This window comes from Anopheles ziemanni, chromosome 2 (assembly GCF_943734765.1).
Source record: "Anopheles ziemanni chromosome 2, idAnoZiCoDA_A2_x.2, whole genome shotgun sequence".
Taxonomy (NCBI): domain Eukaryota; kingdom Metazoa; phylum Arthropoda; class Insecta; order Diptera; family Culicidae; genus Anopheles; species Anopheles ziemanni.
This window is the reverse complement of record NC_080705.1, coordinates 86,218,290-86,287,705: the sequence shown is the minus strand read 5'-3', so window position 1 is coordinate 86,287,705 and position 69,416 is coordinate 86,218,290. Positions and strand designations below refer to the sequence as shown.

At 42.6% G+C, this 69,416-nt stretch overlaps 10 protein-coding genes across 11 annotated transcripts; 4 read left to right on the top strand and 6 right to left on the bottom strand.

Moving 5' to 3' along the window:
* Positions 1–21,969: 21,969 nt before the first annotated feature.
* LOC131294613 (peroxidasin) lies at positions 21,970–51,362 on the top strand. The gene is made up of 10 exons (XM_058322659.1): positions 21,970–22,187; positions 28,984–29,199; positions 29,502–29,573; positions 32,858–33,096; positions 33,617–34,003; positions 34,124–34,309; positions 43,942–44,145; positions 44,387–44,559; positions 47,035–47,210; positions 47,278–51,362. The coding sequence occupies exons 1-10, from the start codon at positions 21,970–21,972 to the stop codon at positions 50,027–50,029; spliced, it is 4,623 nt and encodes a 1,540-aa protein (XP_058178642.1). The 3' UTR covers positions 50,030–51,362.
* Positions 51,363–51,474: 112 nt separating this feature from the next.
* On the bottom strand, positions 51,475–52,668 carry LOC131281191 (acyl-coenzyme A thioesterase 13-like). The gene is made up of 2 exons (XM_058310451.1): positions 52,464–52,668; positions 51,475–51,956 (listed from the first exon to the last, which is right to left on the bottom strand). The coding sequence occupies exons 1-2, from the start codon at positions 52,548–52,550 to the stop codon at positions 51,612–51,614; spliced, it is 432 nt and encodes a 143-aa protein (XP_058166434.1). The 5' UTR covers positions 52,551–52,668; the 3' UTR covers positions 51,475–51,611.
* Positions 52,669–52,778: 110 nt separating this feature from the next.
* On the top strand, positions 52,779–54,842 carry LOC131289794 (uncharacterized). Its single transcript, XM_058319110.1, has one exon. The coding sequence runs from the start codon at positions 52,779–52,781 to the stop codon at positions 54,780–54,782; it is 2,004 nt and encodes a 667-aa protein (XP_058175093.1). The 3' UTR covers positions 54,783–54,842.
* Positions 54,843–55,244: 402 nt separating this feature from the next.
* LOC131294612 (enkurin) lies at positions 55,245–56,145 on the bottom strand. The gene is made up of 2 exons (XM_058322658.1): positions 55,505–56,145; positions 55,245–55,436 (listed from the first exon to the last, which is right to left on the bottom strand). Exons 1-2 carry the CDS (start codon positions 56,114–56,116, stop codon positions 55,245–55,247), a joined length of 804 nt encoding a protein of 267 aa, XP_058178641.1. The 5' UTR covers positions 56,117–56,145.
* A 1,105-nt stretch (positions 56,146–57,250) lies between these two features.
* On the top strand, positions 57,251–57,946 carry LOC131294611 (neurogenic differentiation factor 6-like). Its single transcript, XM_058322657.1, has one exon. The coding sequence runs from the start codon at positions 57,251–57,253 to the stop codon at positions 57,944–57,946; it is 696 nt and encodes a 231-aa protein (XP_058178640.1).
* A 247-nt stretch (positions 57,947–58,193) lies between these two features.
* Positions 58,194–61,222, bottom strand: LOC131288699 (cleavage and polyadenylation specificity factor subunit 5). 2 transcript variants are annotated; one of them, XM_058317878.1, is made up of 7 exons: positions 61,127–61,216; positions 60,888–61,034; positions 60,524–60,662; positions 60,329–60,454; positions 59,562–59,727; positions 58,400–58,514; positions 58,194–58,321 (listed from the first exon to the last, which is right to left on the bottom strand). In XM_058317878.1, the coding sequence occupies exons 2-7, from the start codon at positions 61,013–61,015 to the stop codon at positions 58,300–58,302; spliced, it is 696 nt and encodes a 231-aa protein (XP_058173861.1). In that variant the 5' UTR covers positions 61,016–61,034; positions 61,127–61,216; the 3' UTR covers positions 58,194–58,299. The 2 variants fall into 2 exon arrangements, with proteins under 2 accessions (XP_058173861.1, XP_058173853.1); XM_058317870.1 differs by having other exon boundaries at positions 60,888–61,222.
* Positions 61,223–61,747: 525 nt separating this feature from the next.
* LOC131282111 (26S proteasome regulatory subunit 8) lies at positions 61,748–63,087 on the bottom strand. Its single transcript, XM_058311507.1, has one exon. It carries the CDS (start codon positions 63,085–63,087, stop codon positions 61,876–61,878), a length of 1,212 nt encoding a protein of 403 aa, XP_058167490.1. The 3' UTR covers positions 61,748–61,875.
* Positions 63,088–63,503: 416 nt separating this feature from the next.
* LOC131294610 (anoctamin-1-like) lies at positions 63,504–66,843 on the bottom strand. Its single transcript, XM_058322656.1, has 6 exons — positions 66,797–66,843; positions 65,286–66,325; positions 64,990–65,222; positions 64,297–64,915; positions 64,020–64,225; positions 63,504–63,959 (listed from the first exon to the last, which is right to left on the bottom strand). Exons 1-6 carry the CDS (start codon positions 66,841–66,843, stop codon positions 63,504–63,506), a joined length of 2,601 nt encoding a protein of 866 aa, XP_058178639.1.
* Positions 66,844–67,752: 909 nt separating this feature from the next.
* On the top strand, positions 67,753–68,213 carry LOC131281883 (uncharacterized). Its single transcript, XM_058311244.1, has 2 exons — positions 67,753–67,852; positions 67,916–68,213. The coding sequence occupies exons 1-2, from the start codon at positions 67,826–67,828 to the stop codon at positions 68,177–68,179; spliced, it is 291 nt and encodes a 96-aa protein (XP_058167227.1). The 5' UTR covers positions 67,753–67,825; the 3' UTR covers positions 68,180–68,213.
* Positions 68,214–68,257: 44 nt separating this feature from the next.
* LOC131291933 (probable small nuclear ribonucleoprotein Sm D1) lies at positions 68,258–69,027 on the bottom strand. Its single transcript, XM_058320760.1, has 2 exons — positions 68,886–69,027; positions 68,258–68,751 (listed from the first exon to the last, which is right to left on the bottom strand). Exons 1-2 carry the CDS (start codon positions 68,897–68,899, stop codon positions 68,385–68,387), a joined length of 381 nt encoding a protein of 126 aa, XP_058176743.1. The 5' UTR covers positions 68,900–69,027; the 3' UTR covers positions 68,258–68,384.
* Positions 69,028–69,416: the final 389 nt, after the last annotated feature.

Below are 69,416 nucleotides of genomic sequence, written 5' to 3'. Positions count from 1 at the left end.
GCTGTAAAGACTAAATATATAATATGTTGTATATTGGACACACACATTGGAATAGAGAAAAAATAAAATTAAAATGGGAATCCAAAACACTTCTACGTTCAAAATGCTCTCCTTGTTACTTTCTGTTAAGAGGAATAATTTCGAAGTCATAAGAAGACAGAAAAGAAGCTCTTCACTTCTTCCCGCTAGCCCTAATCGACCACGTCTGTTCCAAATCTATACATAGCACGGATGAGCGAAAATTGCCCAATTAAAAGCAAACGCCGGAAGCATTTAATTTCTTTGAAATTAGTAATTATTTTATTTAGGGTGCTGTTTATCACGACTTTCTTTATGTTTTACTGTTCCTTTTGGATTCCAAAGGTTTAAATTTCTATACTCGCTCCAGAGCCACTGACGATTCGAAGTGGTTTTTAATTGCCATGTTTTCAAGGAGGGCTTAAGTCAATGCAGGACAGATTCAGATGGCTCTATGTATGGTACCGAGCTTAACGGTACATTTATGTTGCGACCTTTTGAATCGAATGACCATTCAAGCTAAGCTTTGATGTGAATGAATGACTGGTGCACTCTTGTGCAATTATTTCGCTCTCTCCAATGTGGGTTATTTACGAGTTGGTTTACTCTTTTCCGTTTGATGGATGCACTGTGATGCAGCTTCCATGTTTCCCAGCACCATCGTAACGATTGATTGTTGTTTGTGTTGCTCGAAAGGTTCAGAAAGTTACTTATTCCGGTGGGGCAAAACATTACCGTTAGTTTCGTTGGTATTTCGTCCACATGAATGGAAAAATGTTTTCAAGGTCTGTTAAGTAAACAACGGTAAATGAGAAGTTCTTTTTTTAATTTTACAGAATAATACATCAACTTCACCTGTTTAAGGTACATTGTAAAGAACTATAAAATTCAAACTGCATTCCAACCTTTAATGTTCTGAAAGTATTTTTGGTGCACTTTTGTCGGATAATATTGGATGCCAGCCCATTTTGTTTGATTACTAAATTGATGCAGGTCCACTCCTCGATTTTGTTCTGTTTAATTGGTGAGACCACGAAACTTAATTCTCAGCGAATTTTCAGCTGAAAGCTAAGCATACCTTCCAGCAGGATTTTCAAACACAATCAAAAAGCGATGGAAAACCTCATCTACAAAGTAACCAGTCGAAAGTTGATACTAATCGAGATTTGTGCCAAAACCCGTTCGCAGGTCTCGGATGAATAGCTAAGAAAAGAAAAAAACCCAACTGATTCGTAACTGTTTTCTGAAGCCAGATTATCCAGAGTAAATGCATAAAGAATGATGGTTCCAGAGCGCACTGTTAGCTCCAAAGATAAGCTTGGTCAGCAGCGAGATGCTTCAAGTTGGGGCACATGCCAAGGCCAACGATAAAGTTTTAGTATCTGTGCGAATTAAATTCGTCATTGATACCATAGAAAAAGATACAAGGAAGCCGAAGTGGTAATGAAAGATTGAGTTTATTCAAATTAAAGATTCAAAGAGAAGTAACAAAATGAATTAAAATAGTAAATCAAAGACATTGTTGACAGAATTATGTATCTTTCGGTACTCATCTGCTGAAGTTTTTCTATGTTTAAACACTTATCGGTCATACACTTCTTCAAATAAACGAATGCTTTGGTTACGTGCATCAAACATCAAATAAATATTAAGGTATCTTTTTAAAATTACTAAAATATTTTTGACACTTTGAAAAAACTGACAGGACTGTAACTTGAGTTATAATAATTAATGATTCATGTTTTTATGTTTCTTATATGCATATTTGTACTATTCACCATTTCTGTGTCCGGAAGGTAGGCAGCCACATTGAAACATCAGTGATTCCTATCGTTAAAGTTTGATATTCCCTGTTTCTTCCCGAAATGTCACCCTTGAGGGTTGCACAAATATCAAGACGGGTGTATCATGACATTTTTTTCGATTTGTGTGGAAAAGTTTAGAATTTTTCTCCTTTCCCAAACTCCAACAAAAGCCCCCCGGTCGGGGAACGGCCTCTGAGCATTCGAGCGCGGTCTACAAATAAAACGCGAATGAAAACATGAAAATCTAAGATGTCTGGCGAAAGCCTTTATTGATCGATGCTTTTAGGGTCGAGACATCTTTGGATTCTCTTTCTTCTTTCCCTTATCGTTGGCATCGTCGTCGATTTTTAATGTCGCCCCGGGAAACGAAAGTTCAAAAGCCGCCGATTGTTCCATGCGATCAGTGGAATAAACTTCCGATTCCGAGTCCGTCTGCCATTCTCCGTTTTCCGCTTGGTTTACCGATGCTGATTGGCATCTCTCACTACACGATGCACAGTTTTTGTTCGGAGACGAAAACAAATCGAGCGGAAAACGCGGGCAAGACATTCTTCGATTGTCATCGCAATGTTGCATGTGATGAATGATTAATCAGGCCTTGGATTTGTGCATTTGGCTGTAAAAAAATATGGAAACATTAAGCAAAGATAGGAAACATTTGAGTGCAATTGTTCTAAACAGAGTGTTCTCCTAAAGCATATTCGTTGCCCCGTTTACAACAGTCTACTCAAACTGAGTGTATGAATGAGGACGGAAAAGTGAATATGAAAACTATAATCCAATACTGCACGGTCATGCTGGCGATGCGGTCCAACATTGCACCTCGGTTAAGATTGATAAGAGATGCACCTGGAATGCTATGCGACTTTATGACTTCCAATTATGGCGAACGGTACTGGAAATGTAATATGGTTTAGACGTACTTCACAAACTTTTCCGTTCCCAAACGTTGTTTGCATTGAGAGATCTTATGGTTGCATTCCACGTAGAGTACATTCATCGTAAGGTATTACCCAAAAGAAGATAAGAGAAATCCAATTTTGCATATCGTTCTCAGGAACTACTACAAAACGACCTCATGCGGATGTATTGGAGGTATCCCGTATCCCAGATTCAACTATCGATGCCATTCGTATGGCGTGCGAAATGTGCAATTTATGAGTTGCCACCGATGGAGGTAAACAACATTAAAAGTTTGTTAAGGGAAGGATATATCTTGTCCTATCTGGTCGGAAGTGGAAGTACCTGTTGCGAGGAGCATCAGATCGATGATTTACAGCGTCTGCGAATGTGTGTTTCGTTGGCGACGAATCCTTTTATGGTGTGAAAAATGATTTTTATGGCCACCCGGAAGTACATAAATTGGGAAAAGGCATGGAACAGAAGAGAAAGGAAGGATGTGTGAAAGATATTGGGGGGTTTCTCGATTCTGTGGAAAAAGTGAAGTTAGTTTGCGAGAGAAGCGCATATTTATCGAACACACTTCATAATGTCCATCTGAATAACTGAAGATATAAGTTTGAAGCTGTTGAATCCAATATGAAATCTCACATCCTGGCATCGATGGCCAGGTGTCCTGACAGATACTGGAATGTCTGTAGCGATATGGATTTGAAAAATACTACGATAAGATCCGGTTACGACGCTCGTGGTCTGAACTCCCCAGAATCGGCAGCACCTGATGATGGTGTTCAGAATCCGGGAAATGCAATGACCTGAAGGATAAAGGCATGTGTTGAAGGCGAAGGCAAATATGAAAATATTACGCAATAAATAATCGTATAACATGACGCCGTACACTATCATGCCGTTTCCTCCCAGGTTTATGACCAGTACTCGAGCACTCCATGTATGGGATGACACTGTGGGGCTTTTTTCTGTTTTCCGGCCAGAGGGAGCTATGGTGCAATGGGTTACATACCACTTCCTTTGTGTGTTCCAAAAGCAGGACAGAGTCCGAACACTCCAACCGTACGTTATGATGAGAATAAAAAGCCAAGTAATTCACACTTTCGGTCACCTCCGGCGGGTTTATGGACTCTCTTTTGCAGCTGTTGTTGCCTATGCTGGCCTGGGTAGTATACAAAGCCATTCATACACACACACACACATCCTCATGCTTGGTGTGATCCAGGTGCAGACGTTTCATTAACTTTTGTGTTGATGCTAAGTGAAATATGTTGGCTTATGTTTTCACCATTTCGCGGTGGGTGCTTGTCGGTAGTGAGTGTGCATGTGTGAATGTGTGTAGAGCTCATTGGCTCCAGTAGTTAAAGATTCGGACAAAGCAGACCGATGGTCAGATAAAAGAAAACCAACCACGGGACAGTAATTCCTCGTTCTCGTGCCGGGCGTTCTGAACCGGCTGTGTTGCAGTTTTGCGTAACCACAGGAAGCTGTTAACGTAAGGCACGAGTTGGATGGTTGTGGAGAGTAGGATGGCTGTTTTATCGCCCCCGGGAAATTTCTTTCTATTCTTTTTTCAGGAAAGTGAAGGAAAGGATTCCTATCTGTTCGGGCATCTGACCGTTGAAACTATGAACAACCAGCTTAGTAGGATGCTTGGGATTTAACTACTTACTAGAACATGAGTTCTCCGCAAGGTGTTGAAAAGGATTTAGAAGACTTGCAACGTGTTTAGCGTTGCTTTTAACGCTTCGCGCTAAGCGAATTATAAGCAAACTGATAGTTTTATTTTTAATAAGTTTACTTACTTATAAACCAATGCTTGCACATTGAAAATCAGAATTAGATTTGCATTGCGTATTGTTGATGTTCGTTCCCATCTTCCATGGGGCCATTATACACGCTTGTCTAGCAGTTTGGTCTTATTTTATACCGTTCCGTCACCTTGCAATTGCTAGAAAATTGCTTGAACAATTTCCATCCGTTCGAGCATAGTACGATATCCCCGGGATCAATCGGTTGCATTCGAATGAATAAACGATCCACTAATCAATTCGCACCCGGGTGACTTTGAATCGACTTCTCTCTAAATTCGAAGCCAGGAGTGTTCGTCGCACCATCGGGCAGAACAGTTAGATGTATGAATAATTCAAAACGAGTCCTTACGGAACGTGGTGCGTATACTTATTTTTCGGATTCACAAATAAATGTAGTTTCGGTTGATTGCATTGCAGATGCAGTCAAATGCAACGCCATAATGAGGACAAATGACCGTTGCTACGATAATGAATAAATATTTCATAAACGAAGGGATTGCGTGGTGTCGTCATGGCGTTCACCGGAGCAAATTCGGTGTTCTGTCGCATTTTCCATTCAAATAAACGTTTAGTCACCGAAAAACAACTCTTCAACAGCGCGAAGTTGCAATGTGACTACGATGAATTTCCTGTTTTGGATAACAACAAATTCAGAGAGTGTGCCTCAAGGATCAGATGATTTTCGTACTTGGCACAAAATTCCATTGTTTTCGAGCGAGTTCGCACACTCATGAAAGTATGTAAAGTTGCAATAATGTTTTTGCATAATACAAACCGTTTTCCACCACCATTTTAATGGTTGCTTTTAGGAATCTTTTTATAGGTGACCTTTGATACCAACCATTTCAGATATTAATCGAGGATTGGTCGTAGTGTTTATTCGACAACGATTATGATGACACCGCGAGCTGTTGAGTTTTATCATTTTGAGTGCAATTCATCACCTTATTAAACTTCTCTCCTTCGACTAATCGTATTAAGAAACTTTGTCACCAAAAACGATAAACACTCCATCATCTTCAAGATACACAATTAATATTTGTACCTTCTTCTGTTGTCATCCTCTACCATCGTCACTAAAGTTGATGATATTTATAGCGATGATGATCCATTTTTCATCCCCTGTCGTTGGGTTTTTCTTGTTGTCTATCACCCCGTCAAAGTTTGATGCATTGCATCCACTCGTGCCAACGTGTCATGGCGGGTCGCCAACAATGTGCCAAAAGACAAAGTCTAAGTTTGATGGAGCAAGTGAGTGTCTCTTCTGCTATCTTGAGAAGAATAGACGTATGCAATTTTGAACAATCGTTCAAAGTATAACGATAAAGTTGGATGCATCGATGGCATATAAGCAGGGTTCAGTTGGCAGATAATAGCAACCGAAAGATATCCGGAAACGAGTTTTTGTTGAGAGTGAGAAACTTACAAGTTAGATGGGATGCGATAAATTCCGATAAATTTAGGAACTGTTTCTAGTACCATGATTGGACTATTAAAATTATCTTTATTTAATATTAGAAAGTCTTCAACCAGCAGAAAAAGAAGTTTCCAGTAAATAATATTAAAAATCTTCACACCCCATTCACCTTTCGTTTAAACCACCAGGTTCGCAATAAATCGCTTGCTTTCTTTAAACTTATATCTCGACTCTTCCATGTCACAAAACACGCGAAAGAATGATGAATCTTCGCAATATTCAGAGGCTGGATGGTTGACTCCTAAAACGTTAAAGACTAAAAACACATTTCATCGTATCTTTTCACTTTTCATTTTATGGACGACTGGGCGCCTCCATTGCTCAACGTAAAGTGAAAACTGTTGGAAACCGATGCCGGCACAAGACGTAGACATAAAATAAGCGCTTTTACTGCTGGGAACACACTTTACGTTCACATTGATGGCAATTTAAATACTTCCCAATCCGAAAGGTGTCACATTTTTAGTACTTTTACGGGGATAACCTTTATTCTCTTACACTACTGCAGCGAAAGCGCAGTGGTCGGGTGATGTTTTGCTTTCAGGGAGGATGTAGGCGGATAAATGCTTAATCAAAGAAGCTTTATAAAGCGTGTACCATAACAATACAATCGACTGGTAGCTCTCGAAGGAGTTGTTGCATCAAGATGATTGAGATTATGCTTGGAGGAACATACTTCTCTGGAACATACCTAGAACTACATTACATCCCAAGAATGGAGTTTCCGGCTAGGCCAGCTACAATATTCAATATGGGATCATTCTGTACGAGTCAACTTTCGACATTGTGTGCGATCACTATATCGACCAAATCGACGTTCTGTTTTGTCTCACATCCTCTCGTGCAATTAATGAGTATGCAAAGAAGATACATATCTTTGACGGTTTGTACGCGCCTCAGGCTGTAGACTTCTTAAACTGCTTCAAAGTAGTCTTTCAAATGCTGGCTGTTGGTGGAACTACCTTGTTAGACCAACCAGTCAACGATAAAACCATTGCAATATATTTCAATTAGAACACCGTCGCTGTGGACATTCCTCCAACATACATTGGAAATGATTGGTTCTCGGTATTCCGCTACCACGCGTGAAAGAACTTCGTGGAAGTTCGTACTCAGAAGCGCGTTCGAGCTCTACACCGACGATGAAGAGCAATCTGGCCCGTCCAGCCGATGCAGACCAGGTGCCGGAGTCACGTCCAGTAGAATGAAGCTCTGTTTGTAGACCGTCCACGTGGAAGCAGTTGTTAATAAGTTCCAATCTAAGTTCGCCGCAGAGTCGAGCTGCAAAGGCACGGAAGCTACCATCATTGGTGTTTGTGTGTGTGTGTATTGGTTGAGAGGGGGTTCTGTGCAAATTGGACACGATAAATTAATCATACACGACACAATCGGGCGGACCTCATTGGGGATGGTCTTTAACATGCAACAATTTCTAGTCAGTGCTAGAAAATTAAAGAGAGAAATAGTCTTTGGTTGAGGTCTGGTGCTCTAAATATGTGGGCTTGCTTTTATGGTTAAACATGGGTTGCTTGTTAGCAAGTGTATCGGATGAAATCAATACGTAAATTGATGTAAAGTTAGCTATCGACATGCAGAATTATTTTCATCAGTTAGAAAAGAAGCACAATCGATTAGATTAATTGCTTTGCAATGATCAAAAGCGGAATGTGGTGCATTTCAATGATGAATGGCTACCGCATTCCGTTGCGCGTGCCAATTATCGTAATTGACCCGCTAGAAATTCTGCACAACGCATTGATATGCAAACAAGAAGAGGTTAAAGAATTCCAATAGAAACACATGTGCTATCAGTGGCATCACCATTTAGTAGATTGGCTATGGCTTTGGATCAGTGTTGCATTAACAATTACGTAATGCATCAATTTCACCAGAGTGCACAGAAGTAGCTGATGAAGCGGGAAAGAAAAAAAATGTTCCACGCTGAGTGAAACAAATAATTTTTTTATGTACAGAAATAATGGATTAAATATTTTCAAAGTCGGAGTTTTTAAACTAGTTTCATATTGTTGAAATATGCGAAAGAATCATTGAAAATTCTTAACTACTTATTTCTTCATCATCTTCCCATATTGTTTCCTCCGGCTTTGAATGCAGGAAGAAGATGAATGCACTCAAAGCAGTCAAGCGCTAAAACGAAACGTGATGTGCATTTCAATTATGAATATAAGATATGCATTGCCAGAGTGCTTTTGTAGTGATCACGGTCTCTTTTTCATCCAATTTTCGTACGGTGTCATAAATGTGGTGGCTTTAACCCTCGAGCCGCGGAAAGAGCTCCGGAGCGAAGCTCAAGACATGCATAATTAATTAAAATATTCATACGTGTCCCATTTTTTACTACGTGTTTTTTTTGCGCTTTCAGTTCACCAACTGAATGTTTGCAAAGGGTAACGAGGAAGGATTATATTTGGAAGAGGAAATATTTGTTTGAGAGGTAATAAATAATTAACACCTGTATCATTCATTCGGAATATTGCATTGTGGCGTTATTTCAAATAGATACATACATATTTGATTTCAAATCAAAGGATAAAATATCCTTAGAGAATATCTATATTGTAGTATCTGTAAGAATCAAGAACAGTTTATTGAACGAGTTATTTGCTATCTAAGATCTAAATGACTTTGAAGCCCATATCACGTTTTGCCATTTTATGATATGCAACGACCACAACAAAAGATAAGAAAATTTCCCTTTTTCTACCTGGAATCATACAGCTTAGTCGGCTGGAAGTGGTTCAAGTTTCAGTCAGGAAAATCATTCGCACCTTTCATCCAAACGTCTGCCAAAGGAAAAGTTAAGCCAGTGTTGGGTACGTGCTAATGGTAGGAGATTAAGTTTCGGCATTTATTGAATGTGTCTGTTGATAGCCAACGGTGCAATGGTGGGGTGGAGTCTGATGCCAAATATGAACCCAAAAGACATAACCGAAGAGAGGGCAAGGACGACATGTTTCCACTTTATTGTGCCGATAAAATGGCCAACAAAGGTAAATGGAAAGGGACCGAATTGTGTTGATTGTTTCACTTCCCAAATGAACTGATTTAATCAGTTGAACCTTGAAAGGGTTCGGTTTATTGCCATGCCATTGTTGCGACATGTGAATTTAGAATAGTTTCGGAGATCGATTCAACAGTATTGGCTTTTACTTTAAGTGCTGGTAAACTGGTTATTTGTTCCTTATCAAATTCATAATTGAATGTACAAAAAGTAACACCACTCCGTAAATTTTAGAATCCTACAATTGCAATTGTGTTGGTTTAACCTCTTTCTATTAATGGAGTGGCTTGGTCTTATCTTTCCTAAAAATTTAAGCAAGACACAAGCAGACATTTTTGATAATTTAGATTGTTAAAAATCACATCCTGACCAATCATGTTCTGGTGCAAAGTAAAAAAGCTCAACTGCAACCCAAAGACTAGAACATCAAATAAATTGGAAGTGAGTAGGAATCAAAACCGAAGCCGAAAAGCAGACCATGCTTTTTCATCACTCATCTGTCAACTTCGGTCAGCTTAAGCGGGGCCAACATTCGAAACGTGAAAAGCCACGAGCTACTGAGATGCGATTCGTATGCTTTTTCACAGCTCCCAGCATTTTAGCATACGCATCAAATAGACGGGCCTTCTTCGAACAGGCAACCCAAACAGCCTCAACAGCAGAATGGTAGGCTATAAGAGGATTGAATGTTACCAGATAAGTGTCAGGTTCGGGAAACCAGAGGAAAATCATCATACGTACGCGTCAACAAGACAGACCATTTGCATTTGGTTTGCATCCAGATGTGATCATTTGCTAGATGATAGCCAATCGAACAAAACCATATCACATAATACACTGACTTTAACCAAAAAATGGAGACAATAGAAAAGAGAGTAAAATACTTTTAGCATACGTAGAATAGAACAAATAAATAAAACTATGATTCAAGCTCACATCAAATAAACTGGAGGAATGGGTCTGATTTTCGATTCTCAAATCTCAGTGCCCGAAACCTTTAACTAGGTCAATCAAAACGTACACTTTCTAAGGAACCATAACCCACAATGAAAGGCATACTAATATCCTCTATTTGAGATAAGAACCTTAACCCAACGCCATCGTTTCTAGAGATACCGTTTTCCAATAATCTATAAGGCAAAAACAAAATTCGGGGAACAAAATGCAAACACCACTCGTAGCATACGTGTGATGTGGTTTAAATGCGTAGTTTCAGTGGAAAACGAAAATCTTTTGTGTGTTTGGAAAGTTACTTCAATTTTCTACCACTCAATCAATCCTCTTAACGGTGAGGATCGTATTTTTGTTCACGGAAAACTGTAGAACGCAGAACGACACAATCTGCTATAGCACGTCCATCGAACGGCGCCGTCCCGTTGGGATTGGAACCTCCCGAAATCGATGCCTGCGGGAGGATTTCTCTACTAAAAACCAGGTCGCGCTCGTGTGGAGCTAGGAAACATAGAGTTGAGTAGATACTTCCTGCCTTTGTCTGCCACCTATGACTTGATGGAAAGAAGGTTCATCAAATTGAAGCATGACGTCCGGGCCTCGGACAGAAACAAACGCACCCCAATCACACTGGGGAAAAGGACGATAACGATGGTTTTTAACACATTTGCTTTTTTTTTTTTGATTTGGTGTCTTATAGTTTTTTTTAATGAATCGAAATGAAACATTGATTGACAAGATTTAAAATTAAAATGAATCTTTTTCAATACATTTTAAAAATATTCCTAACTGTACGTTTTGATGCAGATCATATAAACCTGCGTTATAATCCATTTATATGGATAACGTTTAAAGCCTGATTGGTTTAAATTCCAAAGTCAGGTTTTCCACATTCAACTAGAATGTGCCCGTTTCCGTAGGGAAACACTGTTCCGTGTCCAATTTCAGCGCGATACAACTCGGGATAATTAAGGAAAGTGAACCAATCGACAAATGGAAGAACGAGAGGAAAACCTCATTTCAGTCATAGGAAATGTATGCTTGTCTCCCGCAATATCTAAACCATGTCTTCCTCATGGAATTGGTTATTACCCAAAGGTGAAGGCGACTCTTTCGGACTAGCGGAAAAGAAAACCGCACGGCGCAACCTTTCGGACATCACCGGAATGGATTGTTCAATTAACTTTTGATAGTTCACCGACTCCATTCGTGTGGAGGTCCATGGAAATTATCCGCCTCATCACCATCATCACAATCGTTATCGACATCTAATCCTCGGCAATGGTGTCGTCCTCTACAGTTCTGGTTTTCAGTATCATAGTATGGTTTTGGTGAGGGAATTATAAACTACATAATTGAATAAATTACCCTTTTGAAACCCTTAAATTTCCGATCACAATTCAGCTCCTCCTGATCCTAGTACGTTTTTTTCAATGGAACAACCACAAGGATTAGAAGGATGTTATCATGAAAGTATGTTCACCAAAACCGAGCAAAGTAGTGATAGGATGACGCGAAATGGTTTGGATATGCAAGTCTGTACCTAGAAATAGTTTAAACTTCACTTCAAATCATTAGAATGTTATCCTTGTGGGAAACATGCCTTCACAGCCAAAGTTTGTTTTATGAGTTCTTCGAAATCAAATGATTAAATTTCAAACATGTGAGACTATTACATGTATTTACTATATATAAAGAACAAATACTTTATACATTATAGCTTTTATTGTTTCACCTGAAATACATTTATATTGTCACATTGACTTGCCGCCATTGTAATTTATGCTTTGAAATTCACCTTAAATAGTTAAAGAGTGATCTTGGAAGAAAAAAAACTACTAATAAATGAAGAGCTTAAAGACAATCGCGAAGTAAAACTAATCGGTAAATATCACAAATGTATTTTCCGTAAGAAGAGCAATTCTTGCGAAAAGATTTCATTCAAAGCTTCTCATTTGCAATATTAAGCCAAACCCCATTTTCTAGAGCTTCAAATGACGGCCACCATTGTGGCTGCATGTCAAAAAATGAGTGATGTGAAAGGCCCTACAAGTCAGAAAGGCAAACATGGCACGAAACCCGCGGCAAAATAACCCAACAACCCTGAGCACTCTGGTACTAGCGGCTCGTAAATCAAAAGCTACGGTTCGCGACGTTAGCTGCCTTCCTGAAATGGCTCGTAATGACGAATATGTTTCATTCTTTCGACGAGGGCTTGACTTTGAGCATGGAGGCAACAGAAGCAGAAACCAGAATACAATTAAGACAAGTTGGTTTAAAAGAACGTACCTTTCGCACTACAGTATGTCCCATAAAAAAATGCGAAAATCGGTACCTTAGATTCAAATAATTTTTTTCAAACAAAATAATCAAACAAATTGTAATTTAAGGAAGGGAATCGTTTTTTAAGCCTTAAATGATTACATTAATAATTTGGTATACCATTTTTCTTGATCGCCTCGTCCATACGGGGACAAAATCGAGAGCATATCTTCTCAATGTATGAATCAGTTTTCGAGATCCTCGCCTTGGCAATTGTAGCTGTCAGGGATCCAACGATGGTGCTAGAACGTTCACAGGCTTTAACCTGAGCATGTGCCCATGTTGTTTAATCCAAAGGATTCAAGTCCGGACTGGTGGGAGGTCAAATGTAATTGCCCAAAATTCCATGTTTTTATTCAGCCATAGTTGAGTCCTTTTTGAAGTACGTCACGGGGCTGAAACCTATTGAAAAATGATGTGTTTTTGTGCTCCAAAGTTTGCTTTTATCCATGGCAGAACGTGGTCCTACAAAATGTTCATATTAACCTCGGTATTAAATTTTAATTCAGCTTTGATGAATGCTGATGGCATTTTAAAGCTATTGGGCGAAATGGTCTCAAAATCTATGACTCCGGCCGAATGTTTGGTTATAAACTTGATTTTCAGGGTCTCTGGAACATCCTCAATCTTCTTGGGTGTTATAAACCTGTCTGTACGAGTGTTAGACACGGGATCGACGAAGGACATTTTTTCATCAGAGAATACGACGACGGTATTCTTTTGTTTTGATGTTGACACCAAACGTGTCGAGAACTCCAGCCGTAGTTGTTTGATTCGGTCTGTTACAAGATGACGCTTTACTCTGACTCTGGACGAACATTTCAAGTCATGTTTGATCAACCGATGCATGGTAGATTTTGAAATATCGGCTTCCTTAGCCGATTTTCTAATCGATCTGCTACGATTTTGTCTCACTCAACCTCTCATTGATCTGATGCCCTTTGGCGTGCGAGTGGACCGTGAATGGCCACTTCCTGGCATCATGGGATGTGGTCCATCAAGGAGTGATCGTTGGATACGGTAAACAGTAGCCAGGTGGCATCCCGCGATCGATACAATTTGTTTTACGGGCATTTGGGCGAGCAGTAAACTAATCACAATGTATTAACGTACATTTTTCTCAACTTTATTATTCGAGAATCACTTCTTTGGTTACATCTTCTCATAGTATACTACCAGATGATTACACACACACATGACCACCGTAAAAATAACGTTTAAAGTTACCCAAAATAAGCATTGAAAATTTTCGCATTTTTTTATGGGACATACTGTAGCTGATGTTCGTTATCCATCTTTGTAAAAAAAATGGTTTAATCATTTGCTTTTTAAATAATATTTTCTTGCCGGAAAGGGCTGTGTGTAAATAAAGAATATTCGATAGTCATACCAATGATCAATGATTTATTTCAAATGAAATATATAAAGACCTAAAACCTTCCTTGTGTTAGCATGTTGCTAAGTATATTAAATTTTATATGTAAAATATGCTCATCCCAGGGCAGGGAAAGATGCAACACGAAACTATGTTTACGTTACATTACGTAACGCCGGTTACCCTTGTTGAACGAGAAAATGTATTGCAATATTGTACAAGTTTTCACCTCAAACATCGTGCTTGACTCATCCCAGTGTTTCAAAGGTTGGCTTTCGCTTGGAAAGGTTTATTTATTTATTTGTCATATAGATGTTTCACCAAAAGAACATAAACTAGATGGAACTCATGCAATGAAAAGAATGGCCCTCTCCAAACATTCGAAAAACCACCCAGGGCAAAACTAGTCCTCAACGTCAACCAGCCGGAATGGGGAAAACTCATTCTTCTTGCCTTTTATCCCAAAATCCAAACCGCACGAGTGTGTTCGCCTTGACGAACGAAGATAGGAACGCCATTGCCCGCACGAGAAACCGCCTGTGGTTTTCTGGTTCTACTCCAGCCTCTTCGGACTCTGAAGAATTGGGCTAGGTTCGGTGGTTTTAATGGGAATGTTGAATTGTTTTGGCTTTAGAACGGGGCGCGTTTGGCTTCCGTCGACCAGATGGCATGCAAGACAGATTCCTTAAGCATCCTTCTGCGTGCGTTGAGCGAAGGAAGACCTGCACTGTTGCAATGTGCACTGGAGCTCCATCGTCTAGCGGTTTTCTGTCCCACTCAAGGAAGTCTCTGTTTGATTTTGGTTGCATGGCCTGTGCTATTTTGGAAATAAATTCCTACCACTCTTGCGACTTCAAGCAACGACCAGGCAACTCGTGGAGAAAAGTTTTCAAGTGGAATTTTTGTATTTTTCAAGACCCACAAGTACGGCGCACTCGATGGGTGCGCGTGTGATGGTTAGAATTTCGAAGGACTAGTGGGCATATTTATTCTGGAATTTAAATGGCTGAATCCCATTTCGTTCTGCGTTATATAGTTAAAAAAAAAGTCCCTCCTCACGGGGCCAAAACCTCAAGTTCTTGGTAGGGTTTATTACACCATTAAAAAATGGTAACTCAAAATAACCTTTTCCAAAAGACCTTAAATCTTGCCTAAACGTCATGTGTGGGTATAAAAACAAACACTTTTGAATGGCAGTTTCATAAACTGTGAAAGTTGGTAATGGTTGGATTTTATTTCCGGGAATTTTTGGAGCCGAAAAATAGCTATCAATCTGACGCCATGTGCCATTCATGGGTATAACTCAAACATATGTTCCAAAGAAATGCTATTTGATAAAACATCAAAGCTATAAAATTGCTTAGTGTTTAACACAAAAGTTTTGTTTTGATTCAAAATACAACACTCGTTTCAAATTTTAAAGTATACACACGATTTGGTTAAAAACACAAACATGAATAACTTGAACTGAAAGTAACTTTACTGACTGTTTTAACTAATTGGCGCACTATTTTCAATCGTTGTGAATTTCATGCTACATAAAAGTAATATAAATTAGTTTGGACACGATTTTGGTAATTAATTGTTCAATGCCATCAACTCACACGACAAACGGTTTAAGTCGATAACACGCAACGAAATTTAAAGAATACGAAATGGAATGAAAGAGGAAAATGAAAGAGTCAAACAAATGGATACTGGAGCAATCAGAAACCTCGGTTGACATTGCTATAATGAATAAATGTTTAATGGCGGATCTCGTTGCAATTGCGTTGCACGGAGGACCATCTACACCGAGTGCACATTAAAAACGCATGAGCTGCATGCAGCACCAACAGCATTTTGGTTGCGCTTTGATGTTGCAATTTGCCTCACAACATTGGCTTGCTTCACTGAAATGGACGAGGCTTGGGGTTGAAGGCAGACACGAGCGTTTATTACTCACTTCGTTCGCCTGCACGTGCTTGCACATTTATGCGTTATTCCCACAAAAGCACCCTCTCGGGGTCCGCTAACGAGCGTATGTGACTAGACTGCATTAATGTTGCAAAACGATAAAAATTAAACACGTACGAATGAATTTTCACGCACCGCGAGAGTGGTCGGAGTTGGTCAGGAGTGGTAATTATTCGCTGCATCTGCGGCGATTGGACTTTTTTCCGGTGCTGCCTACGTGACACTTGCCAAAAACCACTCTCAAATTGGAAAAATGTTATTTTGACACTATTGAAATTTGAATGCATTTGATATGCGGTCACAAATTCCTTTCCTTTAAGCGTGCAGCCGTTAATGAATTTCGCTTTCCCCCTTTTTGAGTATTTATGTGGTTTGGTCAATTAAGGAAACCAGTGGACGGCCACAGCCGATCACCACGGCTCGAATTTACCCAATTGGCTCCAATTCTGTGGTTTTGACGTGCGTCATTGAATCAAAAGGATTTATTTGATAATGTATTTGGTTGTGTATATTTAAGCAAACAAATATAATTTAACGGGACAATCCCGAAATGTATTAAAGGTTCTGAAAGGGCATAACTTTCTAGAATTTTGGACAAATATTCATAAACTCGATCAGAAACTTACAAAACAGTGGATCAAAATATACCCTTCGCTATAATCCTATATATCCCCAACATATTTGTACTGGAAAACTGGGTCATTGATCACTTCCATTCAACTGCTTTCTCTTTCTAAAATATTATGGTACTACTACCTACAAGCAGATTGGAAACCGATGTTACCTTTCTTTTCTCATTATTTATTTCACACTACTGGTATCCAATTTTTCTCACGTTTAATCAACTAAGCAATTGTAACAAGAAAGTCGTAGATAATGTTGGCAAGGGATACCCTCAAGTTAGTTAACACTTGAAAGTGTCGCAAGAAAATAGTCGCACATTCTTCGGTAGTTGTTTATCACGTGGAAAAAAATATAGAGCCAAACACTAGCGTCGGACACAATTTACGGAAGCAAACTTTTCCATTACTTTGCGCAACAAGCGCTAAGGAAAAATATACAAAATGAGCACAACAGCAAAAGAAGAGTGCAGTCGCAGCGAAAAGTTTCGCTAAAGCACTCTTTTGGAAATGAAATTTGAAGCAAATGTAAATAATTTATTTAGTGCCACCACCAACACCACCCGGTAGGAGTTGGCAGTCTTCAACTGCTGCAGAACAGTCCCTCAGCAACGCAAGAGGCGGAACTGACGCCACGATTACGAAAGTTGGTCAATGAAAGTTTTATCAAGTTTACCACGATGTATTTTCGGCGAGCTCTTGCTTTCGTTAATTTTTAGAGAATAACGAAAAGCTTACTCGAAAGGATTTATATTTCTGGATAGAATGTAAACTTTAGTTTAACTGCCATGTGAAAATTTGCGTTTGCTGTTGCTTGAATGAATTTTGAGATAACTGTGTTGTATATTTTAATGATGCGATTTATTTAGTTATGATGTTAGCTTAATTTATACATCTATGGATTTCCACTCCCATTCTCCTTATTATGTATCAGTTGCCTCGACGTTGGGTAAGAAAACAATTTCCATCAAAATACCAGTGACCAATTATGTTCGCTGTAGCGTGGGAATGCAAAAGAACGCCTTGGTCGGATGCAACAAAGAGAAGCAAATTTATTTTCCATTCTTTTTAGATTCTTTAAGAACACGCACACTCTTGGCTTTTAACACCAGTTGCGTCGCTTCCCCATAGCCCTGTAGATTGATTTCCTTCACTTTTGGATCAAAAACAAGTAAGTGAAAAGAAATTTAATATCGCTTTGGAATTCTTTATGACTAAACCAGACCAACGGCTTTATAGACAGACGGCAGAAGAGAAGGCAAGTAAATAAGGGAAAGGGATAAACAAGAAAAGTTAACTCATGGAACACGAATTATTTTGGTACCGAGAAAGTGATGCATTAAAATAAACAAACATGGATTCTATTTACTACTACGCAAAATTAGATTCCTTTGTGCTATTACACTATCTAACACATTTTCAGATCTGATTTAGTTTTGAAGCACGCTATCCTAAGCGCAGAAAAATAACGAAAGGTCAACACGAAGACAACCTTGGTTGCAATAATCTGCGAGAAAAAGAGGTTAAAACGGTCCCGTGCAAGCGTATTCATAAATTGGAGTGGGTATGGGTATCTGATATGCACGCCTGCACCATTCTCCGCACACCGTATCGATTTTCACTTGCCACAATGCACATCAAACGAAAGGAAAAGCTCTTCCAGGCGACTGCCGTTGGCACAAAACTGTGCACTCATTTGTCTAAAGTGTAAGCTTCATGAATAAACATATCTTTGCGTTGCTCCTGGTCTGCCCAAGCGTACTGGAAACTATGGTTTGCATTTCAAGTAATTTGAAAGCTATAGTTTAAATTTCATATTTGATCCAGTGCAACAGAAACTTTTACTTAAATTGTATATGATCTTCTATAAGGGTGTAAATAACCACAATTTATTTGTTTAAGGTAGATCAAGACAGATTTAACTTTTCAAAACATCTGAATATAAAATGCTTGTATGTTTGAAAACCACAAAAATTTTAAAAAAATTGCAAATTCAATAAGTTTGGTAAGTATAAAAATGATAATAAATATTGTTGAAAGTATCGAATTGAAAGCAGATATTTTAAAAGAATCTATGGTACACAAAATGATATAGTACAGAAAAACAAATACGTTCTCCTTGAGACGTGAGGCACAGTATTAAAGGTTGGTGAGACAAAACGATACCGAATAAATTTGCCGACTGGATCGTATTGATGCTGCAACATACAACCCTGGAACCGGTCATGTGTCAAAACCGGGAGAAAAATGGAAAAGAGTTGTTTGGGTTTGGAGCCCCGGCCGGAATGGCGACACGCGCGCCGGTGCACTGAAAACTCGAGATGCACACGACGCTCTCAGCTGACTGTGCTCGGTCGTGCGGGATGCAATTTAGGCATCATTTCAACGGAGTTGGACGTTGTTTTGCTCCGGATATGTTTGCCGGCTGCTTTGCTCGCTTCACATGACCGGTGAAATATGAGAGTGCTCCGTCCCAACATGTCTAGCTCGCGAGTGAGATGAAGACGCTGAGAAAGAGCGCTGATGTCATCTGGGACACGGGAAGTTTCCTTGAGACTGCGCTCCGGCCGGCAGTTCGTCGCGAACCGATGCAGCAGTTGGACGTTAGTCCTTGCAGGCTCCCGCGTGTGTATCACATTTTGTGAGGTGTGAAAAATGAAGTGCTAAGTCCATCTCGTTCTAACCATAGGATTCCTTCATCACAGAAGGGCGAGCAGCTGCCAAGGAGTGGTGAGTTGCACGGAATGTCGTAGACGCGAATGTTTACGGCGGCTCCAAGTGGCAGTTAGAGCAAAATTAACTAAACGATCCAGATCATCACAATTAATTGTCACACGGGTCGGGTGTTTAAGTGCATGTGTGTGTTAGTTTGTGCCTTCCGGAGCGGATGGCTTACCCGTTTTTGGGCCACGGCCATCAATCAAGAGCTAAATCTGGTGGAGCAAGTTGTTTACGAGGTAGCTAAGAAATTAACCTCATTTGGATGGAATGCTTGTGGATGGAGCTTCTATGCGAGCGTGTGTGTCAACAAAATTGTGCGGTCTTTTCGCAAGCTGAAGCGAATCCTGACTGTGTATGGTTCAGTTCTATGATAGTGTATAATGAATAAGATTTTAACTTATTCCTAAGCAAAACTTGTGTCTCGATCCTGAACAACGATGGCCAATGTGGATAAGGTAAAGTGGATTGCTTAGTGACTGAAAACCTTTCTCGGATAAACTCCTACAACTTGAAGACGGTTGAAAAAATAATCCTGTGCTGTGAAAAGCCGAAAGAAATTCTGAAAATCAGTGTGATCAACTTCAAACCCATTGTGATAGACAAGGCATGTGAACTCGGTGAGGATATGATTGATATCAGTAAAAGCCGTACCATTTCCAGTTCCTTACTACGATACTGAGAAAAGAGGCGATCAAAACTATTTCTTCAAAAATCATTCTTAAATTTTAGTATCCGTATCGAGCTTGGCATAAAGTGTAAGAAACTTAGGTAATGGAGGAATTGATTCTGTACGAAATGCCGGAACTTGATTTTGTAGGATATTGCGTATAAACTCTAATAGTTTCATTCTTAATTTTATTTTATTTCTAATGCCAAGCTTCTTTTCTACTCATTCATGATTCGTTATGCATTACTTCATGCAGAATGAAAATATTTTTTATCATTCAGCTCCTGACAATCGCGTCGCTTTAGATAACTAAAGAAGGAGGACAGAAAAAATACTTAGTTGTACGCTTGCTGTCGTCGAGTGTTTGCCCCAGATCTATGGCGTCGCAAAGGCTCCGACCGGCCCGGCTTCCGGCATGCGCCATGCTGGGGTCGTCTTTCTCGTTCTGATTTAGTCATTCTTGCGTTGATTGAACTCGTGTCCCTTGAAAGGGTTCTGATGAGAGTGGCTCCAGTCGAGCGTTTCGGTATTAAGATGGCTTGTGGTTGACCATGGAAACCTCTGAGGAGTAGAGTCCAATCAATCGTGACCACGTGTACATTAGAGGGGAATGAGTTAGCCGAAAGTAGAGAAATGCTTTGTGAAGAAACCCTAAATATGCTTTAAACTCTGGTTTCGATTTCTTTAATTGAAACGAATTTTTGTTTGAGCTCATATATTCATAAGATAAGTAAATTTAAAATTGTGTTATCTTAATGTACTCTGTGACCACTGTATTAAATATGTGGAATGGGCAAAGCGGATGTATATTACAATCATACCAAATCTATTTGGTATCACGGGGTAATTGAAAGTTTTGAAACAAAACAAGTAATGGTCGTTGTGATGAAGAAAATCATTCCCAGACCAAATAACAATTTCCTCTAACAAATAATCAAGATGATCAAACAAAGCGGAGTCAGCGTCTAATGTTTAAAAAAAAAACTACCTCGCCACGGCCCCATTCCATCAGTTTCATCCGATGACACAGCGTCGACAATTTTCCTATTTTCGTGCAGTCCACCTTATCGAGATTCCCCGGCCCGGCAGATCGCAATCCTCGCATCCCGGTGGAGGATCCAATTTTGCTGCACCTAAACTTTGCTAATTAAAAACGAACAGCGAACAGAACGAACGCTTCCGCCTGCAAGAAGCATTGAAAGTATTCCAGGGGCAAGAAAGGGTCGCCCGAAATATTTGCCTTTCGCAGGAGGTCGACAAAAAAGACAAACTTTTACCTCTCCACACTGATCCTGTCGTCGCGATTCGGTCGGGTTTGAGTTTTGGAGCGTGGATTTTAAACCACCCGCATTATGCGTCCCATTCTAAATGCTACGTGACCGTCGAGGAATAAGCCACACTCTCTCAAAAAAGAAGAAAACAACCCACCAAATCGGCAGAAAACAACCGGACAACTTTTCCTGCCGTAGTCGCTGATTTAGAGAAGGTTGCAGTTTAATTCCCGGACAAGGACAAAATGGCTGTGTGGGAGTTAGACAATGCACAAATGATGCAATGTTGGTGAAATCTGTAAGGCAGGAGCTGAAACAAACGAACCAAATTTGCTAATTAAATTAATTTCACTAAAATGTTTCATGAGGAAAAGTGGAGCAATATATAATGGGAGTATTGTCAAACGGAATGCAGTTTCACGAGAGTTTTACCTTATGAATAGCAAAATTAAGTTTGTTGTACGGAATTGAAAATACTTTCAACCAATATTTTGTAATCCTTAAAACAAATTCGTAATAGGTCGTGCGAAAGATAACTACATTCGGAATCTTCTCACTTTTCTGTTTCATCAATATGAATCTCAATTTAATATGTTGAAGTCATGATTTAATCGATTCAGAAAATATTTAGTTTAATGGTTTATTGTTTGAAAAAGGAGTCAAGAAACGTGTGTTTATAGTTTCCTTTTTATATTTTTGTTATGCTTTTAATCTTTCCCATGCAATAGTTTAGTGATGATGCTAAAAGTATGATTCCTTAATATGCAGTGTGAAAAGCATGTGTTAAACTAATCAGACCTAGAAGTGTGTGTGGGCGTATCAGCCCAGGCTAAAGCATCAAGTTCTCCGACAGCCCTACGGCACGTGCATTGGTATAAATGTCAGTGACATATGCTTATCGCCAAGTGAAGAAACGTGTGCGTGAAACAAAAGAGTAAAAGCAGAAAGATAGAGTGTTGACCGTAGAAGAAAGCGAAAGCCGGCAAGATTGATAGTGGTGATTGCGTACGGTGGATAGAAATAAAGGAAAGTGCACCAACGATGGATAGACGGCGTTGTCGAGTGCCTCGGCTGATTAGAGCCGACGGAAGCAGCAGGCTGTTGCTAATTGCCATCGTCGCTGCGACCCTCGTTGTCATGGTGACGGCGGTCGAAGGGCTCGGTTGTCCACAGAAATGTGTCTGCCAGCAGCGGACGGTGCGGTGCGTCAAGCAGCAGCTCGATAACGTCCCGGAAATGCCGCCCGATACGAGCATCATGTGAGTAGCCAAGAACTTGCCTTCGTTGCGGTTGGTAGAAGGTTCTTTCTTGTTCTGGTGTGCGGTACGCATCGCATATCGCTTGAACGCCATATGGTACGAAACCTTATTTTGGCATTCTGTTTATGTGTGATTTTTTTCTCCTCTTTAAACCCAACCTCCATTAGGTTCCTATCGTCAGCCTTAATGTGTCGACATGTAAATCCCGCTGACAGATGTTGTATTCTTTTAGCTTTTTACCTCGGCTTAAGACTCACTTTGAGGGGTTTGAGTTTATGCAAATTTAACGAACGTCGTTTGCCTCGGAAATGTTTTCATGTTGACTTATACTTTTTCTTCGAAGAACCATTTTGCTAACAGCTTTTTAATATGCCTTGATCAAGTTAGATGTGTCGTTTTTCTGTTTTGAAATTTTTATAATTTATGTGTTACACTAAGAAAAACTTGCATAAAATACTTCCCAAAAATGTTCGTGTGCATTCATTCGTCACTTATTTGATTAATTCAATCGAAATGGTATCGAAACTAAACTCATCATAATGCAATCTGCGTTCAGCGAAGGCCTTTCCATTCGAACAATTTGATCAAAGTGATTCTCCTCTCCTGCCGTCGTCTCTCGTTAGTGTTTGGCGTTCGGCCAAACATTATTAATTTTCTTTCATCAATCGTTACCACGTTCTATACGAAGGGGATAGCAAGATGACGCAAGGAAGGGTTGGAGAGGTGGGCGCTAAAATTCCTCAATTTGAGTATCATCGAGCACAAAGCGGATGATTAAGGAAAATTGCGTCAATCGTGGCCTCATTCGAACGTTGAACGTGATTTTATGCGGGCGGAATTGGAAAATTAGGCTCCGTCATTTGCTCAACAAGATCAATAATTGCAACTAATGCGTGCAGAAAACTAATGCAAGGATGAGCATAATAGCAGCATGGACTTGAATTGGGAAGGAAGGGTTTTATAGTTTGACATACATACATGTATGTATGTTGCCACCGAAAATTGACCATGGATAACGTCTCGTAATCAATTGCATCACTTTGCTAACAAACATTTTCTTTTGCATATTTCCAAGATTAAACCTCAATTAAAACTTCCAAAATTCTTCACAAACTTTTATTCAAATGAACAAAACAATTTTTTAGCGTCCAACAAAACACTATACGAACACGACAAGTAGTTCTTCGAAGTGCACTTTAGAATTGATACGAAGGAGGCGCCTGGTGTTTTGTACTACGAATGTTTCAATAGTTTACTACACAAGTTAATCCGCTCAGGATTTGTTATTATATACTATTTTGCTTACCTTTCACTATGTTTCGTCAAAGTGAAGTTGTGAATGAAGGTAATTTCGTTTGAATTCAGCGCGGCACAAAAGTGTATCACCAACACTTTGTTCCTCTGTTCATGAAATTACATAAAAGCTTCAAAGCGAAATTGGCTTAAGAGATCTTATTGTTGCGTGCTTTTTCTCACTGTTACCAGCTCACAAGATGGGCATCGTCAGATTTTCAAATGCCTGCTTGATGACATTTTTCCACGTTTTCACTTTCTCGTTCACTCACCCACACGCTGGTATCCGATATAATTTCAAACTTGGCTTTTATCTACACGAAGTACCTGCTACTTTGCTGTTTACAGAGGTTTATCCTTTTTTTTAAATTTTGCTTTTGTCGATTTCTTCGTGCTGGAAAATATCCTTACCGAGTTGACGTTCGAGGCAAGAAACAAATGCCACTTGCATGACACGTTGGCATTTCGTCAAATGAGGGATACTCTCACGTTGCGCAAAGGGAGCTGTACTTGGGTGGGATCCGGTGCAAAATGAAGCATCGTTTTCCACCTCGATATTGTTGATGTTTACACTCACGTAACGCTGCCCGACTTTTCCCACATGGGTAGCCTGATTTCCCTTGCCAGCCAGTGTCAGCACCAGGGGCGTGTGTTGTCCAGAGGTTGACGAATGACACAGAATACGTTGGAAAATAATACTCATTTTACAACGACACTTCAACTGCATGTGTTTCACGAGCATTGAGGAAGACGGGAAAGAGATTGAGTGTGAAAAATACGATAGACCGTTGATAAGGATACACGTTATGTACATTATTCAACGTTATTTTTTCCGTCGTTAAGCCGATTAGTTAAGCTTTGAAGAGCTTATGATCGTATGGTCTGACGTGTAGTGATTAATTTTCTCATGAGGAGACACGAGCGGGAATGGAAAAATTAAGGTGCAAAAATAAATAATTGAGATAACTGTGTGCGTAAGTTAGACTAGGAAAACATAATTTAATCTTCACGTTTTGGCTGATAACAAAAAAAGCCCACCCGAAGTAGAATTTCTCAATTATAGCATATATTTTATCATGTACATAATCGGTTGTGCTATTTCATAAAATGTAAACCAGTAACTTTAATATACAAATATTAAATACTTATTGAAATCACAGTATTTCGTAAAAGTAACATAACAAGCTGTTGGAAGGCAGTGAGTTTACATATTTCCGTCATTTTTATTTACAAATAGGTACAGCAATCTATAAAGGGCTTTTGAGCAATCGCTTCCCTACAGAAATTATAAATATCGCAATAAAATCTAGACCATCTACCCCTAAAAGTCGTAAAATAGTTTTGTCATTTGGTGGGTAAAACCATTCCATCGCCAGAAAAACCGACAAAGTATTACGGGTGTCGTAAGCCTTCCCTTTAGGAAGCTTTCAATAACGAGAAACGGTGTACTACACTGTTCGGAATAACTGTAGTTCACTACATTTTTCTCCCACTTCCCGTTACGAGGGGAAAAGCACTGTCAACCGTTCCGGAACATTCCAGACATGGCCAGCGGCGAGTCTGTTGGGAAACAATAAATTAAAGGATAATTTTAATTACATTTACACTGCTCCGGTCACCCAAAACCCATTCGACACAGACACACGTACGCACGAGGTGACACACGGTTAGGTATTGGAGCGTTACTTTTGTGTGTTTCCATCCTTCTTTGCACGTCCGGAAAAAGGGAACCGAATCCCTACAGCACCCCGGGCGAACACACGGGAGTCTGTGGTAATGTTTATCGTTGCCTGAGAGAGAGATGGTGCCGGTTGTTTATCGGAACCGGACAAGCATGCCGACCGGCGTAACCAAACACTTTGGGGTATGTTTGTCCACTCTCACTCTCTGTCTCGCAGGCATTCACCCCCTGTTTTGCCCTGCCATAAAGTAAACAAATGACCCCGGAGACCCAGCTGGCTCGCCTTTTAGTACACTGTGCCCGATTCAGTGGTTGACCCGACTGTAAATAATCAACGAAGGTACTCATAGGTCCTCGATTGGCCCGGAGTAGTTTGGTCGAATTGTTCTCCTTCGCTATGCAGGCAATCGGTATGAGATAAACCGCATTAATGCAGTTCTGGTTGTTGTTCAAAGGGACGGTACCGAGTAGCAATTCTCTTTGCATTCGCTGCATTTGCATATCATCCCAGCTCCTTTGCGAGCGCATGTTGTGAGGTAGGAGATTTGGTTTTACTCTTTTCAGCCGGAACATATTGATTCAGCTGTTGCCCCGCTCGTGTTAAAAGGGTTGAAAACGGAACACACACAATCGCATTTGCCATTTCAAAGGGGTTTTCGAAATTGTTTCTTCAAAGGAATTTATATTTACTTCCAAGTCAGAATCGTGAGTTGCGCTTTGATGTTAATGCCGAGGTTGGGTTGCTGAGGGTAAATATAACTAAAATATACAAGTACTAAACAAGCAGAACACGTTTTCAACAGCTTAACAAATATGGCTTTATGCAAATTTGGAGGGATTAATAACCACAAACGAGTGTTGCAATGACAAGGAATTTAGTACTTTTGAGTAGCGTAGAAACGGATTTCCACCAACGCCAAGTTGTTGGACAACAGAACAGTATTTTAGTATTTCGTCTAACTTAATACATCTTAGAATACTTTTATTATGGCAACATAATTCTGTACACTTCTAGAAAAATATCAGTATATTATACTTACTGATTTTTAAAACGTTGACTATTGAAGATTGACTAACAAAGTAGTATAACGAAAAAGACAGTAGGGAATAAGTAATTTAAAGTCAGTCGTCACAGAGTTTGCTTCAATGACTGCAAAATAATTAATTTTTGTGCGATATCATTTCTACTTCCCTATCTCCTCAGTCTTCATTACCTCTCCCTCCTAACAACAGTGACGTTCTTTATGTTGGGACGACAAGAGACTCGCTCGAAACGTTAATCATAAGCGAGTGATTCCATAATTGCACCACACGTCCACCAATCCACACAACATTGACCCTTCTCGAACATATACAATCCATGAACATCGGCATCGCCCCCTCTCAAGGGGATAAATCCCTTCCTGAGTTCTCCCTCGATGCAACACGAGTGCTGGAGTTCAAAACCCGGCAAACGATAAGTTAATTATTTATGCAAGCGTAAATTAAGTTCTAACTCTTTCGCACTTTCCATCGTGTGCCAGCGTCCTTTCCCTCGTCGTGGACCATGAGATTCTCTTTAAGCAGAAAGCGAACACATTTCTTCCCCACGAAACGACAAAGAGATTCCACTTCATCTCTCCCCCACCGTGGAGTTCCACATCGTATCAGGTTTACGGACGACTCTTTTCCCTAAAGCACCAGGAGCAATTTGTGCGCCGCGTTGCTGCTGGTTGAAGATGGTAAAATCTGTGAAGAGGTACAATCCGCCAGAAGCTCCTCTTCCATTCATCGGAACCACTTTGCCAAGCGGGGGACTTATTGGTTCTATCAAGAGGCGGCCCAGGCGTAATGAAAGTTCTCTTCCCTTCACCATCGAATGCTCCCGTGAGAATAACGGACGGAAGCCTTATATGGCCACCGTAGCTTGATGCTATCATAGAAATCCATCGATGGTATAACAAAATTCCACACTACACTAAGGAAACGCAGAAGGCCACGATACAGCGGAAAGAGCAGAATACCTTTATGAGTTTCCAGTTAAAATAATTTATCCTCCTAACATAAACTTGTCTAGGTACGACATATTTATGCAATTTCCAACCGCAGCACAAGTACGGAAGATAGCTCCAATGTGGTTTTAGAAGTTTAAAGTTAAAAGGCCTCAGATGCGATTCGCGGAAAATGCTCCGATGTGAAATTTGAAATGCGATCCTGCCCCTTCCGTTTGGCAAGATTCTGCTTCGTTACCCGACCACGTATTATTTTCAGTTCAACAATTGTTTTTCTTCGAGGAACCATCTCCATTCAACAAGCTGTGACTATAAAGTTTTCCCCTAAGTCCATTCGTTTTATGCAAACTTTTCCAAAACTTTGCTCAAAGATTGACTGAAAACCATAACTCGCTTTCCGGTAGAAACTTCTTGCACAATCCAAAGATGACCCAAACAAAGCAAAGAAGGAATCATGCTGCGTTTAACACGAAATTCATTCCTCCTTTCCTTCCATGAGATCAAGTTTTCCATGTTGAAACCATCCGAGTAGCCTTTGGGCGCCATATTGAAAGGAGTTTCCCAATCCACGGGCCCACCGCCCACACGTTTAGCGTTTTCTTGGTAAGAGTAAATAAACGGCACAGTATTCAGATTGCAGTTGCTATCACTTTCTCCGCAGTTCCAGGATGATCTTTCTCCATCTTTAGTGAATAGAATTTGATGACAAACAAATTCCATTTTCCAAGAAAAGTTTATCATCAACAGGAGTTTTCTTCGTTGCGCTCGAATAGCTTCGCAACGATGTTCATATACTAGTTTTGTTCGGGACATCACGATTCACGTTTGATGAAAACCGAGTATTTGTGCAAAAAACATACACAGTAGTGATCGAAATATGCTGTGAATAAAAAAAAACTGTTTCCGAAAAGCAACTATTAGAGAGAAAAAGAGAGAGCGAGAGTGATAACATCGGTTGCCTACCTGTGGAATGTCCTTGTCTACACTACATTTGGTATTGGACGGAAAAGCGTCAAATAACGTTAGGAAATGCTTTCGTTTGCGATAAAAAAAACCAGGACAAGAAGATGGGAAAAGGTACCCTAACTTTTTGCTCTCTTAAGATCGATCTTTTCCTCTTGGTGGGGCTTATGTATTCAATCTTCTTACGTTGCTATTCTTGCTTTCCGTTTGTTTTGTCGCTTCCTCTTTGATATCGTAGGTAAATCTTTCTCATTCTACTTTCGTGTTTTTTTATCAAAACCCACTTTCGTGTTTTTTTTTACCCTACTGACGGACGTTTGCAATTGTTGGTCCTCGAAGAACTCATCTTCACAAGCGGCACGGAACGAGCAGCCGTTTCGTCCTCGAGCTATAACTTGCGTCACAGCCGAAATGAAAATATGAATATTTCGTTAGCAAAGTTAGATTTGCTTTTACTTACCGTTCGGATGAGTTCCTGCCGACAAGGTTTTCCTACGGGAAGTTGAACAAAAAGTGCCATAAGAGAACGGACCTAATTTTCCAACGATGCAGCTTCAGAACCAGACACGTCATGGGATAAGTTTTTTGCCCGCTATCATTTTTCCATTTCCAACAGAAAATTTGGATAGTATTGAAGATGTGGATGTAATGTGAAATGGTTTATGTAACAATCGCAACTATTAGACTGTTAAATAGAATATTTTATCGAATGTAATTAAAATGCTGATAACGATGGATAAAATGAAATGTGCCAATCATATGGCTTCAATAATAGCAATCTCCTATTGCAAACATTCTGCATACCAATGATTAATCGTCACTCAAGTTAAAATTCATTGGTTTCAATATTCCGTTTTCCCTTCAACAGAGACTTACGCTACAATCACATTCGAGAGGTACCAACCGGTGCATTCGAAGGACTGCAGCATTTGCATACGATCTTCCTGAACGAGAACCAGCTGACGAGGATCCACTCCGGTGCATTCCGGGAGCTGCCATCGCTCAAGTATCTGTATCTCAACCGTAACCGTATTGCCGCCATTGCACCGGATGCATTCATTTCGCTGAACCGTCTGCACAGCATGTAAGTATGCAAATACCGTAACGCGTAAAACGTATGAACGGCTGCGTAAGTGTACGAATCTGCGGTTCGTTATTTTTAAGCCTTCACTCCAAGAGAAAAGCACATTTGTATGCATCAACGGGCTGGCATGTTGATTTTTCCAACCGGTTGTTGAAAACTCTTGAGAATCGAAATATTTTTTAAACCACTGACTGTAAACTATTTTCACTAGGATGCCGTTCGGTTCAATTGCCTTCATACACCTAAGAGTAACGATGCATGTTGCACATGAATAGAGTACTAACAAAACGGAAATCTTTTAGGTACTTACACTTCAACAATCTCACAAGCCTGGAACCACAAACCTTCACCGATATGCCGACCTTGGAACGCCTGTAAGTATACGAGGAGAAGCCGTACTATGTGTAAATTTGTTGTCATTGATGGTTCAACTTAAACTCTGGTTGAATTTAAATCTGTTTGAAAAGTAATCGAGCGAAAATAACCTTCTTCATACTCTTACTTAAATAACTTTCGCAGTCTTATTTATTAATCTAACAGTGATGTAACCTTGTTTGTGTTTTGTGTAATGTGTTCCGATTATTTGAGATCTCACTTTACTTATCGCATTCCCAAGGCCAGGAGGTCTTCAGGAGGTTTCCGTAAAGGCATACTGTTGTTTGATCCCCTTACTAAAAATTCAACTGTAATTAACGAGCAACAGCGCTTTAATTTCGATTTCATAAAATTTTCAACTCAAACCATTACTCACACAAAAGTACAGATTCTCAAGAAAAACATAATTTGTGTTATTGCCTACCACACCGAGCTGCAGAAAGCACCAACACCTCGAATAAATAGGACGGGTAATAAGGCAGAAACTTGCACAGAGCGTTACATAAATTCTACTTCCGGATTAATTAGCGTTACAGCGACGCCAACGTTCTTGGAGTCACGTTGCCGGTACGCTCGTGGGTGGATAATTAATTTAACAAGCTTACAGCGACACCTCGTTGGTGCTGCCGGTGGACGGATTCCTTCAGCTAACGAACCCATTTCGGCATTTCGCGCGCCAAGGGGAGGCCGAATTTTTTCTTCACCATTGCGCCTGGTAGCGCAACAACATCGCATCGCATTTCCACATCGACACAAGTGTTGGTCGAGTGGCATGTCGATTCAGCTGATTTTTTCCGTGGTAAACTCTCTTGAAACATCGTTCACATCGCAGCGAATCTCGGTGAAGGATGGCCGGGTTAGATCGTTATTCCGCTCACGAATCATAACTGGGTGGAAAATTAATTAGTGGATAAGCCTTCTAGGATGTGCGGATGTTTTTCAAGAATGTACTTTCAATTATCACAAGTTTTCCACCTCTGTTTTGTGGAATTTTCGCCAAGCGCTACAGCTACCTGATTGGAAAGGGATTAATTTGCAGCGAAAGTTTTAGGGGTTACCAAAACTAAAACTGCCTAAACTTTTACCTCAACTATCTTGGTTGATTCATCCGGCCTGCTCTGCTGTTCGGCAAACTTTGCCTGTCTTGAATTAATTTTAACTGTTACAGATGGAATGAGTTTAACTAATGTGGCTTCCGATAGCTAGCGCTTTTTTCTCCTGTGAATGAAGTGAATGTGATGTATGAAAACTTTTTCACTTTCAAAAATTGGTTTTTGTTTCAAATTTAATCGAAACGCCCCGTGGGTACTTTCATATCAACCTTTTGATTAAAACCGGATGCATTTGCTTTGAATTCGTCCAACCGACGAGGATTGCGAGCAGAAAAAGTTGAAAATAAAACGAAACTCGACTTTTGAACTGGAGAATCTACCACAGCCTGGCGAACGGTGTCGTGGGTATATCCACCTTGATGGATGGATCTAACCAAGGAATATACCATACAGATTGTTTGACGATGCTACTACGAGCCTCACGAAGCACAGCGAAAGAGAAAAGTGGAAATTATGAAGAATAAAGAGGAAAGTTATAGTTCAGTTTTAATCCTTTTTTGTGGAACGTACCATGCGCCACAATGGCGTCCGCCATGGCTACGTCGACGTCTCCGTCGGCATGAACGACGGATCAGAGGGGGGGGTTTCCTCCAACAAAACGATAGCCAAACAACGAGCCTTGAGCGAAATGTTTCGAAACAAACAACAGCGTCCCCACTGCTTGGTTGTTTATGGAAACAGAACAAGGATTTTCTTGTTTAAAAAAAAGGACCATGGATGCTTGGCGCAAGTCAGGACAACTATATCTTCCGGCTATCCAGTCGGAAAGCAACGGAGAGAAAAGAGAGATGTCCGCAACTGTACCTAGTGGACCGGAAATAGTAGAAATTTATTCGATAAAATGTCCGCTTTGTTGCAATAACAATCGAGCGCTGCTCGGGAAAACTATGGAGAGGAAATGAAAAATTAATGTGTCATCGTGCCCAAGCCAGGGATAAAAAAGGATCGTTTTCAATCAATCGAAAATGATTTCTGATCGATCAATATCCGTTGCTCGCTGGAAAAGCACGCTTCTTATGTACAAAACATACATTCGAGCAAGATGTTAAAAACGTTTCCGTAATCAAAATTAGAGATAATTGTCGCTTCCATATTCCAATGTAAACTCGGACGTGGTTGTATACTTTTGTGGTTGATATAACCGATCAACTCATAAAAACTCCTTTATTGTCCAAATTGGCCATTTCGGCCAAGGCACGACAAGAAATTTTCTTGACTTATCGGGAAGGGAAATCGAAGAACTTCGTGTTTGTGTTGGTAAACTTTGCGCTACAGGACGAAGAATGAAGCGCAATTATAAACAAACACTAAGGTTCGCTTTGCCCCGGAAGGACTCCGGAAGGAAAAGCGAATGTTTATTTACCTTCTGCTGACTGCTGTTTACTCTGTTCCGTATCGTTGCCATTTCGTCGAGGTTTGGATTGTTTTGCGGCTGCTGTGGATGTGTTTTCATCGTTTATTTTTGTTCTCGAGCAGGAAGGTAATGCAAAAATAATCAACTTTAATGAACATGGATAATTAGACTACAACTTTGGTGGAAACATTATTTTGCTACATCGTTCAGCCACCGGCGAGAGGATAAACTTTCACTGCAAATATTTATCATTCATTTGTTTCGATGGAGGACAACAAAAAGTTTTCATCCCCTCCGATGATAGGGCATGTCAAAACGGACAAATAATGTCAGGAATATGTTTTCCAATCGAGTAGGCGTCATTATTCCCGCCCAGCATCGTTCTGTACGTCTGCTATGTTATGTTCGCTCCCAAAAGAGCAGCATCGTTCTGTACGTCTGCTATGTTATATTTTTATTTGTGCCACTGATAATATTGTTGTGTTCCTTTTCCAATTATCGTTCGTTGTGCCAACGTGACAATCAACAACGACAACGTCCGAGTGGCCCCCATCCTTGTTTGATTGGGCAAGATGCATTTGCCGTAAATTGTCCTCGCTTCTCCGATTTTTCAGTTCGGTCAGGATAATTTGTATTTTGTTGCTTGCTTCCTTCACCCGATACCAAACCCGGTTGAGTGGAAAGATGTTCCTCCACGGACGAACTACAAGGTTGATTGCGCCTGCACCGTACGAAGCAGAGAACTGCAGTAGAATTAGAGGTGGAAAAAGAACGTCCCATGCATCATCCCCTAAACACCTTCCCCTTCCTTTTGCAGCTATTTGCATGGTAACCAAATTAAGCACATTCCGGAGGGAAGCTTCGGTCTGTTGCCGGCCCTCCGGCGCCTTCGTCTCGACGACAACGCCCTCGAGTGCGGCTGTTCGCTGCTCTGGTTCTTCCGGACGCTGCAGCAACCGAACCGGAAGTCGCTGGTGGCCGGTGCAACCTGCGCTACGCCACCCGCCCTCGAGGCCCGGCCAATTAGCACCATCAAGGAGGAGGATCTCCAATGCGGTAAGTTTCGCTTCGTTATTAATGATCGGGGTAAAAAGGCATAAAAAGGAGGTTCTAAAATTTCACAAATTACCCGTCTTTTTCGGATAAACAATTGTTCATTCGGATGGGTCCAAGTTCTGTTTTCGTTCGAAGCAAACTACTGAACTGCGAAAAAATAGAAAACTCTGTTCTGTAGAAAGATAAATATTATACCATGACATACCAAAGATGCATTTAACTATTTTCCATTGGTGTTTATCTTTTCATGTTCTTTCCATTTGTCATTGTGTCCTAATAGGTATTTTAAAATTTTGAGGTTTTTATAAATGATTAGCCTTTGAACCACGATTAGCTTCGTTTTGTAATATGCTTTCTCACTAACTCTCAGTGTAAACCCGCTCTTACGATGCCCCTACCAGATGTTATCATTCTATTAAACTAGATCCCCTCTATCCGATTAAATCACGACGAAGATTTTCCTTCGGTGTATCTTTTTTGTTGGCCCTGTAAGCTAATGTGCTCCCCTTTCCCCCCACAGCCAAACCGGAAATTGTCGCCCAACCGAGGGACATCGAGATAAGCTACGGGCAGACGGCCGTTTTCAGCTGCAAGGCATCGGGCGATCCCCGGCCGGATATTGTGTGGCTGGCGAACGACAACCAGCTTCGACCGGACTCGGACAGCCGGATAACACTTCTGCCCGATGGCTCGCTGCGCATCGACGAGGTCGTGCCGTCCGATGCCGGCCAGTATCGGTGCAACGCACGGAACGTTCTTGGTGAGGCAGGTTCCAGAGTCGCCCGACTGACGGTCAACAACGAGGTGATGGAGAGTGAGGCCGAGGCCCCGAAGTTCCTCCGCACACCGACCGACCACCTCGAGCTGCTCGAGGATGACCCGATCGTGCTGGACTGTGTCGTTACCGGTAGGTTTGAGCTCCAAATTGGAACCCAACATCGAAAGCTCCAGTTCCAAATTTGTAGAAGAGGTATCGCAACCTGCTGGCTTTAATCTAAAACTCTTCGCTTCTCTTTCACTCTTTAAGGGGCCCCAACGCCAAGCATTCTATGGCAATTCAACGGCGACAACATCCAGAACGGACGCATCAAACTCTTCGGCAACGGGTCTCTAATTTTACCGGTTTCGACACTTGACGATGGTGGCGTCTACACTTGCTATGCCGGGAACGCTCTCGGCAACATATCGGTAAACGTAACGGTCATAGTGAACGGTAGGTACGACCAAAGTGGGCAACCAAACATAACCACTAGACGGACAGTTATATGACGACGACTAATTCCCTATATCTGCAATTATACATTGAAGAGCCTGAATGCCTTTGATTCGATTTTCATTGCGCTGAGTAAGAGAAGACTCACGCGTGATTTTCTCACGGTCTGTCGAATTGAAGGCATTCAAGTTTGTTCTACGAATGACATCTTTGAATTAGGATAATCGTGTTACAAAGCGACATTTCCCAAATTCAAGAAGTTGGGAACAACGCCGGTAGAACTTAGGAACATGTTCGTTGTCTTCAACTGAACGAGACACCTTTTATCGGACGGTGTGGTCCATTTCCGTTCAAATCAGTTAACGCCATCCTTCTCCACAATTTCACCCAAATATCCTTGGCACTGTAATGTATTCCAAAGAGAGCTCCCCAAACCGACGGCAGCTCGAAGCTCTTCACGTTTAACCAACCGTACACGAGGATATCTCTTGCTCGATTAAACGAATTATACCGCATGTGTAGTGGTTTGCCATCGCACACGGCCACGGGGCACACAATCCTGGTGGAAGTTTGGCAGGGCAAACCGCCACCCAAAAGCTGGTGAAACTTTTCATCCGCACCGGTTTCCGTCCATACTTGGGTCGTACCTGGTATTTTGAACTTGGTACGGATTCAAGGGCTTTCGCCTCAGTCTTTGAGGTTGGTGCGAGAACACAGTGGAAGAACTTTTAGGATACGAATTACGAAACATAAGGACCCAGCTAACTGGAAATGTCCTACACACTGGAAAGACCACACCACTTTTCTGAGGTATCTTTTGTATGCTGCAGGCAAAGACACCACTTTTCTGAGGTATCTTTTGTGAAAGTGACGTAAAGCTCCCTATTTGTTGAGAGATTAAACAAAGTACTAGTCAAAGTATATCTATTTCAATGTTGTAATGCCCTTAAATCTGACGAATGTTTAAAAAAATGTTGGATTGAATTCTTTAACTAACGTGCGACTTTATATTTTGAATTGGATTTGAAAAATTCTTCTAACACCTGCGCGATCATTTTGAAGAGACCTCCTAACATTGTCAGAGGAAAAGAAACTGCAGCACGAACATTTTCCCCGCAACCAATAAAACCATTCAAAACAACCGTTAAGCATGTCTGACATTTCACACCGACAAATCGCTAATTGCTTTCGACATCCCTTCGGACCGGCGCTAATTTTCCACCGCTTCTGCGCTAACGCCCCGAAACCCAAGAATAAGTTCTCACGGATGCTAATGTAATCGCACACACTTTTCCTGACACTCGCACAAATGCGTACCACACAAACAAACACTCACTCCCTAGCTCGACCGCTTGCCAGCACGAGTTTGCCTGCAGCATCCGCAACAACGCACTCCCCGGTAACAGTACGCCCGCCGGACCACGCCGCCGCCGCCACATCGACGCCATCCACTAACAGTGCTACCCCGCTTCCGAAACCGACGAACAAACCGACCGACGCCGGCCAACCCGTTCCGACGGGGGCCGCCAATGCAGAACCGGAAGGTGAGTTTGCTTCATTTCTTCCTGCAAGCGCGCACCATCTCGCAGGAAATGTTTGTATGCGTGTTTGCTGGTTTTGTAAAATAAGGATGACGCATTTAGAGTTTGCCCGAGGGCTCCCGGTACTGATGGTGGGTTCGCGAATTTGCTTGATACATAATAAATACCGAGCCTTGAGCAGAATATCTTTAAACATCTTTAAACAAGGATATCAACGATATTAATACCCACACTGTTGAAAGGAATAATATTGCCGCATTAATTTGATTAGTTTACAGAATTGATAATGCTCTAAACTACACTAAACCAATCCCTAGTCGAATGGTAACCACAAAACTAAACCTTAAACGGTCCAAGATAATTTAAATGTTTTCTAGCAAAAGTTAGATATAATGAAAGATACAATATAACTGCTTTTTATGCTGATTGTGAACATTTAAATCTAATCCGACCTTTGTTGTTGTTGAAAAGCCCCGTTACAAAGTAATATTTTACTCTGAAATGTTGCAACACTAACTAAGCTTTGCTCTATCACTTTGAACAGTAAAATGGTTATGTGTGGTGGTAAACTCTGAAAGCTCATTGTGGTTCATTTCCAGTCAAAACCAACATTACAACCCGATAATGGTTTGGGTAAAAACTTAGAACTATTGCACTATGGATTAAAGCAGGCTAACGGATTCCACCCGTGTTTGCACTAGTTGAGCTGTCGGTAAATCTACTTTCCTTGGCTTTGGGATCAGAATCCATCCCACGAACGTTCCTAACCGACGAATATTTGCGATGAGCTCTTGTTTGATGCTTTTTGCTACATCGATTTGTTCCTGGTGCTGTCAAGTGCATGCGTGTGATTAATTTTCGTTTTGGATCTCCCATATCCCATTCCAGCTATGGTTGGTTTCAGTGTGGGTTAAAATAGGCTAACTATTTACTGTGGCTAAGCCGACACGGCTTTCGCCAAGGAATGTAATTTATTCGACAGGGTGATTGATGAGATTCCTCAGGACCGAGCTGCTTCTAATGTGTCATGTAGTCATGTGTCCTTCTTGGAAGTGACAGGAAGAGACCAATTGGTTCATACGTTGAACGATAGTTATGCAAATGCTACTACGAATGTCGAAAAGCCTTACTATAAACTATATTCACTAATGTGCAGTGTTCCTCAAATAAGAAACACGCTTTTCCTTTTCCCCCAAAAGTATACTATGCTGTACCAAATATAATAAATAAATAATAACTAAATGCAGTTTTCATTGGTACTATAAAACAAACATTCAATTTACAGGACATTGAGCATTGCGACAAATTAATATATCCTATCCAGCGCCGGTCTGCTTCTCTCTGGCTACCTGTCATTAAATATTTCCCACAACCGGTGTTTTGATGGCTGGCTGCCCATTTCAGTTATTTATCAATGCGTCCATGCTAGTATTTGCGCACGCAGGTATAAAATCCACGGGAAGGACGGAGGATGTAAACACATCCGTACCAATGTGTGTTTCATGGGCTATTTCAAGTGAACCGAACAACACGGATCCGGGCAAAGTTGGCAGCGTGCATCATGCTGTATGCGCCATACACGATCGAACCACAAACGTTCTAGCTTTTCGTACATACCTGGCGCAGTACACACAATCGATATTTAATTAAATATCGTACCTGCCTTGGCAAATGGACCACGCAAATGTTACAGGTTTTGCAAAAGCTGACGAACAACATGGTGCATGCAGAGCAAATATTGTAGTTCAGTCTACTAACACGTTTCTTTTTGAAGTGCATTTAGTCCTATACCTGTTTTCATGAATTCAATAACAAAACAAATCCTGTGAGACTTATTGAGCCACCTAACCGTTAGAGAGGAGATTAAATGATGCTCTAAGAGATGGTCAAAATAAGGATATAAACAATTAAACAAGCTTAAACTAGTCCCAATCCACAAGAGGAAATGAAAAAAGAATGATAAGTAAATGAATTGTTCTCATTATGCGGCTTGTCTGCTACTTATCATCAGTAACTACGTCATTCACGGACACATTTATATGCTTCCTGCTTCGTCTTTTCGGATGCGCCCGAGAAAGAATGGTTGGAAAACAGTTTGCTTTTGATGACGTTTCGCTGACCATATCGCTCCGTTTCGGAAAACGTAGATTCGTTTGGATTCTTTAAATGCTGACAATGGGATTTATTTGTTTCCGCTGGTGGTTAAAATTATAAGATGAAGAAGAAATTCCGAAAACAAAAGAGCATGTAGCGATAAAGACTAAAAGATGCTAGCATGGCTGCGTACAAAAGCGAATTTATGCAAAACAGTTTTATCGAGCGAACGAAAAACATCGCGAAAAAGTGATAAGCATCTCCGCGAACTTCCTTTGTATCCACCGTGTTTGGTCATCCAACGCGAAACGTACACGAAGACATTCTTTTCCGCACGAGCCAGTTTGATTGAAGGACTGTAGATTTCGACACGGAAAAAAGCACAGACCACCCCTTGTCCTTTTTTTCCTCTGCGAGCAAAACCTTCCAACTCAATGCTGGACGGATCCACAAAAACGATCGTCATTCTCGTTGAAAAAAGAAGATGAAATTGACGCATCCATTATGGAGTGTTTAATCAACGATCGCCGGTGGATAAACAGATTGTCACTCTTTCGGGTATCTTTGAAGCGCAATCAGATGTTGCTGGTGCTTTTTGCTGTTTGTCCGCGGCTCTGCTGGGAAGGATCAGGATTTTAACGAATGGTGTTTTTCCATCGAATCGTTTTTGGCGCTTTTGCTAAAACAAAAGCTCTTCATCAACCTTCCAGAAACTTGTTTGATTAGGATTTCGTATCCCGGGACAGTGTGTCCGCTATTTAAGTGGATTTCTGATTGGATGCAGTTGCACTACTACGAAAGCACAGAAGTATGGATGGAATGGTTCTTTTACATCAGATATTTATTTTAAATAGAACAAGAACTATGTCAAATGTCTTTAATACATCGAACAGCTTCGTCAAACCCACATTTATCCGATTGTTGATTGCTGACGGAAATTTTCAATTGGTTCGGACCAACGATGAAACTTCGAGAAAATGCTTGTGCTTGACATAATGCTGCAATCCTGTGGACGTATCCCTGGCTACAATTCAGACTTCCCGGAATTCGATTCCAAGTGCCCAAAGTCCGCATGCGAAAGATCCCTTCCTGCAGAAAATTCAATCGACGCTGTTTAATGGTTTTTCTAGGCAAGCACACGTGGCGGAAAATTGGGAAAAAGAGATTGTGTGATGATGTCGCTCAACGAAAGTTCGAATGAACCTGACATTCCTATGAGTAGACGGTGACGGCGTACATCCCTACACTTCTACCCAAGGCCCTAGATCGGCTTCCATAATCAACTGATGCCAGCGGAATCCCTGGACACCCCTTGAGGCTTGAGTGTTCGATACCACGATAATCAGATTGACAAATTTCACGCACCGATGGCGGTTCCACTAAAACCCGGCGCCAACGGTTCCATATCATAGCGTTGCTCGAAGTCAGTCAGTCAAAGGAATGGCAGAACTTGCCGAATCGTTTCTTCAACTTAAGGATAGGTGTGGCGGAGAGTCGGGGTGGGGAGAAGATGTGATTTGAATTTCAAACGCCACAACGAACGGCGGATGGCGATATCTGGCACACATGATTTAGATCATCACCCAACGTCGACAAGCGGACCTAGGAAAACGGAACCGACATTTCGACGAGTTTGTTTTTGACGGAAACGACGGTGGAACACGACACGCTTTGGGGCAAGGAAAAGCCGCGTGAAAACTACACATGCATCGCACATGTTCCTGATGTTCATCTGGACGGACTACAAAAAGAAAACCCGACTTGGCCGTGCTTCAGTCGAAAACGAAAAACCATTCAACCGATGCTCGAGCACTCGAAGCAGCGTGAATTTCGGCTGCTGCGAAATGGATAGACGGTCAGGATACATGTGGCCTACGGTTGTTCATTCCCTCCCAACCACTCGGCACACTCTTGTGGGACCTTCTGTGTTTTCCCAGAGCTGAGCGATAGCACGTCCGCCGAAATTACCGTTTGATTGTGATTTGTAATGAATGGAATGTAATTTTATTTCCGATTTGCTTTCGCGCCCTCGATTTGCTTGCCCGATGGCTGTCTGTGTGTGTGTATGGACATGCCTGGGAGGAAGTTTAGGCCACGCTGGGCTGTCAAATCCGTTCCGTCCTTGGGGAGTTCCGAGATTGACGGTGACGGAAGCTGACACTGGGCGTTGGGAATGGAAATGGAAATGGACACGATCACTGAATAAAAGAAATAAATTGAACGAATGAGATGGACCAAAAACATGAATTAATCCAAGGGTCTGACGATGGTGCTTTCCCTAACAATTTGTTATCTAGTCTTGATTAATACTGAGATTATTACTGAGGTTTTGGATCAAATAGTAGAAATTATTTTGTATTTCCTCTGACAGCTCGTGTTTAACAAACTCGAAATCGTACATCTAGAATAGCTTCAACTAAATGAAGACAGCTTTAAAGTTTGCTGATTCCGTTTCTATGTACTTATAAACACTTGAGGACACTCTCAGTTTCTTCACAGAGTTTGAGTCGCCAGAAGCTGCTTTCTACGTTTTAATCCGATCGAGGATCTAGCTCAACCCGCTTAAAATACGATGCGAGCAACGCCTTTCGAAATTGTTCTAGAAATGTAATTCGATTCGGGCAAAAAATAAAGACGACTGCGAACGAGGTGACGGCTGGCAATGGCATACAATATTCAACTTCCCCGTTGCCGGTGGACGGTTAAATGGATCCAATCAAATTATCTTCCACCTTGTCGTGCCATTTAATTCCATTCCGAATCCGTCGTTCGTCCGACCCGTAGAGCTGAGCGTATTTTCGAGGATATATCCGGAACACCGAGAGTTCACTGCCAAACGTCAATGACATATTCTGGCCCGTCGTATGGCGCTGGAAAATGAGAAAAGGGTCAACCAGACGAAATCTTTCGTGGAGCTCTATTCCTCCGCCTGGCACTTTCTCGTTCTATCTTTGGACGGCCGTTGGCATATTGAATGCATAATTTACAACGAACTGAGAACACACTAAAAAAGCACCCACACTTTTTGATCACCGACGCTTGCCATTTGCACTTGATCCCGTCTCCCAGTTGCTAAGGGTTGTCGGTTTCCCTAGGGGCACTGTGGCCCAGAACGGAAGTCGGCCATTTAACACGATGTTCTTCCACGTGTCGGCCACGACCTGGGATAATGTTCGGTAAGTGAGGCTTATGGCGTTTGGAGCGCTTCCTGCGAGAGGTTATTTTAAGCTTTCTACACTTTTTTGCACGAAAGCTTCATCATATTCTGCGATCAATTTTTCAACAGTAAATTCTGGAGTGTTCCTTGAGGTAGAGAATTTGTACTTTACCAAGCTTTAGGGAGTGAACGAAGGAACGAGACACGAGACCTCTACTTTACATATCGAACCACATAAAAAGCGTGGGACTAAAATATATTGGCTTCACGACCCACATTCTCTGCCCTCCTCTCCATCTTCTACCGGTTGATGGCCAAATTTAGGCGGTCTGATATCTTATTCCGATGCTGTTGAAGTTTGATTTGCATTTTCTGCCATGAGGAGGAACGTCTTCTACTCCCTTGGTTCCTTGGTTGAAGATGGTTCTCTTCATCCGAGAAAGGCACTTGTTGCATAACAAATTGTGGTTTCCCACGGTGGATGCTTTAATTGGAAGTTATGGTGCGTGAAAATGGAATTCCAAAGGTAATTTATTTCCATCAATACCGGTTTCTGAAGTCGATTCATTTTTAATCCCAAAGTTAGGTCTTTTACGCGTTTCAAGCGAATTTCATCATTGAAAAGTTGTTCAAAACTTTTCCATTCGTCTGAAAATTTGTTTCAATCAATGGAGTCGTCAAAGTTAAACTGATTTCTTTGTCGAAAAGAAGACACATAAAAGAAACAGAGTGACAGAAAAATTTCCATTTCGTGCCTTTTCTTCACATTACAACAACTAAATCCAAAAGTGAATCAAACACAGATGTCAAGCCAACTGAAGAGACAATCGCTTAAGGATTAAATTTAAATTTTCTTAAAGCATCTCATCCCCGTTCCTAGTGTTTGTATAACTCTAAAGACGTGATTCCGGCACCGTTCTATAGCTGGGAAAATCGAAAACGTGGGGCAGCCACGATGCTTTCGAGAAGGAAAAATGTTTACCAATAAATCTGTAAGTGCGGCCCGCAAACGGTGCACCATCCCATTTGCTATTTTATCCTATCCTCTCTCGAAACCCATTTCTTCTTCGGTTTCCACCAACGTCTGATCGAGAATATTTTCTACAGAGGGAAGCAATATTGGTTGGGGAAAGAAAATGCATCTCCGGTTCAATCCGTTTCGAAAAACACACATTCCGGTTTTATGGCGTAGTCATGCCGGGCTCTTAGACGGACGAGATAAACCCATTTTTGTTTCTCATAAATTCGAAATCGAAGTCAAGCCAGTGCCTTTTGCACCGAACCGCAATCCATTCCACGTACGCGCATCGAATCCTTCCGAGGTACCTTTCCCGGTCCGATGCCGGGAATCTCGGAACAGCACATCACCTGGCACTTCCTGGCGGGTTTGGCAAGTCGACACGATTTGTGCCACGAGGCAGCTGGTGCTGAGCTTATTGCAGGAAACCGGTAAGACGGGCTGTGTCCCCGGGACCGAAGCTCTAGTTGTTGCAGTTCAATTTTGAGCAAAAGAAAGCAGACACCGCTTGCCCCTTCACTCCTTCGTGCCTCCAACATTGACAAATAGTCCTTGGTTTCCTTCCTAGGAGCTGAAGAAGGCTGCTACCAGAGACACAACATCATTGCAATATTGACGGTACAAGAAAGCACAAGGCTTGCATTTCGAACATTCTCATCGGGAATTCCCAACCTCTAGGAGTCCAATTACCGGGGTGGTGGGCCAAACTAAGAGACGCTACCATAATTCCGAGTCCGTAGAATAAAGTTGTGGAATTTGGACCAACAGAAAATGCAAGAAAAAAAGTAGGAAAAAATTCCTCAACATAATAAATAATAGTCCAACATGACATATTTCTACCGCCAGTGTTCTCTGCCATTCCGACAACGGTCCAAACACCGGGGGGTAAAACAATGAATGTCAGGACGGTGTTTGTATCAAATGAACCTTTTTCGAATCGAAATTTGAAATATTCTTATACTGTTGGAGGTAAAAATAGCGCTGGAAAATAAACAACCCGCAATTGCATCAAAATAAACTTCTTTCTTTGGTATGCGTTTGGCAAGTTCCAAGAAGAAGGAATGCTTGTGTAATTTTTCTTCCATTTTTGATTCATATTTCGGTGGTATCTCTGTTCGAGTGCAACAATTGCGACACGTTTCGAATTTGAAAGACGAAAGCCTTCAATTCAGATATAACCACTCCGACTCAAAAGGTTTTGTTATACTACGAGTATGAGCGTGAGAAGCGACTTCGTTTTTTTGCGATTTGCAGACCTATATACATTATCCGTGTCAAGCTAAAGCCTAATCTGATGTGGCTATGCGCCATCTGTATCTAACCGAGAGAAAGTTTTTCTCCGAACCAAATGATTTAAACACCGGAAAGGGGGAACAACTCGAGCAAAACCACAACAACAAACAATGATCGGTTTTGTAGCATCCGGTTTTCCAAGCAAACCGAACAGGGCGCCTGGTGGAAACTCTCTGAGACATTAATCCATTCCAACCGACCAACCAGCCGACACAAACGCAATTCAAACTGCAGACGATCGAGATTGTGGCATCCAACCGTACGAACGCCACCACCATTACCAACACCACAAGTACCACAATCGGGCTGTTGCATCCTGAGAAGGAGCCGGTCCGACCAACATTGCAATACAAAGCAATTTCTTTTAGCTGCTGTGGAAATGGTTCTCGGTTATTGGTTTCCTCCGAGCAAATCCGTCTGCTGGCACTGACCAAGCAGTCCGACGTTTGGGAAAAATATTATACTTCCCGCTTGTACTTCTATGTGTGATTGCGGTGCTCATTCCATCCTTTCCTTCCTTTTCCTTTAGCGCCACCGAGAATCGTCCTCGGGCCGGAAAATCAAAACGTGAAAATCGGCACCACCCTGACGTTGGAGTGTGAGGCGGACGGAAACCCACTGCCGCACATCTGGTGGAAAAAGGACGGCCTTCCGGTGAACGAAACGAGCCAAGTCTTCTTCAGCGACGATGCGATCGAGCTAACGATTGACCATGTGCAGGAGTCGGACTCAGGTAAGGTTGCAATGTACGCTCGGTGCACTAAGCCCTTTTCCTTTCGCCTGTAGCGGGGTTTTGTTGGCGGTCAGTTCGGAATGTAATCTGTTGCGCACGGGTCGGCCACCACCCTTAGCACATTCCCTTTGTTTTCCCGAACGATGGCGCTGGGATATTACTGTAATCTTTAATTGATCTAAACGCTAAAGGCAGCCTTTCGGAGTTTCACTTAGTCCTGGTCCTTCTCCATCCCATCCAGGTACGTACGTTTGCGTGGCCGAGAATGAGCTGGGCATTGCCGAGGTCGAGGCTGAAGTGGTCGTCATCAACGAGGGTCCTCCACGGTTTCTCTTCGAGCCGTACGATCTGGACGCCATCGAGGGCACCACCATCGAGATGCCCTGCAAGGCGGAGAACGACGATATACTGCAGGTAAGCTCCATTTTCCACCTGATTGGCCGGATGCACATGCACCGTTTCTTTGAAGTTTTCCTAGATTAACATGACCAACATGGCGGCTTATGGCATCTATTTTTAAACCGTGATAATGTTCCCCAACAACGTGCAAAAATGCATGAAGTTAGTGAATGCATGTTACTTTCGTATGTTTATATATGAGAGAGAAACACGAGCAGGAACTTGTTTTAAAACACTTACGGAATTTGTTGTAAAACGGACGATGGATGTTGAGAAGTAATATGGAAATTAGATATTTTATTTCCACCGTTCCCCACATAGAATTATTATTTTATCTTATACATTGTACTGCGGGATTTTCGAGCTTTAACAAAAGTTTTTCGTAAACCCTTCGAATGGTTTGCATGTTTATTCAAGTATTTTCAAATGGAAATCTCACCATTTTAATATTTCCCATACCCGTCACCATAGTTACCAGGTTATACCTAGGAATTTTGTTTTTCAACTCTATCGTTGGTTAACAAACTGCCGGTCGCACTACACATGTTTAAATATTAACTTGAAAAACAATTCGCTACCTTCTTCAACTTCCTAAATCAATCATCCCGTATTTAGTTTGCACCCGTACACTATCCCTTCTCGGCCGAAAAGGAGTGGAGGGATCATAAATAAGTAACCTGATGGACCGGATCGAAATCCTGCAAATCCGCCCATCTGTAAACAGCCTCTTTTTACAACGGGTACGACATGAAAATCGAAAAATCCACTCAATCGATCCGAAGGTCTAATGGTGGACGTAGGGCTAATCTGTGGCTCTCTTGGACGGTGTTGAGTGTAGCGAGATCAGTGTTCAGATGCGTCCAGGCTTGAGCATCATCCTCATCATCATCATCATCGTGAAGGACAGCAGCAACAGAGGTATAAATAGCCAGAGGAACAGCTAGAACGTGCTAATCTTTTCGCTTCCGATCGCTTACCTTCTCTCGAGGTCGCCCGCAAATACCGTGTGTAGCAGGAAAACCCGGAAAACACAAAACCGAACACTGGAAACAACATTCTACATCCCATCCTGCCCCCTTCCCATGCGGAACTCCTTCTGAGATGGACGGAGATTATGCAAATTTTCGATGAAAATAATTTCCCCCAGCCTTTCTCACCCTCCGTCTTGGTCGGTGCAGCAAAGTGTGAACGCCTTTCGATCGATCGATGGGCGGAAGGCGGCGACTGGTAGGTTGGCAATATTCTGCCGGCATGGAAAAGGGAGATTTATGGATCCATTTGAGCGTAATTCCTGTCTGTCGAGCATCCGGTTCGGGGAACCGAGATGGTTGCAAAATTTAAAACCCCCCGAATGCATGATTAAAGCACATTTACCAGAATTTCTGCCCGACGAGTGGTGCGTTACAGTGTTTTGAGCGCAAGAGGCCAATTTTAAACATGAATACGTGCTACTTCAAACTGCCTTTCGTTTGAACTCGATTCCGAGTTACCCGCCGGAGGAGGTAAAATCTTCATACCCATTGGTTTGAAGCACCTATATTCGCTTATCTAAACAACAACTGCAACGAATCATTTGGTGAGTCCAATGGGAATTGTAAATTGCGCTGTCGGTATTGCCCCGCCGGGTAGTTGTTTCGAGTCAAGGGACTCAGAATGTGCCCGCCCGAGGGTCGCCGGAAAACCACGAAAATACAATTTCATTCGCAGATTACCCAACGGTCGATTCGGTCGAAGACCTGTTTGTAATAAACTGCATTCATGGAAAACATGAAACCGTCCAGCGCACGGTGGGAGAGTATAGTATTTGGTTTTAACATTTAAATTTCAATGACCGGTTTTCAATGAAGGAATTTGCATATTTTTTTCTAACAGCAAGTTGTTTGAAATGAGTAGATGTTTTAACTAATTATTTTTTCCAAAGTAATTTGAAATGATTTGGAAATTTTCACCTGACAAATTAAAATTCGTACAAAACATAAAATTGGTGTACATTTTCATCTTGAATTATGTCGATTTAACGTTTATATTATTCTAATTATCATTATATATTTCTTTTTCAACTTAATAGTGCGATATTTGTAAAAAGATTTCCCAATGTAAAATATGTTTAACAGTCTGCAAACTTTCTGTAGACCTTTTTTTTTGAAAATCGTTTTCCTTTATACTTGCGTTTCAAAAGCTGTATTGTTACAAGGCTCTTACATTGTTCTTAATAGACAATTTTACGTGTTGTTTTTTTTTATAATAGGCTTAATAAAAATACATATTTATGCATTTATTTATGTTAAGTAGATAAACAAATGAGATGTCCACACATTGGCAACACTAAGCGCTACTGTGCGAGACTAGAACAACCACAATCAAGGTTTATTCCACAGAGAGAACAACTGTGGATCGTCGTGTATCCTTATCGCGTTCGAAATGAACCGATTTGTTCGAGTTTCACCCCGGCTAACATTCGGTCCCCGTTACCTCCCGTTTCTCCCGCAGATCAAATGGCAGAAGGAAGGTCGAACGATAACGCCGAAGGACAAGGACAAGTACCGTATATCATCCGCCGGCAGTCTGTTCGTCTCCAACATCACCGAGCTGGACGTCGGACGGTACGAGTGCTCGCTGTTGAACAAATATGGCCGAGCGACGGCTAGCGGCATGCTGACGGTGAAGTAAGTGTATAGGAGCTTTCCGCCAAATGTCTGCCCTAACGCGTTTGGTGTGTACGGTTCTTTGTAGGAAAAAGGCGGAAGCGCTGCCGGGAGATCAGTACGTGCGCATAGCAATTGCCGAGGCTTCGCGGGAGGTGGATATGGCCATAAATCAAACCATCGGGCGAATGTTTGGGGCGGGCCCGAACGCTACCGTCCGCTACCATGGGGATCTGTTCCGCATCGTGCGCTTCCCGACGGGTCCGGCCCGGGAGTTGGCGCGGGCAGCCGAGGTGTACGAGCGAGCGCTGGTCATCATCCGGCGGCAGGTGGAAGCGGGCGCCAATCTTACCACCAACACCACGGACTTCAACTACCGGGATCTGCTTTCGCCGGAATATTTGGACCTGTTAGAGCAACTGTCGGGGTGTATGGCGCACCGAGTTACCCCGAACTGCTCGGAACGATGCTTCCACGGCAAGTTCCGTTCGCTCGACGGTACGTGCAATAACTACCAGCATCCGACCTGGGGATCCTCGTTGACCGGCTTCCAGCGATTGTTGCCACCGACGTACGAGAACGGGTTCAACAGCCCGGTGGGATGGAACCGAACGGCACGGTACTATGGCCACCCGAAGCCGAGTGCCCGTCTCATCTCGACCAGTCTGATAGCGACGGCTAGCGTAACACCGGACGACCGTATCACGCACATGGTGATGCAGTGGGGCCAGTTTCTCGATCACGACCTCGACCATGCCATCCCCTCGGTGACGTCGGAAAGCTGGGACGGGGTGGACTGTAAGAAGACGTGCGAGTACGCCGCACCCTGCTATCCGATCGACGTTCCGGCCGATGACCCACGCATCCGCAATCGGCGGTGCATCGATTTCGTGCGCTCGAGTGCCGTCTGTGGTTCCGGCATGACATCCATCTTCTTCGGGAGTGTACAACCGCGCGAGCAGATCAACCAGCTGACCGCGTTCATCGACGCCTCGCAAGTGTACGGCTACACGGAACTGTTCGCCCGGGAACTACGGAACCTCACCACGGACGGTGGGTTGCTGCGTGATGGTGCCCACTTCCCCGGCCAGAAGCCACTGCTACCGTTCTCCGCACCGACCGACGGTATGGACTGCCGGCGAGATTTGGACGAGAGTCAGATCAACTGCTTCACCGCCGGCGATATCCGGGTGAATGAACAGCTCGGGCTGACGGCGATGCACGTGATCTGGATGCGTGAACACAACCGACTGGCCGAGGAGCTGCATCGGGTCAATCCACACTGGGATGGCGATCGGTTGTACCACGAGGCACGGAAGATTGTGGGCGCCACGATGCAACACATCACCTACAGTCACTGGCTGCCGCTGGTGATTGGCGATCGGGGTATGGCCCAACTCGGCCCTTACCAAGGCTACGATCCGTCCGTATATCCAGCTATCTACAACGAGTTCGCAACGGCCGCGTTCCGTTTCGGCCATAGTCTCATCAACCCGATACTGCACCGGTTGAATGAATCCTACCAACCCGTCCCGCAGGGTCACCTGCCCTTGCATAAGGCATTCTTCGCCCCCTGGCGGTTGATGTACGAGGGAGGTGTGGACCCCCTGCTGCGTGGACTCTACAGCGTGGCGGCGAAGCTCAAGAAACCCGACCAGAATCTCAACACCGACCTCACGGAACGTCTGTTCGAGGTGGCGCATGCTGTCGCACTCGATCTGGCAGCCATCAACATCCAGCGGGCGCGCGATCACGCCATCCCCGGCTACAACGAGTACCGGAAGCTGTGCGGCCTAAAGGTGGCCACCGATTTTGACGATTTGCGGGAAGAAATTTCCGACCCGGCGGTGCGAAAGAAGCTCGAGCAGCTGTACGGACACCCGGGTAACATTGACCTTTGGGTGGGTGGAATTCTGGAAGATCAACTTCCCCGCGCTAAGATGGGACCACTGTTCGCGTGCATCTTGGTACGCCAGTTCCGGGCGCTCCGTGCTGGCGATCGTTTCTGGTACGAAAACGACGTGTTCCGGCCGGAGCAGTTGGCGGAAATCAAACGTGCATCGCTGGCCCGTGTCATCTGTGACAATGGTGACAACATTACCACCGTCACCGGCAACGTGTTCATACTGCCAGCCCAACAGGGTGGCTACCAGCAGTGCAAGGACATTCCCCAGCTCAATCTCGACCACTGGGTTGACGCGCGGGACGACCAGTGCACTCCTACGCCTCCTTCCCAACGGAAGCGTCGCTCGGTGGCACGGGTGCGACGTGCCCTACCTCTGAACGATAAGCAAACGGGCGGTGACGTACTGCGGGATCACGAGCTGCAGGTGCAAGGCTCGAAGCAGGAACACTACGCCTTAAACGACAACCATCTCGAGCCACCGGTGGACGATACTTCGTTCGTGGACGATGACATGAACGAGGAGCGGATCGAGGGTCTGGAGGCGCTGATCGAAAGCTTCCAGAAATCGATGAAACAGATGCGCCGCAAAATTCGACGCCTGGAGCAGCAGTGCTCGGCCGCGGTTCTCGCGGTGGCGGCGGTCACAAACGGTAACGCGGCCCCGGGCGCAGCCAACCCGAGCAAAGGGAAACCGCACGGCCATTGCGTCGACAGCAAGGGCATCAAGCGGCTGAACAACGAAATCTGGATGCGAGACGATTGCACCAAGTGCGAGTGCGAACATCACCAGATCAGCTGCGAGACGGAAAAGTGCGCCGAGCTGATCTGCGAGAACAATCTGGTGCTGGTGAAGGAGGAGGGCAAATGCTGCGCGGCCTGTGCCGTCGCGGATGATAACGGCACCGTGGCCACGATCAGTAAGGATGGGCAGTGAGGCGATAACACTCACTCGGGTCTTTTATGGTGAGTTTGGAAGAATTGATCAAATCAAACCTCTTTCCATCGAAGGATGCCATGGACCATCCTTCCCGCTTGGACACGAGTGGAAGCTATATAGCTGGTAATAGCGAAAACTCGTTCCGGCCCAGGTCCGAATGTCGGCATGAAAACTAGACAAACTAATTCATAGATACGAAAAAATATATCTCCAAACATGATGCATGGTTCGTGATTCGTAAAGTTTAGTTCACTCGCTCTAGAAAAGTGTTATTTAAACAAGTATTTTCCCTTCCCAACCGTAGGTTGAAACTGTATTTAATTTGAAATCTGATTTTCTCCCTTGCCCTTGCTTCTATTTAAATTTCGACTATGAAGTTTTTCCTTATTTTCCATTCAAAAATAAGTTTCCTGTAAACATGCATCGTTTAATAGTTGTGTTTTCATCTTTCTTTTTTTGTATTGTGACCATGCCGGTTCACAGATTGAGCACAAAACAGCATCCAATTCACGTACGTTCATAGTTAAACCAAGTAAACACGTAGCCAACAATTTACTGCAGTTTTGCGAAACTAGGTTTTAGCAATATTAGTACCTTTTGGAGTCAACCTTTAGTGATAACATTTCTCCGTTGATGATACACATTTTTGCGGATTAATTATCCATCATACCATGAGGCAGTGGGGAACTAAAAACAAACCCAGATAAACGAACGCAGTCCTCGACATTAAGTCAAATTTTTAGGATATAAAGGCAGTGGTGAGGATAGAAAGTAGTGGCCATTCGTGCGTGGAGAGGACAGGAAAAAAACCTATTCACTCACTAAACCGATACGCATCTCGGTGCCAAATGAGGACGATTGACCTTGCCACTGTGGCACAGTGCATATCGTAGGACTGTACCGGCTGCAAGAACTCCGCATACTCTATCGACTCGACAACTACTTACTGTAAATACTTTTTTAAACGTTCAAATTACCATTAACTTTAAAAAAAAAAACAAAGAGAAAAATCTTAGAAACTGTAACCCGCAACCGGCATCCGGAGCAAGAGAGAGGGACATAATACTTTTCACCAACTAGCGAAAGCACCAGGTACGTTCTTGTAGGTCTACAATAGATGGGAAAATCGGTTCGGTATCTTATTGTTCGGCCGAAAGATCGGAAACGGCGGAAAATGTGAATCGAAGAAAAAGGTCGGAAGTGATGAGCGATAGCAGGTGGAATCGATAAGCTCTACAATAAATTTTACTCGAAACAAAAACTGTCCTTAAACTTGATGGGTATTATTGAAAGCCGGGTTACATTTGAGGGGAAAATCAAAACAATTACGAGAAGCGGTTGAGAACACTGGAGGACAAATAAATCGATCTTTAATAGCTACTCTTCTTTTTCAAACGAAACGTTACTTGTGTTGAACGGATTTGAATAGTATGTGTCGAGCAAGTTTGTTTATTGCGATTGTATTTCAATTCCAACCCTATCCGAAAGAGCCTTTGAATGTAAAACGAAGACTAAAACAAGTTACACCGCCTCCCCAACACCTACATTTCTAGATAAAATTTCTAGCATTATATGCCGTTTAACTACTACCTATATATTTGGTATGCGAGGCTTTGGCAATGATGGAATTATCCTTCTTGTGCCGCAATTCACATTCGAGAAAAGCTAAATTCCTGCCCGCCCGTACGGTGTTTGCATCGATGACAACCTCGTCACCTTGGCGTGCGCCCTTTAGGTAGCTCACGTGGATGTCAACCGACACACCGGGGACGGCGTTTTCCTTCGTCATCAAGGCATACGTAGTCACCACGTCCACAATTGTGGCCGTGAACCCACCGTGCAATCCTCCGGCCCGGTTGAGGTGCTCTTCCTGTACCTTGAACTCGGCCAAACAGCGACCGTCCCCACCGCTGACCATAACCAGCTGGAATGAGGCAAAGAAGAAGAGAATTTATATTGTACATGTGATTTACTTATGCCTGTAACGTATCTTACAATGATGTAATGCCCTATCACAAAAGATGTTCATCAATGGTAGGTATAATATTCTTTTCTAAGCCCATCTATTGGCTGAATACCATTTTAATTGTACAATTTAATAGGAATTGACAGTTAAGCGATTCATTGAATAGATGCATCCCACACAACATGTACAACTAGTAAGGACAACGGTCAATTCAAATATTTACTGCAGCAAGGATAACGAAATCGATGCGCTTCCAAGCTGGCGAGACACTTCCTAATGCATCTGTCAAAGTTTGCGGTGTTTTGCGGGACGCAACAACAATGTTTATGTAACCAAAAACTGCTAGTTTCTATTGTAAAACTACGTTGCATCAGGTATTCGCGTTAGAGAATTAAGTGTTTAGTTCATTCGTTCACTGCGCACTCGAATTTGAGGTAAATATGGCCACACATTAATCGTACATACCTGCTGCAGACATCGATCGTAGCCGTTTGTTTTGGTCATGACGCTGGCGATGGTTCGCAGTAAATCGATCCCTTTCTTTCCACTCATCGTCGAAATTCGTTTGATTGCACAAAACACTGATCTTTAAAGGACTACCGGTAGTGACTTCGGAACCTCGAGTAAGGAATACGTATGAAACAGTAAGGAAATCCACCGCCAAAACCTCTTGTCGGCTGCTTCGATTGTTCACTACCTGCTTGTCAACGGGGTAAGCATGTACATGAGTGTGTTTACTTTACGCGCATGAAATTTAACCGAGAAATATTTCACAGCAAGATGGAAATGCAGGAGATGACAACGTTCCAACTGCCGGATGAAATTGTCCAGCCATACGCAATATCCTGCGCTGGGGATATGCTAGTGGTCAGCTGCAAGGAGGAGACGTTCGTGTTGCGGCTGAAGTACAAACCATTCTCGGAGGATGGTGCCATCAACTATGTGCTTTCACGATTCAAATGTTCCTCCGCCCGGCCAACCGGTCAACTGTTGACACACGAAACCAACCTCTACAATGCCAGTGATACTGAGCAGCGGAAAATAATTATGCTCGATCAAACGCTCATTCCGAACATTACAAAAGTTTACATAAACAACGTGCAATCATGGATATCACCACCGGGAGCAATTCCGGACAGCGCCAACGGACATCTTATAGCGAACCTTACCAACATGGGCCAGTTGACGATCTACCGACAAGATGAACAATGGATATCGAGTTGGAACATGTATGTCGATGTTTCTGCAGCATGGATTAAGCATATTTACAAAGGAGAAGCAATCGAACAGTTTGAGCAACTGCGAACGATGGCATCGGAAATCATAATCACGTCCTTCTGCTGGCAGGACGCTGCAAACAGTTCATTTGCGCCATATTTTGCCTTCGGTACTAAGTCTGGAAAGATTGTGATTTGCTCTCTGTCCGAAGCAGGGCCTCAGATAGAGGATGTTTATCAGTATGAGGAAGCAGCGTCTGTGCTAAAGTACAACGCTGAAAAAAACTTCCTTCTGGTGGGTGGACGAAGTGGTCAGGTAACTTTGTTCCGATGCAACAAAAATATTCGACGCGTTGCCACTTTCTTGGACGAAGATCTCACAGCCTCCATTTTGGAATATGAACTGGAAAGTATTAACGATCATCTACTGCTGCTCGTTGTGAAGGGTTCGTTTCTACTGGCCCTGCATATTAATTTAAATGCCAAAATATTAGGCACAGGAGTATTGAATTTGGAACACTTTATGATTACCGGTTTGAAGCAGCTTGAAAAGGGAAGATATATCGCCTGCACAATGGAAGGGGCCATTTTCCTGGTCGTCATCGATCGTACGCACCATGGAGAGTTAAAATTTCGCTGTGAGCAAATCAAAACGGATATCAACGTCGCCTCGTACGCGCTGTATGGCGTAACAGCGACGCGCACCCGCGCCTGCTGGCTTTTCCTGGGTTTTCCCTCGAGACGATACGACCATTTATCACTCCGCACGCCCACTTGCGTGTTCTTCACCAAGTTTACAATGCGTCAGGCACTGGAAGTGTTGCAGAGCAACCAAACGCTCAAGATGACCGACCACTACGATGCGGCAGAAGTTGCACGCTACAATATGAGTAAAAATCCGGACACTTTCAATCAGCTCGAATCGGTCGTGCTTCATCCGGAGCTGGACACGGCCTTTTGCTACCAGCTGAAGCTGCAGTTAATTTACCTCGGTGCGAAAATGACACACCAGAGCCGACGAAACAAGCAAACCACGGAAATCCTGCACAATCAGCTACAGTTTCTGTGCACCATGATCGAAGTTATCAACGCCGCAAACGTGCTGTGCTATTTGGCGGAGATCGCCAAGTGTAAATCGTCACTGAATCCGCTGCAGCAGAATGCCGTACTGTGCTTACGAAATTTCATCGACAACATAGTGGAAGATGCTTTCCCGGGCGATTACGAGTATGTGCACCAGGGGCTGAAAGCGAAGCTATCGAATGTACTGAGTAAGACGTCCACTCTTCCCACGATTCCGTACGAGGTATGTAATTTCTGCGACGCAGAGATGGCACCGGGCCGAATCACGTGCCGGAAGGACCATCCGGTGTTCCGGTGTGTAACGACAAAAATCCAAATCCCCCTGGACGGGGACGAGATTACGTGCGAAATGTGTCAACGGTATTCGCTCAAGTTGTCCATGCTCAGTTTGGTGTTTGAAGATCAAAAGCTTTGGAGTATGAAGTGTCCCATTGATTATCGAAATTGTTGCCTTTGTGATGTTCCGTTTAGGAGCACTAGCTAGGTGTCTATATCTAAAAACCTGAGATCAAATAATTTTATTTTACATACGAATTATTTTCAAGATAAATAAAACAATCTTTAACTCTTATGTCTACCAAGCTTTCGAATCCAAAAGCAAGGTATGGAGGAAAAATAATTGTAACGAGTCAACATTAAACTTCATTTTTATGCGAAAACACATTCCCAATCTACTTTTGTTCACATGTTAGCTACACCTTCTCAAGTTTTAACTAACTGAAACCAAATTATCAACACATAATTTTATAAAACACACACACAATTTATTTCCACACATTATCATACCATAGTGCACCTATTGCTTTTACTAGTTAGCTACTGGTCAAACGTTGGGTTTAATAATAAGAGCGGGTTTTGGCTTTGATCGAAAACATAGGAAGATAGGGGAGTATTTTCCACACGATGCCGTTAATACTAGTGTAGTTCACGCTGTGTTTTAGGGATGTTATGCTGTTTCTTTGTGATCGTCGTCATAGATGTAGATGTACGGGTTGTTCTCGATCGTCAGAATGTCTTTTTCCAGCCGCTTAAGAGTGCTCTCCAGCTTTGCCTTGCGGATCATCTTTGGAACAGTGTCGGTCAGTAGTGGAAGGCTTTGGTATTCCTGCTGTAATTTCTCCCAATTTTGTTTCAAACCCTGTGAAGGAAGATTTGTGGAAAAGAAAAATGAATGAAATGTTCAAATGGAACTTGAACGTTACTTACCCTCAGCAATTCGACGCGCTCCTCTTGCGAGATGTACGAACAGCGTGGCTTCTGCTGGGCTTGCTGCTCGATCAGCCGTTCCTTCTGCGCGGTCAAGTCCTTCTTGCGTCGGGTCAGATACTGCGGCACCTTGCCAAACTTCGGCTTGCACACGTAGATCGGCATCAGGCCCGACTTTTCCAGATCGTGAAAGTCCCCCTTGCGTGTATCGGCATACCGTGGGCGTACCTTTTTCGGGCTGGCCGTAACGACCTTTTTTATGTTCTCCTTCTTGAAGTCGACTATCTTCATCACCTGCCCGACCGGTTCCCCGCTGGCCGTTTCGTTTGGCTTCGGGACGGGCGGTTTGTGGCCGGTGCAGAGCCGCACCGGGGCCGATTTTGTGGCCCGATACCGTGGTCCACAGTTTTTCTTCAAAAATTCGCTCGGCGTTTGGAGGGGAATTTTCGAGAAGCCCATGGTGCGGTGAGCATCCTTGCAGGACTTGGTCTCCTGGCGGACCTGGCGCTCGAAACGGGAGTGGTAGAGGGGCGGCTTTGGGGGCTTTTCCGGTGGTTTCTTTTCGACGTTGTAGATGTTCTCGTCATGAAAGTAGATATTTACTATCGACATGACGGTGTAGGAAAGTTTAGTACGGCAAAACGGACGGAATCGCTGGCTAACACAGACTGGAATCCTTGACCGCGTCGAAGGCTCAACTGAAACGCGCCGAACGAGTTTCGTTCTGTGAACGTCCTGCTGTCAAACTATTTGATTGATACAAACAACCTGCAATTCGATCGTAGCAACCGGTGCCTTTGTTGCGAACATTCCAAGCATGCGAAACCGCAAGCGAACACCACGGCAACAACGTGTGCGATGGTTTTCCCGCACGCAACCGCCCCGAAGAAACCCGATTGCGAGGAACGGTTGCGCCGACTCCGAGGAACGGTTATTGGGGAATCCTGGAAAATCCCCTGTCGATATGGAAAATACCAGTAGCGATGTATCGCATGGATTGCGCTAGTCCCTGTTCTGGGGGAATTTAATCCCTCATGGCTTAATATTATTTTCAAACGACTTTTCAACGCTGATTTTAGATTCCACGTGGATTGAATAAATGCTGATGAATGAGAATAGTAGAATGCTTTTAATAATGCATAAATGCTTGATATAATTTCCTTATCAAGAATTAACCTTATTTTATTTTTAAAAAAATAAGCACAACGCTGTTAAAAATTTAAAAAAATAAATACGCAATTAGTATCTTAGAGAAAATAATTTAAATTGTGTAAGCTCCCTAAAAACGACTTCATCGTGTGCCTTTATGGGTTAAAAAAATGAGAGCATACTTTGGCGCATTCGAGCGTGTCTTTTAGGAATAAGCAAATGACAAACTTTTCGTCATTCTTTCCTCCAATGGAGAACTTTAATTGAAGATTTGAAAGGCGCTCAACAAACTTTTCACATGAAAAAATCAATACAAATAGATATATCTGATGGCAAATTACTTTGCCAGCGAGAAATCCACTGCGCCCCGTTGCCTGCGGGAAAACTCTCGAGGCAAATTACCTTAACCATATTGACAATGAGTACGATAACGATAAGCTTTTGATGGCATCGCTTTTCCATACCCCCTGTCGATGAACAATCAGCATACCTTATCAGCTACGGGAAAAGGAAATTAGATTAGCTGGAAAATTGGCCATATATGCGACCATATATTTCCATGATTGGGTCGACGGTGCGTTTAATAGCAGCGCCACGATGGCACCGAAAGTATCGCTGACCGTTGGTGAAAAAGTGCGCAAAAGAAGAAATGCCCCAAGTGGTGTTGGCAGTGGTGGGGTCCTTTCGTTGGTCAAGCGAAGGAAGGCTAACCTGCGTGAACGGAACCGTATGCACGGACTAAATGATGCTCTCGATCGGTTGCGTATGTGCGTTCCGCTTCCGCTGAATCTAACCAGTGCGAACACAACGCAAAGCTGCGCTGACGGCGACGAACGCACGGAGTCCTCGACGGTTCCCCAGAAACTGTCCAAGATTGATACGCTTCGACTGGCGAAGAACTACATCCTGGTGCTACTGGAGGTGTTGCACGGGGGCCGTGGGATGCGGGTCGATCGACTGATAGCGGCACTGGCAAATCGCTTGAGCCAAAACACGGTCAACTTGCTGCGGACCAAGTTGAATCTTGATCGTGAATTGCGTGAGGGTCTGCTAGAGAAGTCCGGCGGTCATCACCAGATACGTTCCTCGCGGACTGATCATGAAGAGCACCATCGTTCGTTCCAGTGCTATCTGTGTTCCCCCTCAAACTGGTCAAATGTCGAACAGGTCACCGTGCCCTACCGATCGCAAGAGAGTCCGTGGCCCACCAGCTACGGTTGCTCTCTGTGCGGATACAACAACGAGGAGGAAGAGGACCCTCGAAGCTTTAGCTACGCCATGTTCGAATTCTAACAACAGTCCAAAAGAATTCATTCGTTAGATTTTACTTAATACATGGGTGAGTTATTTTCTTTTATTGTTTGTTGTGTTTACATTTGTTATCAGTTAAAGTTAGGTTTAAAGTAGCCGACAAAAAAGATCTTTCTTGTACGTACTGTAAAATAATGTCCTCACTAAATATAATTCCCGTTCGTTTCTACCATTTTAAAAGGAGGCTCGTTCGCGACGTCATCGGCCATAGGACTGCCCGGCATCAGTTATCGGCGGATTCCACCAGTGACGACCAACTAGCCCCATTGTGCAGTACTGGTACGCCCGCCGGGCTGATCCTGCACGAGAACTTCGACTAGAGTGCACCAGCTTCCTTACATGTAGATGAAGTTAAATCTGTTCAAACGCAAAAAAAGAAAATAAATATTTCAAAAAATGTTCATATGAAAAGCATACAAAACTATACGGTCTTACCGGCAAAGCGCCTGCGGCAACGATGATATGATCGGTCCATAGCCTTGCGAGTTGTCGTACAGCTCAAACAGAGGTGCCGCCACTAGCTTGTAGTTCTTAGGTACGGCAAATAATGCTACAAGACAAAGAAATTTGAAAATGATTCAACTGTTGCTGTACTGGGATGTGCAAGAAGTTGGTGGGAAATGGGTAAACCAATTTACATTTTGGCACTTTCCATCGCTTTTGTTTACATTGTCGTTTTTCTATGTCCTTAACAGATATAGATGTTCCGTTTTAGCTTTTGAAATGTATTTACAAGCGACGAATCACTCTCTCTACCGAATTGGATTCGAAAGGTTTTACATCTTTATACAACCAAAACAGTACAATCTCGGAGGGCCGTATACAAAGGGAGCATTAGTATTGACGCAGTATGCTTTGATCGTTTGTTCATTGGTGCCTTACAATAGCCCAACCTGATCCAAGGTTCGCAACATGGATAAACTGGTTACCAGGCAAACAATGACAAATTCAACCAACCAAATTGGACTTTGGTGGCCCATGTTACACTTAAGCTCATCCATGTTACGAATCGGGGGATAAGATGATCCGCATTACAATTGGTTTACAAAATTATTGGATCATATTTATTTTGCTTTACAAAATAGAGTAAACGTTTAACATTTAATTAACAGACTTTCACTCTCTCAGCTAGGTTCCTTCGAGGACAGCATTATCAATTTACATGTTGAGCTCGGCGTACACAAAACAATACAATTTGGGCAAGATTGATAAAAGCAGTATCCTCCGTCCTAGGCGTTTGTATGCGCGTGCGGTGAGGGCAAGAAGTTCACCCCAATAACGCCCACTTACAAATTGATCTTGAAAGCCCCTTTTTCCTTCAATCTGCCTATCTAACTACTGTATCTTTGGTATTCTAAACATTGTTGCTTCAGGGCTTTGGCTGCGTAAAAAAAAGTCCACTGGACTTGGTATTGGGGTTCTTAAACTTAAAAACACGCCTTTACAATTAAATAGTATTGTTCTGTTTTCTCTGTGGCATTACACACTACACACATTCCATAGGGAAAGAACACTTCGACAGTGTTCGGTTTCAATAATACCAACTACTACTCGCAACATATGGCGTAAGATCATCATGGTTCTAGTCACACATTACCCTTCTCGTGCAGCTGCACCAAAAACAGACGCTTGTGCTCCTTCGGCTTCGTGATGTGCGGCGGGATGTACGGGTACTGCGGGGGTTCGAAGTTCGGGCGCCACCAGTTGCCGATCGTGTCCTCTACAATCCAGTCCTGCTTTACGCCATCCTGTCGCCCTAGAGTCTAATAGATAGGTTGTGAGAGGGGCCGGAGTTGGGGTTGGAAGGTGTGGAAATATTGCAGATACACACAACACAGGATACAAAAATACAAACAGAGTTGAACAACAGCTTATTAGGTGGGAATTTCAATTTTGTTTTGGCACCTTTATGTTTTTTTTTTTGCGTCGATGGTTATCCTTTTAAAGGATAAGAAGGGTTTAATATTAAATCTTCTAGATACATGAAACATGGCGACCTTTCGACGCAATTGATTCAATGCTCACTGAACGTCGTAACGATACATTTTAATCAAATTCTTAATGAATGAAAACGATTTAAATTTAGTACTTATTCATACGGCATATGACCCACCAACCGTATCATTTTGATTTTTGCACCAGTTGTGTTTAATATTTTAGCATTTTTAAAATTTGAACATTGTCTGCTTACAATAAGTATGATATTAAAATTAATAATACAATGATGGTAATGTTTCTCGATTCTTTTCTGTTTCTAAAATCTCACCACGACTATGTTCGGTTAACGGTTTTGCTCTCCGTTTTACAAACTTCGTTGTATTTTCTCAGCAAGTGCGCTTCTCTAGTCTATAAAGTTTCACTTACCTCGGTCAGAAGCCTTTTCAGTCCATCGACTTCATCTTCTCCGGCCGTCAGCTCTCCCCCAGGCAGTTTGAAAAACGTTGTACCAAGCTGCAGCAGCAACACATGGGGAAGACCGTGCTCATGAACCTGGTCGGATGAGGAGTGAGTTTGTTTGATTTGCAATGACTTCCGGTAATGGATTTAGTTCGTTCTTACCAGCAGAACACCTTCAACCGAACGTCGCATTCCAATTTTCTCGAATTCGTCACGCATCCGCTGGAACCGGGCCGGCACCGATGGGTCTTTCTCGAACAGGGGTTCCTTCGTGCCGAAGGTATAGTTAGTCAGTGGGTAGCTATGTAGGAAAGAAAACATACATCAAAATTAAAACACATCAGCATATTTTTCAGTTCTATCGAAGCGCGAAGAATAATTTCAAAATAAACAATATATTGCCCCGGAGGAAGGTAATGCCCCTTGCTCCTCTTTCGAGTCGGCCATATTGGAACGGAAACTTCCCACCAAGGAAACACGGTAAAAGTTGAGCCACGGAAACGCTGTGACCGGGCGCAATACTTACAGATTTATCGTGCGGTTTAATGTCATGGATTGGTTTGTTTGTAGTTTATTCATTTCCGTCAGCCCAGTGCCATGGCTGTTCCGGCGTGGCCAACCGGAGCCGGTTTTGTTTACTGCCTGTGATGCCATTGTTTCTGCTGTTGTCTACCTGAGCACCAAGTCAAATCCACACGAAAGCTGCGTTGATTCGCATGAAATGAAACGTTGATAACGCGTGTGCGGTATTGCACTTTAACTGACCGAGACGTGTGTGTTGTGAAGATATAAATTAATATAATTTACTCCACTTTTCTGCAGCAGCAAATTGTTTGTAAAGCACAGAACCAAAACTGCCTATTTTATGCGTCAGGTTCGCTGAATGACAAGCTGTCAAACTTCATTTGACAGTCATCTTATTAGTTTTTCAAAAAATAACCTCTGATCGTTGACTGGTATTCCGTGAATTGAAATAGTATCATTGGACTCCAAACCATATTTCATTTCTACTATTTCATTTTCTTTAGTTAAGAACCACTTATTTTTGCTATCATTTTTCAAACAATAATCCTCAAACTCGACGCATACATATTTGGCGATATTAATATCAGTTGAATTGCTAGCGATATTACTTTTTTTCACAATTGGCTGTTTCAATTGTGGATTTGAAGATTGTGTAGGGAATTTTTGTTCACCGAATTCATAGATTTCGTTGATGCGCTAAAAGCTATTTGTGCCAACGGTTTATATCCAGATCGAATTAAATTTTTAATCTGATACAATTTACTTTCGAAAGGATATGCACTAAAATTAGACAATATGCCAAAGCGTTTTACGTCGTCTACCAAATGACTTAAATTGTGAACATTACTTCCTATGAACTCATTTACCACAGTAAATGAAACAAAAAACCTTTTTCGTACTTATAATATACCGCCAAATTTACTTTATTTCATACGAAGTGCGGAATTTGCCAGAGGTGATTTAAATCTATTGAAAACTGTGAAAGAAAACTACTTCCACAACTTCTTGATGGACATGTTCTTCTCCGAGTCCTTCTGCATAACCTTGGCCACGGCCATTTCGAAGTCTTCCTGTGTGACGTGCACCCGGCGTTCGCGGAGAGCATACATGCCGGCCTCTGTGCAGACGCCCTTCACCTCGGCGCCCGATGCTCCTGGCATAAGTTCGGCAATCTTGCGCAGGTTGATACCACGCGTGAGGTTCATCTTGCGTGAGTGGATCTTCAGGATGTCCAGACGAGCTTCCTCATTTGGTGGCGGGAATTCAATCTTACGATCGATACGTCCGGGACGCAACAGTGCCGGGTCGAGAATGTCGATGCGGTTGGTCGCCATGATGACCTTGATGTTCTTTGTTGCTTCAAAGCCGTCCAGTTGGTTCAGCAGCTCGAGCATGGTACGCTGCACTTCCGAATCGCCACCGCTTCCCGATTCGATACGGGACGAACCGATCGAATCAATTTCGTCCATGAAGATAATGGAGGGTGCATGTTCGCGAGCCATCACGAACAACTCGCGCACCATTCGAGAACCTTCACCGATGAATTTCTGGACCAGCTCGGAACCCGACACGCGAATGAAGGTACACTCGGTGTGATGTGCCACAGCACGGGCCAAAAGTGTCTTACCCGTGCCCGGCGGACCGTACAGCAACACTCCTTTCGGTTGAGCGATTCCCAGGGCATCGAACAGTTCCGGATGTTTCACCGGGAGCTCGATCACTTCCTTGATCTCCTTGATCTGCTTGTCCAAACCACCGACCATCTCGTAGGTCGAGTCCGGAACTTTCTCCACCATCATAAGCGACACCAGCGGATCCACCTTGTTGGGTAGGATCTTGTGCAGGGTGTAGCTTTCGTTTCGCAGCGCCACACGGCAGTTGGGTGTGACGTCGTTGATGTCGATGTTTTTATCAATATCTACCACAAACTTGCCCTCCGGGTGCACCTTGACGAGCACCTTCTTCTTGTCCATTGGTTTCACCACCTCGCCAACGTAGCTGCCCTGTTCCTGGAGGAGCTGGAGTTCCTCGCGGAGCATCCTTACCTTGGCGTTCAGCTCGTTACGCTGAGCCTGCAGACGCCGCAAGTTCTGGTTCTTCTCCGCCACGATAAGCTGGAGCTCTTCAATCTTCTGCACATAATACGACCGAAATCCTTCTCCCCGTGGGGGATCTACTTCCATGGTACTAATTTCACGCATTTTATACTAGAGAAAACACAAAATTTGTTTGAAAAAGGGTATTTTTCATGGCAGTTTTTACGACTTACTTGTTTTCCGTTTCAGTACCAAATAATGCAACTCATCAAGTTGACTGCTTTTGTTTGACAGCTCGAGTAGAGACGTCAAGTTACGACCAAGGTGAGTCGAGTCCTGGGAGGTACATTCATCCACCTTGGTTCCGGCGTAACACAAGGTAACGTACCCATCAGCTAGCATACACTTCCTACCATTTGAATTCAAAATTCCAAAAAGGGGTTGTGATTGTTGACACAATTATTTATATTTGAAAAACAAATAAAATCTTTTAAATTCGCGTTAAATTAGGTACATTTTTGAACTTTCCAAATTAACTAAAGTTCATAACTGATCCTTTTGTTTGGCTAGGCCTAGCGTCATTAACTTTCCATATGCACATAGGTAATGGCGGTAGTCCTTTTCTTTTCCTGTTTGATGATGTATTCATTCGTAAAATACTGCTCTTTTTTAATCTGAAGCTGCAGTTGCCTTGGTATGTTCGGAATTGCCCAAGAGACAAGCGCCTGTACTACAACGACTAGATTTTGGTAGATCACCATCAATGCTAACCGTATGGCAAGTATTTTCCAGTAAAGCAACGACCGTTCATACGGATTATCACTCTCTGGTGGGTTACGATATTCAGCGTATCGACAAATCTCTACCGTAATGTTTTTGTACAGGGAAGGATCGGGGTTAGCAGCCGCTTCGAAGTGGGATGTATTGAAGTAGGCCAAAGTGTGGTTAACAAAACCTTCGTCGGTATAAGCTGGATTTACAAACAGCATGTAGATAAGTCGATGGGTGATGTTGGATGAAAATGCTATGATGTAAGCCTAAAAATAAAAAAATTTAGCATCAACGATAATGGTACAAACCTCGGCGAGTTATCGTACATTTGAAATAACTGCAATTTTTGTGATCACTTGCATTGTATTATACCACATGCCAAGGTTCCGTACACGTGTTGGTACCGCGCGCTTGTAAAACTGAAGGTATTTTTTAGCATCCACTCTAGTTTCTATCATATTATTCACCAACGCAAAGATGGATGCGGGTGGAAAGGCTACGGCGAATATGGTGATGAAACCGTATTGAATGACTGCAACGAGGAACATGTGCGTAAAATCGTTAATTTATATGAGAAACAAAACTCTTTTCTTAGTTACATACCCATTTTTAGATATTCTTTAAACAAACTGAGCTCTCCCCAACTGAGTAGCTTATTGTCTCTGATCCATTGGCCACTGGACTGCGGCAACTCCATTTCTTTTTGGTTGGTATAGTACCAGGTACTGAGGTTTTTATACTTTTGTTTCAGAAAAGGTATAAAATATTCTTTAATGATTGCGATGAGCTGTTTTCCCATCATAATTGTCGCTAGTTGAATGGTCAGCTCGACCATGCATCCCCCCGTGCTACATTCCTCCTGCCGTAGGCTAAAAATCCGATTGTACTCCTTCGGGTAACCGGGAAGTTTTCCTTTCAGGAACGCAATGTAGAAGATGGAGCTGTAGTAGTTGATAAAATCAAACAGGAACAGCTTCACATTAAGACTGTCGTTGTACTCCGACTGCGTACGCCGGTATTCGTAGTCGGTCATTTTTTTGGCCACTTTGTTGTACAGTTGCGTGAGAACGGTCGAGGCGAGCAGATTGATCGTGGCGGTAGTCATTGGGAAAATTATCAGTTTACCCGACACACTAGCACTATCACCGTACAAGTTTTCCGATGTTTTTAGCGACATACGATACACTATGATACCAAAAACTGTAGCCACTGTCATGGATATCTACCGATTGAAAGAAATAAAACCACGGCGATTAGATAAAGATGGCAAAGTTTGAACATGAAAATAATACATACCAAGAGGTACACCACAAAGTAGCTGCCAATAACGGTTGGTAATTTTTGAGTCCAGAACGCCGGTGATGGTTCTTCAACTTTGGTGTAAAAGTTGTACTTCCTCCGTTTGTAATCCTTCACACGGGCCGAATACTCAGGACGCGGCGGCTCAGCCATCGAACAGTAATCCAATACACCCCAACGGTACTGGATCCGTGAAACATATCGCTTCCACAGCTTAAGATACAGTGCCGCTTTAAACGAGAAGGGAGCATAATCAATGAATCAACAACTAAATGGCTTTAAGGTTCACATACCCCAAACTGATATGAAAATGGAGAAAAATATAGTTGCCTCATTATCGAAGATGTAAGCGATCTTTGAGATCTTGCAGGTCGAATTCAAATGCCAGTAGCCGCAATATTTGTCGCACTGCGGACACATGATGGTAGTGTTGTCGCTGCAGACTTCCTGACTGATACGATTTGTAGAAAACGTAAGTATCCCGTATAGAAGGCAAAAGAACCCAACCAATGCCGCTGGAAGAAGCATGGTCGTGTAGAACCCGAGCCAGGTAAAGTACAGCGCAATTTTCACACCAAAGTATTCCTTTATATCATCGAGTGGTTGGTACATAAGACACTGCTTAACCGACGCCCAATCGACCAGCAACCGTGCACGTATACTCCGGGTTGTGTCCTTGTGCTTAACGCAGCCATCATGAAGCGGATATGCGGCATAGAAAGGATGTTCGCCTTCTCCGTCTACTGCTTCCAAAAGTTGGCGAATGCCAAAGTATTTCACTTCCTCCGCATTATCCGCTCCTGCAGAATGCTGTTCTGATGCCCAAGGTATGAAGAGATTACTATCGAGGCTGGGCTTTTCCTTGAAACTCGATCTTTCCAGGATGAAATTTACGACGGCTATACGAATGCCAGTAGAAAAAAAGTTTCCTCTTTTCTCTTCGAACAGGTACGATTTAGGTTCAGAGTACTCATGCAACAAACGGTACTCCACATGAGCGGGTTTTGTGTGATTGAACCGTTTAGTTATGCAGTTCGGTATCATGCTTTCCAGCGTTCCTCGATAGGAAACCTTTGGTTTTATTTTGTCTTGGCCATCGAGTTTTCTCATTGGCATTTTCATTTTCATAAACTCACAATACTTCTTGAGAATTTTATCGGGCACGTTGATCTTCACGTAGTGAGTATCATTTTGGGATGTATCTCTCTCTGTTATCAAGCCGGCTTTGGTTAATTTATCAATGAATTTCCCCCGTCGTTCATTGTTGATCGAATTTTTCTGTGGCTTATACGCTAGCACAAAGTCGACTATGGTGGTTTGATCGTCGAAATATCTACAACACTGATATTTGTTATTTGGAAGGGAAAGAAAATAAGAAGCAGAGATACACGATCAGCTTAAAGATAAAACGAAATCGTTACTGAGAACCGTAATAAACGACAACAAATTAATTACTTTGTTTAATTTTTTTAATTCGATTAATTCGTTGCAATCGTTATCTCCAAAAAAAGATAAGATTACGATGATAACGCATTTTACTTATTCGTGACTACATTGTAACAACGTGGTCTGACGTAATGCTGAATATTCCATTAGCTGCCGACCAATTGGGACAGTGTAACTATTTGCTTGGAAAAGCTTCATCCGACGATTACAAGAAGATACAATGAGACCTTTACTATTTCCTTCATTGGATAGTAATTTTGGCTAATCACCACGATACGACTGCCATGCTAAGGTATGTTATGTACGAATCCCATTTACAATCTATTGAAACAACCGTCGTCTAAGTATAGTTACTTACCCCTCGACAGTAATCCTGTGGCACTGTGAAACATTCACGTGCGCCATAGGTTTCTTCCCCGTTTGTAGCAGTTTCTAACTTTGACATAAACATAATTCTTTTAGTGACCTAATAAATAGAAGAGTTGTCAGCCCAATAAATTGTATAGTATGGTAGGCTCGTGCTATGAGGTAGAGAATTATTCTGCTTCAAGCCGTTTGGAACTGTTTGATCATAAACTAAAGAAACGTTGTACAAAAATATCTTTACTTTGTAAATAACACTATTCCGGCACTGTACAACCGCTGGAAGATTGTTTAACACTGACCGCTTACTTTGCAGTAGCACCTACTCCTGGAGTGGATTTTATCTTTCTCCGCGGTATCAGTTGATATAAAATGCTGATAAATATATTCATCGACTTCCACACTGACTCCACAATATCTATGATTTTTGCTTATCTATTGATATAAGCGGTTACTATAACCTAGGTGAATGATCTGCACTGATTAGATCATCCAGTTTAGAGAAACAGGTTCGGAAGTGTCTGTAAGGAATGGGCATTTCGCGCTCAAGGGTATGATAAGATTTCAACACATCTTCAAGCATTGGTCGTCAAATTGGTATAAATGATAATAATTCATGGCTTCGTGCTAAAAAAAGAGTTTCAGTCTATTTAGAATATTTAATATTTCCCATTTCCCCCCCTCCCCTGTACGAGAGGACTGACTATCCATGTACAACAGGGAAACAAGTCTCGTAAGCCCTTAACGGGCAGGCATGACCAAGAGGTCGTTACGCCACGAAGAAGAAGAAGAAGAATATTTCCCAAATATATTACTATCCGCTGAACTATATCAACTGACGATTCGAACAGAGGAAACCGCCAAATCGGTAAAATCAAGCTAAAAAGCCATCAAAAGCTGTAATGATCCAACCTTCAGAAGCACGATTGTTACGATTCAGCACCTTGGCCAACACGTAAACAATCAGTACAACGTTTAGAAATCACAGAGTAATTCAATATTGGAACAAAATCTGAACTTAAAAATGAAGCCGTGTCCTATACAACAAGAGGTAGTATGTTAAAGTGAACCGTTTTACATAACTACGAATATATTTTTCTTTACCGTACCGTAGATCGTTACTACCAACGAAACAATAGCAGGTTTGCGTGAACGGGTCCGGCGTATGGAACAAAATTTGACTGACCCAAATTTACCAGAAGACCGCAGGCGGGAACTTTCGCTGGAGCTGAAGGAAATTTCGAAACTACTTGAAACGAACGAGGAATTGCTGAAGAAGATGCACAAGGAAAATTCGAAGTCATTCGCTGTCGCTGCCTGCCTGTTTTTCATATGCTTTCTTGTGTACGGCCTTTACGTATTAGTAAACGGAGTGTGACTATTGAGCATTAAATTAAAACACCTCTACCCAAACTCACCATTTGATAACCGGTAAATGAGTAATTCGTCGTATCATTTTTACAAGTGTATTTCCGCTGCATTCTTAGTGTCCACTGGAAATGCCTCAAATTCCTAAAGTAAATGAAACTTTTGCTTATGGCTAGATGTTGAGGAGGTTACGATCGGCACCGCGGTCATCGCATTTAACGCCGTCCACGTCCGCGTCCACCGCCACGGCCTCCGCGCGGACCACCGCGGCCTCCACGAGTTCCTCTGCCTCGTCCTCGTGGGCCTCCGCGGTTCGCTTCACGCTTCTTGGCGCGTGTCTTTGGAGCGTCATCAATAAGTAGTGTCTCCAATGGTAAACTGTCCGGCAGAATGTAATATCGGATATTGTTCCCGCGGATGCTTAACGAATCCAGTGTAACCGGGTCCCGGTTTTTAATCGTCATCTTCACTGCCTTCAAATGAGTGTTCATAGCAACGTCCACACCTGTTATAGTGCCATGCACTTGTGTTCCATTTTTCAACTCAATGGTTACCGTTTCATGGCTGAGTTTCATCAAAAAGCTGCAAAATAAAAATCACCGGTATATTAGCTTCTCTTTGAGGTTATAGCGAGCGTCCTGTCAATCCCTGCCCGTTGATTTCCCACCAAACTAACGTATCGACACGATGTAGAGTAGTAACTTTGCTTTACTTACCGCACTAGTTTCATGTTGTATTGTTTTAAACACTGCTCAATTGCTTATACCAATCCAAAAGTATGCTATTTAGATTTTTGCTCCAAGCGGGAAGAAACAACGCGAAATGTTGCGTTCCTTTTGACACAAGAATATAAACATATCACCAGCGCAAGGTTGCTTAAAAGAAGCAATGCTTGTTTCGCGAGGTTGGGCTATACTGTTTAGCTTGACGTTTCTATTTGCTATTCTAATTCTTATTTATTTCCCAAATCGGGCACAGTTATTTTTGTATATAACACTGTCCTAAGAAGATTAGCAATTTTGAGTGATAGATTTATTCAGAATCCAGTAAAAATGGTCCGGTCCTGGTCTGAACCATTGTGATTCCGTGAGCTAAATTGGTTTGGTTGGGTATAATAGCACGGATAATGGACATTCTACTGTATTTCTTTGTAAAAAATAGGTACCAGGAATTTTTCTGGAGCCTAACTTGCAAATCGCGCAAAAAACTTCATCTTTGTCCAATAAACCATTCTACCCAGCGTTCGA

What these genes read in the sequence shown, in the direction of transcription:
- LOC131294612 (XM_058322658.1), bottom strand. Translation starts at nt 56,116, where the DNA reads ATGTCGATAGTAAATATCTACTTTCATGACGAGAACATCTACAACGTC. An exon ending in AGCGCGTCGAATTGCTGAGG is followed by an intron (nt 55,437 to 55,504) that starts GTAAGTAACGTT and finishes CTTCCTTCACAG; the next exon opens with GGTTTGAAACAAAATTGGGA.
- LOC131282111 (XM_058311507.1), bottom strand. Translation starts at nt 63,087, where the DNA reads ATGCGTGAAATTAGTACCATGGAAGTAGATCCCCCACGGGGAGAAGGA.
- LOC131288699 (XM_058317870.1), bottom strand. Translation starts at nt 61,015, where the DNA reads ATGGCATCACAGGCAGTAAACAAAACCGGCTCCGGTTGGCCACGCCGG. An exon ending in TTAAACCGCACGATAAATCT is followed by an intron (nt 60,663 to 60,887) that starts GTAAGTATTGCG and finishes TTTCCTACATAG; the next exon opens with CTACCCACTGACTAACTATA. An exon ending in TGAAAAGGCTTCTGACCGAG is followed by an intron (nt 59,728 to 60,328) that starts GTAAGTGAAACT and finishes CCTATCTATTAG; the next exon opens with ACTCTAGGGCGACAGGATGG.
- LOC131281883 (XM_058311244.1), top strand. Translation starts at nt 67,826, where the DNA reads ATGAAGCCGTGTCCTATACAACAAGAG. An exon ending in CGTGTCCTATACAACAAGAG is followed by an intron (nt 67,853 to 67,915) that starts GTAGTATGTTAA and finishes ACCGTACCGTAG; the next exon opens with ATCGTTACTACCAACGAAAC.
- LOC131294611 (XM_058322657.1), top strand. Translation starts at nt 57,251, where the DNA reads ATGGCACCGAAAGTATCGCTGACCGTTGGTGAAAAAGTGCGCAAAAGA.
- LOC131281191 (XM_058310451.1), bottom strand. Translation starts at nt 52,550, where the DNA reads ATGAGTGGAAAGAAAGGGATCGATTTACTGCGAACCATCGCCAGCGTC. An exon ending in ACGATCGATGTCTGCAGCAG is followed by an intron (nt 51,957 to 52,463) that starts GTATGTACGATT and finishes GCCTCATTCCAG; the next exon opens with CTGGTTATGGTCAGCGGTGG.
- LOC131289794 (XM_058319110.1), top strand. Translation starts at nt 52,779, where the DNA reads ATGGAAATGCAGGAGATGACAACGTTCCAACTGCCGGATGAAATTGTC.
- LOC131294610 (XM_058322656.1), bottom strand. Translation starts at nt 66,843, where the DNA reads ATGGCGCACGTGAATGTTTCACAGTGCCACAGGATTACTGTCGAGGG. An exon ending in TAAAGAATATCTAAAAATGG is followed by an intron (nt 64,226 to 64,296) that starts GTATGTAACTAA and finishes TCCTCGTTGCAG; the next exon opens with TCATTCAATACGGTTTCATC. An exon ending in AAATTGCAGTTATTTCAAAT is followed by an intron (nt 63,960 to 64,019) that starts GTACGATAACTC and finishes TTTTATTTTTAG; the next exon opens with GCTTACATCATAGCATTTTC.
- LOC131294613 (XM_058322659.1), top strand. Translation starts at nt 21,970, where the DNA reads ATGGATAGACGGCGTTGTCGAGTGCCTCGGCTGATTAGAGCCGACGGA. An exon ending in ATGCCGACCTTGGAACGCCT is followed by an intron (nt 29,574 to 32,857) that starts GTAAGTATACGA and finishes TTCCTTTTGCAG; the next exon opens with CTATTTGCATGGTAACCAAA. An exon ending in AGAACGACGATATACTGCAG is followed by an intron (nt 44,560 to 47,034) that starts GTAAGCTCCATT and finishes TTTCTCCCGCAG; the next exon opens with ATCAAATGGCAGAAGGAAGG.